This window comes from Tursiops truncatus, chromosome 17 (genome assembly GCF_011762595.2).
Source record: "Tursiops truncatus isolate mTurTru1 chromosome 17, mTurTru1.mat.Y, whole genome shotgun sequence".
In the NCBI taxonomy this organism is placed as follows: domain Eukaryota; kingdom Metazoa; phylum Chordata; class Mammalia; order Artiodactyla; family Delphinidae; genus Tursiops; species Tursiops truncatus.
Genome location: NC_047050.1, coordinates 61,104,920 through 61,177,008, shown reverse-complemented (window position 1 = coordinate 61,177,008; position 72,089 = coordinate 61,104,920). Strand labels below are relative to the sequence as shown.

The 72,089-nt window shown below is 39.0% G+C and overlaps 1 protein-coding gene across 1 annotated transcript; it reads left to right on the top strand.

Moving 5' to 3' along the window:
- The first annotated feature begins 17,966 nt into the window (after positions 1-17,966).
- Positions 17,967-47,727, top strand: HAS2 (hyaluronan synthase 2). Its single transcript, XM_004324085.4, has 4 exons — positions 17,967-18,577; positions 31,376-32,002; positions 42,784-42,885; positions 44,819-47,727. Exons 2-4 carry the CDS (start codon positions 31,376-31,378, stop codon positions 45,746-45,748), a joined length of 1,659 nt encoding a protein of 552 aa, XP_004324133.1. The 5' UTR covers positions 17,967-18,577; the 3' UTR covers positions 45,749-47,727.
- The last annotated feature ends 24,362 nt before the right edge of the window (positions 47,728-72,089 follow it).

Below are 72,089 nucleotides of genomic sequence, written 5' to 3'. Positions count from 1 at the left end.
GAGTGGAGAAATTAACATCTCCATCACATGGGTTTCAATGTAATTCAGGTTATTGCCACCCAGAAGTTGCAGGTGCAAGGATATAGCTAGCTTTGTTTTATGAAGCACATTCATGTTTGTATGTGTGTGTGTCCACATGCACAATAAGGACCAGATCTTATAAAATGCATACTTAAAAAGGTAAGTTATAAAAACATTGAAATTAAATTAGAATTGCTCTTCAGGTAGATTTTTCTATTACCAGTCAAAGCTATTTATCCTTCAGTCAATAATAATCTAGGTCTTGTACAAAAAACCTAAACATTCTAAGGGAAAACTTAAATTTTCTAACTCAGCTAATTGAAAGGAATACATTTAAAAGTGGAAAATCAAATTCAATCAAATTCAAGAGGATGCTTACCTCTCATACTTCCCAATCAAGATTTCAAAAGTTAGAGTATTAAAAAATAACAAATAAATATTATAATTTTAACTTTGCATATAAATGCACATTAATTTGTCAGCCTTTTGATTTACAGTTAGGGCATTTTGGGGGAGATGGGAGGCATATATCAAGTAATCTGTGCCATCTATCTTTTATAAGCCATATTAGTAATGCAATTTCTATAACTTCCAGTCTTGGTTTCCTTAGAATGGAGTGAGAACTCTGGAAACACTTGGAACATAATCTCAATGCAGAAACCTCAAATATTTTTTCTCATCCATACCTAATTTGATAACAATAATTTCAAACAATATTTTATAGATCAATTAATCCCCCCACACACATTGTTTTGTTAATTTATGTATAATTTACTAAAGTAAGTAATCATAATAACTGTCAAAAATGGATAAGCTTCCACTTCTAAAAAGATAGAGTAGATATGTTTTTCCCTACTCCTCCTACTAAGTATACCTAAAATCCTTGGAAATTATATGTAAGGCAAACAAAAAGAGACCTTGAAGGTCTGTTTCTGAAAAACAGAAAGAATATAATACACAGGAAAAAAAAGATGAACAGAGCCCAAGAACCTGTGGGATTGCCACAAATCTAACATTTGTGGAGAGGAAATATTTAAAACTATCATAAAAAGTAAAAGTTAAAAGAACACAAAGGGAAGTAAGGTTTTAAAATTTCATTCAAGCTAATAAAATCTCAACACCAGTTTTCTGTGATAAATTATACATATATATATATAATGTAGTTCCTGGAGCAACCATTTAAAAAATTATATGAAGAGATAAAGTGAAAAACTATAGATGAAACAAAATGGAATTAGAAAAAAAAGTTTAAGCAACCCATAGAGAAGAGAAGAAAAAAGAAATGAAAAACAGAGAGAACAAGCAGAAAACAAAGACTTAAATGGCAGACCTAAGCCTTAACTTACCAATAATAACATTAAATGTAAAGTCTAAATACACCAATCATAAGACAGAGATAAGCAAAGAAGATAAAAAACATGATGCGGGCTTCCCTGGTGGCGCAGTGGTTGAGAATCTGCCTGCCAATGCAGGGGACACAGGTTCGGGCCCTGGTCCGGGAAGATCCCACATGCTGCAGAGCAACGAGTAGCCCCCGGCTCGCTGCAACTGTAGAAAGCCAGCGCGCAGCAATGAAGACCCAAAGCAGCCAAAAATAAATGAATAAATAAATTAATTAAAAAAAAAAAACATGATGCAAGTATATGCAGTCTATGAGAAACTCACTTCAAATACAATAATATCAGCAGGTTAGAAGTAAATGAATTAAAAAATATATATCATCGTCTTCCCTGGTGGTGCAGTGGTTAAGAATCTGCCTGCCGATGCAGAGGACACGGGTTCGAACCCTGGTCCGGGAAGGTCCCACATGCCATGGAGCAACTAAGCCCGTGTGCCACAACTACTGAGCCTGCACTCTAGAGTCCATGAGCCACAACTGCTGAAGCCCGTGTGCTCTAGAGCCCGTGCTCTGCAACAAGAGAAGCCACCTCAATGAGAAGCCTGTGCACTGCAACAAAGAGTAGTCCCCGCTTGCTGCAACTAGAGAAAGCCCACACACAGCAACGAAGACCCAACACAGCCAAAACTAAATAAAATAAAATAAATTAATTTTTTAAAAACCTTTAAAAAATATATATGTATCATGGAAACATGGAAACAAAGCAAGAATGGCTATATTAATATCAGCTAAGGTAGATTTCAAAGCAACAAAAAATATCACATACGAAAAGATATATAATACAATAAAACATAGTACTCCTAAATGTATATGCATTAAACAATAGAACAAATCTATGAAAGAAAAATTGATAAAATTGAAAGGAGAAATAGAACTATTCACAATCATAGTTGGAAACATCAACATCTTTCAACAATTGAGAGAACCAGATAGAAAATCAGCAAATTAATAGCACTGGATGGCATCAGCCAACAGAACCTAATCAACATTTGTGGAACATTCCACACACCAAAAGCAGAATATATTCTTTTCAAGTACCCACAGAACACATTCCTAGATGGACCACATTATGGGCCATAAAACAAATCTCAAAAAGTGTAAAAGAAATGAGATCATACAGAGTGTGTTTTCTGACCACAATGAACTCGAATCTAGAAATTGTTAACAGAAAGGGAGGAAAATCACCAAATGCATGAAAACTAAACAACACACTTTTAAATAATCCATGGGTCAAAGAAGAACTTTCAAGGTAAATCAAAAAGTACAATTAACTGAATGAAAATAGAAATACAGTATATCAAAACATGTGGGATGTCATTAAAACATTGCTAAGAGGGAAATGTATAGTTTTACATTCTTACATTAGAAAAGAAGAAGTATCTAAATAATTATGAGAGAAATTTAAAAATATATCTATTAATTTACATTAATACATATAGTCTTATAATCCTACCAGTTGTTACTTTATTCTACTACTACTAATTTACAAATTTAGATGACTAAGACAAAAAAGGATATTGCTAATTGCTGAAACGAAAACAAATAAAAAATGTGAGAAATGTAGAAGTACCTGCAATTTAGGAGTAGTAGAATAAAGGAGCAACTTAGATTAAATTGGCTTTCATTTGCTGTGTATCATTCATCTTTTCCAAATTTCTATTAGTTTCTTCTTAATTTCTTTTTTTGGCTTGGCTTTCTTTTTTGATGAAAATTTCTCTGTTTAGGGAAAAAAATAGTAGAATCTTGTGTGTGTGTGTGTGTGTGTGTGTGTGTGTGTGATAGAATGGAAATGTCTTTTTTATCCAAGTAAGCTTAATACATGTATTTATATTTGTTATATTGTCATTATAAATGGACTGATTTTTACCTCTGATTTCATATATTCTATCTATCATACAATTACATTTGTGGAAAGAAAAATGACATTTTATATTTGTGCACTTTGCATACCTCACATTGGTGGCCCTACATGGAATTAATTTATGACTGGAAGACCTATTTATGAATACCAAGGACCTGAGAAAAAGGAATGGTAGGTGAGATAGAGAGGGGAGATTACACTTGAGAAATATTTAGAGAGTAAAATGAAAATAATTTGAATGTTAATTGAATGAGGGAAGTGGCAGACAAAAGGATAAGTTTTTGATCTCTAACTGGGAAGAATTAGTATAGGGTATCACCAAACAATAGATGTATGTAGTATGGTTGTACCAAATGTTCCATTTCTTTTCCTGTATGTCCTGAACCTTCAGGGCCCCTCCCTGTGGGAGAATTACACTTTCCACCCCACTGATGTCAGCTTTGTCCCTCTTACTTGTTTAGGCCAATGTACTATGAGCAGAAAGGTGATGTGCCCTTTCTGAGCAGAAGCTTCCTGAATTCAGCCCAGTTTGCCATCTTCTCTTTCTTCTTTAATCTGAGATAAGCCATGTCCCAAACTGTTCTCTCAGCCTGGATCCTGAAGTAGAGTCATGACCCAGAGCCTCAGTCAATCACATGAAACACAGTGAGAAATAAACCTTTGCTTTCATAAGTCACTAGGATTTGGGGTTGTTTTTCGTGTTGTAGTATAATTTAGCCTCAGCTGACTGATACACACCAATAACTTTCACTATTGTCCTACAGGAACACATTATTTACATTAGCTGTAGGCATTGACACCACTTTTTTCTCCTAAACTCAAGACTTACATGAATGGTATGATATATATTAAGTGAATAAGTGTTTATAATATTTGAAATTGGAACTGCCTAGTAAATCCTCACTATGTGATCAATTGACTTAAAAATATATGTGTGGATGGGAGGATGAACGTATAATTATTTCAACTTATTAATAAAATTTTTTAGCAATAGAAAACATTTTTAAGTTTATCTCTACAAAGGAAAGGAATATTTGTAAAAATTAGACTAAGCCCAATTTATGTCAATTTGTTTAAACAATTATTTTTAAACCACAATTATTTTCTCTCACTGACCTTAATGTTGCCTTTCAAAACAAACAAATAAACAAACAAACACAAAACCTCTTAGCCTTTTAGATTGGGTCTCATATTTGAAAATATGAATAGGGCCCTTTGGAGAGAGACAAAAGAACAAAGAACGCTTGAAGGCTGATTTAATCTTAAGTGTGTCAGTCATGCAGAGGTTTTGGGATGATTAAAATTTCATCTATCGAAACAAAAATAAGCCAAATGACAGTCATCGTTGAAGAATAATATTTGTACAAGATATTAGACTCCCTCTCTCCCTTCCTCTTCCTTTCCTTGTATATAAATATACGTATTTTTTGAATCTACCATAATCCAGGCAGTATGTTTGGCGCTAAGGATTAATCCAAAAATGGGGTAGACTCTGTCCCTACCTACAGTGAACTACATGTGTTTAAATAGGCAGGACACACGTTCCTTCCTCATCTAAACAAGGTACAAGTGGTTCAGCAATCTTGCCATCTTCAACGACTGGAAAAAGGCAAAGCAGCTTTCTTAGTAAAAATGCCTAGTCATGCTCAGGTGTAGCTGGTCAGTTAGAGGTCACTGAGGAAAGACAGGTTGTTAGTCTTCTCCAGTTTATGTTTTCTGGTAAAGGGAGGATCCTCCTGTACAAACAGCTATTCTAAGAAACCAGTTCCTGACGCAGAGTTCTTTATTAAGATGAAATGGTGGAAAACCGTTATTTAGCTTCAAGGCAGAGTGGCATGTTTAAGAAAACACTGGACTTGTGGTAAGACAAAGTGGTGTTCCTCCTATAAGTCACCTGGCCAAAGGCAAGTAATTTGTCCTGATGGTAAGATTCTTATCTGCAGAATGGATGCAGTGGTAGCAGTTTTATCCTCTCAGCATTGCTAGGAAGGAAGAACAAATAAACACACATCACGTTCACTGCAAATGTCTCTTACTCCGTTTATTTCATGCCTTACTATTTCCTTTTTTGTTTTGAAATTTTTGTCTGTGTAAAAAAGTAGCATAGATCTGGATTGGCTCCTCCCAGAACATCCAACCACAGTACTGCATTAGGTCAGTTATATAAAGAGATACAAAGTAACCAGCCGCGACTTTACTCTTGAATTTATCCATTCAGCCACTATTTATGAAATACCTGTTATTTTCAAGGTTTTGTATCAGGTGCTCCAAGAGATACAGAAGAGAATGACGCGATTCCTTTCATATTACAGAAACCCTAGTTTTAAGACTTTATCCCAAGGGGACAATTGTACATACCTGAAAATATTTTAAATGAAGGTCATGTCTTCAGCACTTTTATAATAGATAAGAAAGAACAGAATAAACTATCAAGCAAGAGAGATTGGTTAGATATACTCTGGAAGTATTACTAGTATAGAATCATATACAGTCGTTAAAAGGATTATGTAGATCTCTAGATCATTAACTGAAAATATACAAAATATTCAGTTAAATGAAGAAAAATTTACAAAAAGTAAATGTTCCTCTTTTTGCAACTTCTGTACATCGATCCGTGTGTCTCTATGAAAAAACTGGCACCATTTCTGAGTTTTTATTCTTTCTGTGCTCTTTTGTGGTGTTGCTCATTTACAACGAATAAAGATTTCTACAAAAACAATAAAGCTATTTTCAAAGAGCTGAAAATAAATAAATGGCACAGGAGAGTCTTCAAAGATTCTACAACCAAAGCTAGGAGAGATTACGTATATAAACATGACGATAAAATTAGAAAGGGGTAAGTATGATGTGAAAGATAGGCATGGAGCATCAAAAGAGATGAGAAGAGGGAGAGATAAGAAGAATACTGTTACAGGCAGAGATGGGAAAAGAGTATTCTAGGCAGAAAGGACAAATGGACTAAGGTTTTGAGATGGAAACGTGCTTTAAGTTGTTTAACCTAGTGTGCTTCACAGGGAAGGGTTTGCTATCAGATTGGAATGTTGAAGGCAAGATCAAACTAAAGAGTTGGGCCTTTGCTGAGTTACCAGTGGAAAGTGGTGATATTCTAGAATAGAATAATGTATGTTCAGATTACACAGTGTAACGATTTCACCTTATACGGATGCCCTGACACACCGACTGGCAGTACAACCCTTAGACCCAGGCATGAAGGCCCCCAGTTCTGAGCCTATGTTCAGGGCCAGCATAAGCTTCTACCCTGGATTTGGAAGTCGGGGGTCCAAAGAATTGTGCAGTGGGTGCCTGATATGGGGAACGATGGATGTGTTTGGATGTGTCAGCTGGTATATTCAATGCATGTCTGCAAGGCCCATCACATTATGGCATATAGTCAGGAGTGGGAAAAAAACATGGATGGTCTCAGGACCAGAGGCGGGAGACTGGTGCCAGGGGGCTGGTGGCTGGTAGTGTGTTTTTTCACTGCTGTTCTGGCACAGAATGCTAAGGTTTTTGAGAACTCTAACTTTGAAGACTTGCAAGTTTATACAAAGGTATATATTTCAAGGTAGGAAGAGGAACTAATTTCATTGAATACTTTGCCAGCTCGATCTATAAAGATCAAGCATTTAGACACGTGGCATGTGAGCCTCTATTAAGACTCCTGTGCTGAGTTCTGCACATGTTAGCAGTAAGGCTGTAGATGGCGCATTGTAGATGCTCAATCAACTTTTGGTGGATGAATGCTTGGCAACCATGAGCACAAGGACTCCAAATGAGGAGAGATGACAGAGAGTAGACCAAATTGGCCAGAATTTCTAAGAGGGAAACTTTTCTGCTATACTTCCAGTTCCATATCGTCAAACAGCCTAAATTCAGTTATTTGGAAGAGAGTTGGGAAGTCATGCTCAGGTTGTTATATTTAGAAATATCTTTATTTTATTTGGGAATTTAAATAAAGACATGAAAAATAGCAAATATATCCTTTCTTTTTGCTCTAAAAGCAGAGGTGTAAAGAGGAAACTTTTCTGCTATACTTCCAATTCCATATCATCAAACAGCCTAAATTCAGTTATTTGGAAGAGAGTTGTGAAGTCATGCTCAGGTTGTTATATTTAGAAATATCTTTTATTTTATTTGGGAATTTAAATTAAAAAGACGTGAAAAATAGCAAATTTATCCTTTCTTTTTGCTCTAAAAGCAGAGGTGTAAAGATTTATTTTCAGTGAAACATTTATTTTTGGACACTCCTACCAAAGATACTTGCCAGAAGCCCTGGCAAAAAAATCCTTGATTCAATCTGGCCTGAATCACTGACTCATTGCGTGTGATGTGGGGCGATTCATTTGACCTCTTTTCACCTCAGAGCTTTTCAGCTGGAAGCATAGGTGTAAAGCAAGAATATGCTGAAAGCCAGATGCTCCATCTAAGTTAGCTTCCTTGGGTAAATACATTATGCAAAAAAAAAAAAAGAAGATTCAACTCTTTCAAAGAAGTATTTTAACTTTGGCTTTTAATTCTTAAACATGCAGCTTTTTATAATTTAGGTAAACTCAGTGAATACTCATATATCAAATAGCTTCTGAACTATATATTTACTGCTGGTGCTCAATAAGTATTTTAAAAGGATTTTCTTTGGGAATTGAAAGCCCAATCTGTAGCTTTTACATCTTCAAAAAGATTTGACCAGCTTCTTAAGTTTTTGAATTCTGATCATAGTCTAGAAGTTACAGTAGCAGGAAGCCTAACCGGAACAGGAGAAATTGAACATCTCCATGACACAAGGGAGGAACAAGTTCTTAGGCGCTATCTTTTCAACAACACCAGTAACTATGGTTCACATTTATTGCACACTTATCAGAGCTTTACATAGATAATTTTATTTACTTCCAACATGAACTTCTAAGGGAAAGTTTTACTACTTTCCACATTTTACATAAACAGAAACTGAGACCTAGAGAGATCAGGCAATTTGCCCAAGACCACACAGGTAGTAACTGTATGGGGACCCAAAACAAGTAGTTTGAGTCCAGAGCCCTCAGGTGTACATGTGATACTGCCTCACTCCGTGGTCGAAATCAGTAGATTAATATGCCAGTTGATAACCTATTGATTATACAAACCTCATCATGTTCCAGATAATCATACTGTCATTGAACAGAGAAATTCTTTGGAATTCACAATTCAACTGTATTTTGCAAAAGAAGAGTTTTTGCTCTTTTGTTTTCCAAGTAAAGACCAAAAATCTAGTTTTAAAGAGTTATGTGTAGAAAGCCCAAGAAACCAATGTCTTCATCTACAATATTCTTAAAGCAGAAGTTCCCAAGCTTCAGGGTGCATAAGAATTACCTGAGGAAGCTTTCCAAGTAGGTGTATTCTCAGGACTCACCACTATAAATGCTGGTGAACTAGGTCTGTGGTTTGGACACAGAACCTGTATTTTTTTTTTTTTTTTTCAGAACCTGTATTTTTAAAAGCAACCAGGTGATTGTGAGGCAGGAGATAGATGGGCCCCAGGCTGAACGTTTCTCCCCTGTGGACAGAAACTCCACAAAAGCAGGATAATGGAGGAGGCTGGGCTCTGCCCAGATAGAAGATAAGAGACCACATATTCCTCATTCTCAAAGTCAGGGAGACCTCCCTGACGACACATGCTCAGAAAGGCTCCCTGGAGGTCAAAAAGGGAGGGGGCGCCACCCCATAGTAAGTGATGCCAACTACCCATAGACCTCTTCACTAGAATCCATCTTGGCTAAGAGATGCGCACTCACACAGGGGAGGACCCTGAGATATACCAGACGCGGACTCAGAACAAGGCAAAGCAAGATGATTGGTCAAAGGAAACCCAGAAGAAACGGCCCATAAAAGTGATTCAAACTGCCATGGGGTGCGACTCTCTCTCTGAGCCCCCCCCCCCATGTGTCTATCCACACATACTGTACCCTTTTTCCTCCTAATGGACACTTTACTTGCTTCACTACTTTCCATCTCTCTGTGGAAATTCATTCCTTCATAGCTGATGGGCCAGGGCCTTGTCACTGGTGGTCTGGTGGCTAGGATTCAATGCTCTCACTGCCACTTCCCGACCTTAATCTCTGGTTGGGAACCGAAATCCTGCTTCAAGCCACTGCAGGCCGAGGCCACCCGAGATCAATTGCGCTGCAGGCTGCCCTCAGTCCACACTCTGAGACGTCTTTAAGTTTCTTTTCACCTCTGATTCTTGGAGTCACCTGGCTTTTCAAAATAAACAACATGGCAACTTCCCCATTTGCTTAATTAGAAGTCTTGAGAAATTCAGTGTGAACAAACAACAGGTGCCGTCTGCAAGAAGAGAATCGGGAACAAAATCAAAATATATTCCAGTCCTTCGCTTAAGCATAGTATATAGTTGGCACCACTGCATACTAAGTTCTCAGACCCACACAGATCTGGGTTGAACTTTGAAACTTTAAAATACTGGAAAGCAATGCTATGGCAGAGAACATGAGAATGTCATTCCTTTGACTAGCATGACAATACTTTGCTTTCATCTTCACATTATCCTGAAGTCTAAGGTAGGCAGGATGTGACTAAGGCAATGCATACAGTCACACTTCTTAATGGCATTTTTAGGGCTGACAGCAGCAGTACCAGCCCTCGGGTGCCTTTGGAATGGTAATTCTGCTAATTGGGTTTTGGGGCCAACACCTCGCTTGGACAAAGGTAGGAAGTCCCACTTTACTGAGTTGGTTCAGGATTTTCCCCTCAAGGATTTCAGCCACCTGTATTTGAAGGCAGGCTTCTTACCCCAAAAGCTTCAAGTAGAATTTAGATTTTCTTGTTCTCCTAAAAGTATAAAATCAGGTTTCAATGCCCGAGGAAAGGGAAATGAATGGATTCTTTAAAAATCTTATATTCCCGATTTCCTATTACCCTTGGATGGCTTTCTCCCAAATGCCTGATTCCCTTAATTTGAGATTTTATCTCCCCCAAATTGAGGCATGAAAAAAAATTAGTGTGAATCATTAGAGAAAATAAAAGGTTTACTTAGTTCCCCCTCCACCTTGTGTTTTAAAAAAGTATATGATGTGGTCTCTAAAGAACTAAAAGATTTAGAGTTTCATAGTATTTCCGAAGACTGAACAATACTTCTCTTGGACAAGAAAAACTTTAATTTGTCCATGAGCAGATTTGAGGGAAAGCAATCTGTGAAGCCCCTGAAATTATGGACATTTTTGAGCGTATATTCGCAGTCATTTTTTTTTCTTAATTATCAATAAAAAAGGTTCCTCTACCTAGAAAACTTTTAACTATCCCCTCTAATAAGAAATACATTAGTTTCCGGAAATTAAGCATATCTTCAAAATTTTTAAAAGCTGGAAATCTTGTCAAGCTTTTCAGGAAAAAGGCGAAATGCCACTTGATCTCCAAAGAAGATGATTTAAATTATGTATTTCTATTTCCACAATTACAGCTATTAGCAATTGCTTGTGGGCGCTTCCATTTCAAAATCTTCTCCTTAGTCATTATAAGGAAGACTATTAAAATATCAAAGGACAGTTAGTTTCAGACTTCCCCTCAAGTAATGCTCTCTACTTTTATTGATTTGTCATGTAAAATATAAACTCTTGCTGACAGAAATTGTTGGTATTTAAATCGAGAAAAAACAGTTTTGTCCTTTTCTGTAATCTGGATCAGAAAAGGCAAGTGATAAAAATGTCATTTAGGCTGTTTGAAATAACTTTATCCCTCTCTAATCTGAAACACATAGACCCAAGGGATAATTCTTAAAATTTAAATAGTCCAATAACATGAAAGGAAAACTCCCACATATTCAATGCTTTAAGGTAAAGTTTTAAAATATAAGGTTTTCTCTTCTTTCCTTTTTTTAAATAATTCATTCAGATGGTTGTATTTGGGAATTTTGATGTCAATCAAATCACAATCGTAAGTCTCAGGTACTTTTGAGTATTCATCTTTTAGGGTTTAGACTAAGTCATATGATATTTTAAAGCTAGTTTCCTCACCCATGGAAAGAGATGTTGAAAGACGATTATAACACACCATTGTAAAGCAATTATACTCCAATAAAGATGTAAAATAAATAAATAAAAAATAAAAAGAAGCCAAACAAGAAAGAGTAAAAAAAAAAAAAAAAAAAAGGTTGAAAGAACATTATCAAAATGTTTAAAAGAGTTTATCTCCAGGTGATTGTATTAAGAAGGATTTTCTCTGCACATTTCTGATCTTTGTAAAATTTCTACATTGAATGTGTATGGCTCTTGAATAAGAAAATAAAAATTTTTTAAAGATATATATAAAAAGAAGAGTGTATATGATGAGGAAAGGGAGTTTTTGTCCCTTTTCTTTCATTTGGGTAATCTTTAAAGCACAGCTCTAATAATACTCAGAATCTAATTTAAAATAATCAACAATTGACAAATTATTCTATCTGATATAGTGAGATCTTCAAAAACTACGATGAGAAGTAAAATCATCCTCTTCTACCTATATAAGTGTATCAATAAGTATTTTGATCTCTTCCAACCTGTTCATTCTAATTTCCCGGGTATCTGATAGATGCTTCAATATCTCCCTCTACCCACAGTGAAAAACACAGCCATAGCTTCTTCAAAATTTGGTCTGAATTAATCCTAGAGCCTCAAGAGTTCAGCTTTGGAATTAACATTAAAAGTAAGCAGTCCAATTTCTATGAACTACTGGAAACTTCTTCACATCATCCAATTTGGAAAACTAAATTCCAGAGCAATCTCTTTCCATCTTTGCACAACTCGGATTCTTACAAAATTCTACCTTTTATGAAGCTGAGATATATTGTGTTTTAATCCCTATTGGCGTATTGTCTTAAGCTCATAGAGAATATCTTAAATCTCACATGTATATGCCAGCACTGTAAAAGTTTTCCAGTGTCTGTTAGGTTCTCTGAATCTTTTCTGTCAATCTAGGCATTTCTATTTCCTATAGTCATGTTTCATATGACAGGATTACTATTAAGATTCATCTTCCCACTGCTAGATCTCTACTCAATGTGAAACAGTTTGCCTATGTTCTTAAAGTAAAACACTCAGATTTATACATTACTGCATCTGGTATGCTTAATATAAACGAGCATTTTCCAAAGCAGAGTCTGTAGATGCTTGGGAACCCCAAGACCCTTTCAGGGGACCACCAAGCTTAACACTATTTTTATAATAATAAGACTAAGAAATTATTTTCATCTTTCAATATGTTGACACTTACACTGATGGTGCAAAAATAATGGTGAATAAAGCTGCTTATACCGTAGCATGAAACAAGGCAGTGCATCAAACTGTACTATCAGTCTTTGTATATTTTACCCCCATACATTTACAGGAAATAAAAAGCAAATTTCATTTAAGAAAGTTCTTGATAAAGCAGTAAAAAATTATTAATTTCATTAAATGTGAATTCTTGAGTGTATGCTTTTTAACATTCTGTGTGAAGAAACACCAAGCTATCATGTTTTCTGGAGGAAAATCTTTCATGTGATTAAGTTGTGAGCTGAGCTAGCCACTTTTATGCTGGAATACAAGAGCAACTCATAGACAAATGACTATTATTCAGACTTAGGTATTTTGGAAGACATTTTATTTTTTTGAAAACTAAGTGAAGTGAACTTGCCATTACAATGAAAACTACAGTTACTGACATTATTTGATGCTAGTGAAGATATCTGAGCTTTCAAGAGAAAATTAGAATTTCAGTAAACTTTATTTCCACCATGACTATGACAGTTTCTCAATATTGGAAGACTTTTTTGGATAAGACTGGTGGTGATTCAGTGATTGTGATTTTTTAAAATATGGAATAATGAAATATACCAACAATTGGAAAATCTACATAACTTAGTGAACTGATATCTTATAAATGATTGATACATGATGTCACAAATTCATTAATGGTTGTCAAAGATGCATTAAAGTGTAAGATAAACCAGCAGATTTTAATGTGACAGAGTACATAAAGTTCATTCCTATTGTTTTAGATTCAACATTGCAATTTACCTTTAAAAAATTACTGTTTGTCAAGTTTGGACACAGCATCAAAGAACAATAACTAAAAAGGCTATTAAAATACTTCTCCATTTCCTAATTACATATCTGTTTGAAGCCAGATTTTTTTTTTAATATACGTCAATCAAAACGATTGAATGATGAGGCAGATATGAGACTCCTCCTATCATTAAGCCAGATAGTAGAGATTTGAAAACATGGAAAACAATGCCACATTTCAAAAAAATATTTTATTAAGTTGACAAGTCATTGTGTGTATTAGTTTTAATGAATTAATAAATATTTTTAAATTGAGACACAGATGTAGAGAACAAATGTATGGACACCAAGAGGGGAAAGCGGCAGGGGTGTGGGGGTGGTGGGATGAATTGGGCGATTGGGATTGACATGCATACACTGATGTGTATAAAATGGATGACTAATAAGAACCTGCTGTATAAAAAAATAAATGAAAAAAAAAGAAGGAAAAAAATATTTTTAAACTTTTCTAGTCAGCTTTTTAAAAAATTTATTTGATTCAAGTATAGTTGATTTACAATGTTTTGTCAGCTTTTATTTCTAACATGCTAAATATTGATGCGTATGACCCATATACACAAGTTTTCTGAAGCCCTCAATGTTTTAAGAGTGTACAGAGGTACTTTACACCAAAATGTTTGAGAACCACTTATGCAGAGAATTATGAAGGTACTAAATCCTTGTTCTGGCGAAATTCCCTGGTGGTCCAGTGATTAGGACTCTGAGCTTTCAGTGCCAGGGGTGCGAGGTCAATCCCTGGTTGGAGAACTAAAATCCTGCAAGCCACGCCACGCGGCCAAAATAAAAAGAAGAAGAAAATAAATCCTTAAATCCTTGTTCTGGAAACCTTGTCTCTCAGACACATACACACTTGCTCTGTGTTGTGGGAGGGACGAGATCAGTAGCAGGTCACATCAACTCCAGCAAATCTCCTACTTCTGCAGTTCCTTGCTACATTGTCTTGTACAGTTGAAAATGTAATAGATACAGGTTGGATATGGTAGGTCTTAGAACGTCAGAACCTGGAACACCTATCATCTTCTGATCCAAGCAGCTCATGTTCAAAATAGTTAAATTGTAAATTAATTATCGAATGTTATTCAATTGGTTGATGCCATCGCTTGTTTGTGAACTGGATCTCACGTCTCCTAATATGTTGCTTACGAGTCAGTACTAGATAGCTGATAGCCATAAGTCAGGCCGGGACTCAGAAAGGAATCTCAGTTAAATGTGAAGGTTTGGGGTATATCTGTGGGCACACAGAAGAATTTAACCTATGAGAGTAGTGAGGGGGCAGAAGAAAGCTGAAGTAGGTCCAATAAGTGAGCATAGGGTAAAACTTTAGTTAATGTTTATCAAGAATAATATAAAGAATAGAAAGCCAGGAGAAAGGTACTACTATTGGTTTGAATACCCACAGTGGTTATATTAGGAACCATTGGGTTACATTAGGAAGCTCTACCTAAAGGAGAGGCACCACATTAATCTCTTCATATAATTTAACACATTCTATCATCGTAACAACTCTGTAAAGCAGGTATTCTCCATTTATCAGCTAGGAGATAGAGGTCTAGAGAGGTGAAATATGATTTCAGGATTACACAAACGGATCATGCAATCTTGCATCAAAGTGGGATTTGAAGTTAAGGTCTTTCTTATTCTGGATCCCCTCCCTAAGAAAATCTGGTAGATACAATATTCTGCCTTCAGGGAACTTTCACCTCTGGCTTTAAATTGTGCTATCCTCTTCCCTCTTCTTTTGGGGGTGGGGGAGGCATTGGTGGTGGGAGGGGGAAGAGACTGATAGAAATACATGAATGTGTAATTAGCTTTTATATTCATCTATAGTTAGGGGACATTTTACTTTTGCTTTATGAATCATGAATTACAAGTAGAAGGGGATAAACAACAAGTGTGTTTTTAAGAAAAGAAACCCAATTTTACTGAACGTTCTCATTTCTTGAACTCTTAGCACAGTAACAGTTAAATGCTACCAAGAAATAATGAACAATCTTGCATTACATATAATATTCATGGAAATTTAGAGGTGAGGTTGTGTTCCTTTGTGGGGATCCACAGCTAGACACTTGACATCCCACAATTTCCACCCTACTTCTAAGTCAGTTTAATTCACATTACATGTAAGAGTACATATGTTAGATAATATATTTTAAATTATAACTTAGCATGTAAAAATCACCATACAACTAAAAATCACAAAGCCGGAGTCTGATTCAGTGAGACGAACTTGGGCTCTGAAATTTAAACCAGTTTCTCAAGAGTTGACCACCTAAGGCAGGGTTCAAACAAAGCCTGAAGTCTTCAAGGTTTGCAGGAGAAAATTAGTAAGTGAGTTTCCCCGCAGAGGTGTGAACTCATCAGGCCAAGGTAATACTTCTCAGAGGTGTAACTGCTGTGTGTGGGGGTAAGGTGGAGGTGATGGGGTAGAGGTAGGGTGGAGGTAGGGTGGAGGTGAGAGGGTAGAGGTAGGGTGGAGGGATGGGGTGGAGGTAGGGTGGAGATGATGGGGCGGAGGTAGGGTGGAGGTGATGGGGTGGAGGTAGGGTGGAGGTGAGAGGGTAGAGGTAGGGTGGAGGTGATGGGGTGGAGGTAGGGTGGAGGTGATGGGGTTGGAGGTAGAGTGGAGGTGATAGGGTGGAGGTAGGGTGGAGGTGATGGGGTAGAGGTAGGGTGGAGGTGAGAGGGTAGAGGTAGGGTGGAGGTGAGGGGGTGGAGGTGAGGGGTTGGAGGTAGGGTGGAGGTGATGGGGTTGGAGGTAGAGTGGAGGTGATGGGGTGGAGGTAGGGTGGAGGTGATGGGGTAGAGGAGGGGTGGAGGTGATGGGGTAGAGGTGGGGTGGAGGTGAGAGGGTAGAGGTAGGGTGGAGGTGAGGGGGTTGGAGGTAGGGTGGAGGTGATGGGGTGGAGGTAGGGTGGAGGTGAGGGGGTTGGAGGTAGGGTGGAGGTGATGGGGTTGGAGGTAGGGTGGAGGTGATGGGGTGGAGATAGGGTGGAGGTGATAGGGTGGAGGTAGAGTGGAGGTGATGGGGTAGAGGTAGGGTGGAGGTGAGAGGGTAGAGGTAGGGTGGAGGTGAGGGGGTAGGGTAGGGTGGAGGTGAGGGGGCGGAGGTAGGGTGGAGGTGAGGGGGTAGAGGTAGGGTGGAGGTGAGGGGGCGGAAGTAGGGTGGAGGTGAGGGGGCGGCGGTAGGGTGGAGGTGAGGGTGTGGAGGTAGGGTGGAGGTGATGGGGCTGAGGTAGGGTGGAGATGAGGGGGTGGAGGTAGGGTGGAGGTGAGGGGGTGGAGGTGGGGTGAAGGTGGGGGCGTCGGAAACCGTAGTACTTTGCAGGTTGGTCCCTGGGGACGGGCTGACACCTGGTGTTGTAGTAAAATTCTTGACCTCTAATCACAGCCCCCTACACCACATCCTGTGAGACGTGTTGAAAAGCATCGCTCCCAGTTTACTGACTTTTCTGTTTTGACTTGTTCATTATTGTAGAAGATACATGATAAGGAGCAAGAACTCAGTTTTCAAGGCCTAGTCGAGTTCGAAGGAAGTCCACTCCTCAAAGGAACCTTGGAGGAAAAGAAAAAAAAATAAAGAAAGAAAAGAAAAGAAATCTCTTTTATCCTATAGTAACTTCCAGGAAATCTCCAAAAACCGAAATAGTTAATTTGTAAGCGCCCTTTCATTTTTTCCTAAACAGTGCCACCTACTGTCCATTTGAAGTCATCAGGAGGCTTGCTGGCGAGGACCAAAGAGAAATAAAGAAACGGGAAAAAAGGAACAGAGAAAATTAACTCCCAGCCTTGAGGAAAGACCATTACGAAGCAAAAATAAGTATTTTGACTCGTTATCTGTTTAAAAGGCTCGCGAGAAGCAAAAGTCACTTAAGACATTCCCTTAAAATAGCTTTTTTAAGGGCGCTATTTTGGAGTCCTCTAGAGGACGGTTTTTATTTTGTTTTATTTTCTTTATAATGCTCGCTGTTGGCGTATTTTAATGTTAGGGGACCAGGTTAAGAAAAAATACAATTATTTTTGTACTTTTTCGCTCACCCAAAGCGAAACTTCCATGTAAAAGGGACTTTTGACACTAGACATCAGCTCAGAAACTTTTGAGTTGGTGGGAAGAAAGGGTTAACAAGTGGTAGAGCAGTCACGGATCTTTCAGAGTTTGAGCCGGCTTTCGGAGGCTCCAGGTGTATACACACGCATACACACATACACACACACGCACACACGCACACACACCTCCCAGCTCTCTCTCCCCAGGGCAGTTACGTAGCCTAAGGGCACCATTTGGTCTTAAAGCAAATTACTTAAACAGAACTGGCAGGGCATCGCGAAGTGGGAATCCTTGTAGCTCAGAGGAAGTCAGTCTACACAGCGTGGCCTCCCGGCTCCACTGCTGGAGGAAAGGAGGGAATCAGGTGGTGGCCAGCATGTGTGCACAACATTTCTCTGCACACGTTTGCAATCAAGTTAATTGAATTCATTGGCGTTTAGAACCGGCCGCTAGCTCAGAGAGAGCTTTGAATGGCCAATTTCTCTCTGCCTCTCCTCCTCCCCGTCTCCCGCCCGCCCACGCTCCCAGTTCCCTCCCCTCCGGGTTCCCCAGTCCGCACCTCCCTTCTCCACTCCCCTCACCCCCACTCCCTCCTCCGCCCTATTAAAACACCCACCAGCTCACTTGTTAAGACCCCCTTAAGTTGGAGGAGGCAGAAAGGCAACAACCGCGAGGAAGGAGAAGTCAAGACGTCTGGAAAGAATTACCCAGTCCTGGCTTCCAGCAGCCCATTGAACCAGGGACTTGAACCAGCCCCAGCCAAAGACTTTCTCCCGATTCTACGCTTCCTGGGTTCTGCTGAGTTTTCACCAGGCTTTTTTTTTTTTTTTAATACGAAGAAGAGACTTTCCGATATTAGGGGAGGGGGAACTAGAGCATAAAATAAAATAAAGTTAATTTATTTTCAAAGCACAGATAACATTTTCTTTAAGAGTTAGAAGATTGAAGTGCAACGGAAATATTAAAAAATACTAGTGATTTTTTTTAAGTGAGGGAGACCTAAGCATTTAAGACTCCCCCATCCTTTTTAAATGTTGTTTTTAATTTTTTTATTTTTTTTGGCCGGTCGTCTCAAATTCATCTGATCTCCTATTACCTCAGTTTTGGAAACTGCCCGCCACCGACCCTCCGGGACCACACAGACAGGCTGAGGACAACTTTATGACCAAGAGCTGAACAAGGTACGTTACACTGGCGCGATTTGGTGAACGGCGAGGGTCCTCGAATAGGCCAGGGAGAGGGAAGACATTATTCACGTTAAGAGTTAAAAACAAATTTAAGTCCGTTTTCGACAGAAAAGTTTGAGGTCTGAAAATTTCCAACAGACTGCAAATCAGGGGATATTTCAGATCACTGTCCGGCTTAGCAACATTTCCTCTGTTTTCTCCCATCCCTGCGGCGCTCGCCAGAAATCCGCTGCCTTTCTGGAACACAGGTAACCTCTTTGCCTGGGAAAGGCTGCAAGTCCTTGGATGTACTTTTCCATTCCGCATCTTCCCGAGCTGCAGAGGGGCTCACGAGTTAGGAAACAAGAATTTCCACTGTGTATGGAAAATGCATTCCGCGCAGCCTCCCCCTTCCCCCTTATTCCCATCACTTCTCTTCTTTTTTTCCCACACATTATCTGTGGGAAGGAAAGCCCTGTACAGCCTAGCGCGTTTTGCAAGTGGGAAGCCTGTTTCTTACTTGGAATGCAAAGGGTTAAAGCGATCCTGCGTCCCAGCTCTGGCCCCAGAGAAGGAGGGTCCTTCGCCACCTCCTCGCAAGCTACCGGCCTCGTTCGGCCACTCCCCGTCTTCCCCTGGCCTCCCTCCTTTGCACTCCCTGCACCCCATTAAAGTGTCACTGTGGGTCTGTCCGGGCTCAGCCCGGCTCCAGAAGCCATATACGGTCTGGGGTCCCTGACCCAAGCAGTGGCACTCGGAGACCCGAGCGAGAGGAGGGCGCGCATCCCTCCTCTTGGCTGCAGGGCTGCCCGCCGGCCCGCGAGGGCAGGGCGTGCGCGGGGACCGCGTGCTGCGCGCAAGCAGCTGCAGCGTCCCGGGAGCCAATTCCGACGTGGCAAAGAGCACGCTGGCGCCTCTTTCCGCAGCTGCAGCGCGGGACACAGTCGGGTGGGGATTTGGGGGTGCCTTCCCGAGCGCCCAGCCCCGGGTCGGGGATGGGCTGTGGGAGCCGGGGTGAAGGTGGGAGGCGAGCCAGAGGCTAGGTTGGGATGGATAATCAACACCTTGGGCGGAATTCGTCACGGTGGTTCCCGCCCAGCGCGAGCGAGGGCTACAAAATGGGTCCCTGTGAACCGGAGGGCGGGTCTGAAAGGAGGGTCTGTGTGAGAGCGAGGACTGAGAGGCTAGAGGCTTTTCCTCAGGCTGAGGATACGCAGCCGAGGGGAAGTGGCTCTGAAGGGATAATGAAGGCTGGAAAGAGAGGCTGGGAGCTGAGAGGCGGTGCCTGGGGAGGAGGGTTTTCAAGACCTGGGTCCTATTACACAGCCTTAGGTGCCAGCTTCCCGCGGCCGCTCCCTCCATCCCCCAGACGCCCGCGCTAAGTACTTGGGAGTCACCAACCCCACGCGCCTCTGGCTGGAGTGAGCTGCTACAGCCCTGCTCCCAGGAGGTGGGTGTAGGAGCTCTGCTGGCTCCTCCCTGCCCGGTTCCACACCCTTGGGGGCCATTGCTGCCGGGTGTCTCCCTAACAGCTGCCCAGAAAGGCTACACTACTCCAACCCACGTGACTGGCCTGGGATTGCCTTTGACGTCACACCTAGGGGGGAGGTGTGACGCAATAGGTCGGGAAGTCCTGATTGGCGACCGAGGGCTTCCCCAACTTGAGGCCTGAGTATATATACACTTTCAGCTCGGCCTTAGAGTAAAGCCAAGGAAGTCGGTAGCTGAACATTGCTGGAAAAGGGAAGCGACAGATAAGAACAACTTCACGGCCCACTGTAGATTTCAAGGCTTTTTTCCGGCAGATTTCTTATTGTAGTGAAGGCATAGGATAATGTGCCTTTGAAGGTTTAAAACAGGATTGAGATTTTTTGAAAAGGTCATTTTAACAAAATATTGTAAAGGTCAGCACACATTCAAACATGCCAATGATGAAAGGCTAAAAATTAAAATGTGTATTTACATAGAATTGGGTAGAACAAATAGTTATGCCCATCAAACTATTTGTAGATACAATTGAAAATGTGACAGAATCGGTTTGAAAAGAACTCTTCACTTCTAAACTTTGTTTTTCCTTTCATTCCAATTTGTGCAAATTGACTCATTCATTACATTAGTTTTCACTGCATTATTCTAGAAGCTAAATAAGATTACTCAGGCAGCTGAAATACTGTCTTTTTTTTTTAAATACTTATCATATCCCACCAAAGGTTTTCCTAATATTTTGGCTATTCTTTTAAATTTTCAATAAAGTTTAACTCTTTGAAGTACAAATTTTAGTATATGTAGTTGTGTATGCATTAAGCAATATTGGGGCTAATAATTCAAAATTCTGATACATTTCTGGATTAGAGCATTATAATGAGGATATCATTTCTCCTGTTTTCTTTCTCTTATTTATATAACATCTGAGTTGGGTGAACAGAAAAGCTTATTGTAGAAGTGTTGACATGTAAATTACCAGAATTACTTGTATTGTACCTAGAACTGAATCCTTTCTTATCAGAGAAAGCTATGGTGTTTATAAGAATTCAAGGTCTTAAATCAGTGACTAGCATCAAATTTGAATGTCACTCTCCACAAAACGTTTAGTCAGCTACCTTCCTGGAAAACAAGAATTGTGCAACAAATGAGTAACAGACTTACTAGAAAGTAAGTCATATTGAAACTAATCGTTAATGTTAAGTCTGTAGAATAGTCCCACGATGTTGAATTTCATAAATATTTTTTTGCCCATGGTTTCCTTATCAGCTAAGTTTATTTTGAAGAAATATTTCTTGAATTGTTAAATTCATGCCTGTCACTGATTCATTTATTTTCTATCATTGGCACTGTGAAGAAAGGCCTTATCTATGGATTAATGGGGAGATCCCCTTTAGCAAAGCTATATTACACAGTTATATATATATATATATATATATATATATATATATATATTTTTTTTCCGGTACGCGGGCCTCTCACTGTTGTGGCCTCTCCCGTTGCGGAGCACAGGCTCCGGACGCGCAGGCTCAGCGGCCATGGCTCACGGGACCAGCCGCTCCGCGGCATGTGGCATCCTCCCGGACGGGGACACGAATCCGTGTCCCCTGCATCGGCAGGCGGACTCTCAACCACTGCACCACCAGGGAAGCCCCACAGTTATATTTTTAATCTAAGAACAAGTAGCATGTTACATTATTAACTTCTTGAGTTTTATACAATGTGGGAGCTATGAGTTAATGTAATTGCAGAATAGAGCGTGAACCCCATTGTCCCTTTCTGGGTTCTCTTTTTATCCATGCACACCCAAGCTGTGTTCCACGAAGAGGCTGTAAGGACAGAACCGGTGGCAGTGCTAGGACAGCTGAATGGGGGGACAGCTCCCTGCAGGAAAATCATTTCCATCACCCCAGTTTGGTTTTAATCCTTTCCTCTGTAGCAGCAATCTGCATAGACTTAGTATCATCCCACTGCATATACCTTAAATTCAATAATATTTTGAATGTTACCTATAACTTAATGTTAGCTATAACATGTGGAGTTTATATATATACTGCCTTACAATCTAAGAAAATGTCACTGATATATGAGTCAAAATAAATACAAGGTCAAATTCAAATATTTTTCAATTTAAATAATAAAATATTTAGAAATGAATGTCTCTTAAAAGCGTAATCTGTACTGCAGTTTATTTAAAAATGAACAAGATGTAGTGCATATCTAAATCGAATTCATCATAGAAAAAGCATACTCAGAGAAGTTTAGTGTTTTTTTTTAAATTTATTTTTGGCTGTGTTGGGTCTTTGTTGCTGCATGTGGGCTTTCTCTAGTTGCGGTGAGCGGGGGCTACTCTTCGTTGCGGTGCGCAGGCTTCTCATTATGGTGGCTTCTCTTGTTGCGGAGCACGGGCTCTAGGCACGCTGGGCTTCAGTAGTTGTGGCTCGCGGGCTCTAGAGCTCAGGCTCAGTAGTTGTGGCACGCAGGCTCTAGAGCACGGGCTCAGGAGTTGTGGTGCACGGGCTTAGTTGCTCTGTGGCATGTGGGATCTTCCCGGACCAGGGCTTGAACCCATGTCCCCTGCAATGGCAGGAGGATTCTTAATCACCACGCCACCAGGGAAGTCCCTGAAAGAAGTTTTTAAATAACCACAGTATAAGGCAAAATGCAATCTGGCCCATAAAGAAAGTAATAGCAACTATTTATCACATGTCTAATACGTTTCAGGCATTGAAGTAGATACTTGACATACATTATATCTAGTATCCCTCCTGCCCACCAAAGAAAACTTTATGAAAAAAAGGAACCTTGCCTCAGAAAGCTTAAGTAACCCACTCAAAGTCACAGTGTTAATAAGGAGAGTGGATGAAATTTAATACAGGAATTCTTGAATATAACACCCTTGAGCTGGACTATACTGCAGCTGGGTTAGTCAAGTTTTATGGGGGTTCACACTGAGGAGAAAACACATCTGATTGAGAGAGATCAGGAAAGATTTCATGAAGAAATTTGGCATTGTGGTATATATGGCTACATAGGGAATGACCTATAGAGACAGGGCCCATGATGCAGGAACATGTAGAGCTAGGATTCCATGCTAAGTCTTCCTGTAATTTCCCCCTTTGCCACAGCGAACTTTAGGATGAAGTTTAGGATGGCAAAATTCAGGAACCAATAAGGCAGTTGGGAGAATGGACATCTTAGAAAGTCTTTGCTCAATACAGCTGGTGCAAATGAAGAGAAATCTGAAATGTAAAGCTCTGGATCCAGAGACAGCTCAGGTGACAAGGTCTTCGGAAGGTGTATTGCCTAACCCTGCAAGCTCTGGTCCAGGTCTCTGCTAGAGTAAGTGCAGTGGGACTGGAAAGACAAAGGCCAGCTTCAAAGCCAGAGAGGGAGAGGAGGTCAGAAAGGGAGAAGGGGAGGGTCATGTGCTCTAACGTGTAGAGTGCTGGGAGATTTCATCTGGGTACTTCTCTTAGGATTTCTAGTTGAGGACGGTAGCAGAGGCAATACATCTGAGGGATGTATAACAATGCAAATGAGATCATGAACGTTTTCATAGACTTTAAGCCAGGGATTGCCAAACTTTGTCACAATTAGAATTACTTAAAGAGATTTAAAAACTCCTGATGCCCTTGTAGCACCCCATGCCAATTAACTGGGAATGTTTCAGAAGCCACACGTCAGTAATATTTACAGATTCCCTGGTGATTTGGATGTACATCAACATTTGGGAACCACTGCTTTTTGATCTTTTGCTCACCATGCTTTCTAATCCACTGTTAGCAGACAAATGGTCACAAGCAGAATATGTCTTGTTACAAAGAAGTACATTTCCATATGCCTTGCTAGTGTCACCTGCCTAAGTAAATATTCCTAATTCTAATCATTCTGCATGACTTGAGGCCTATTTCCCCCTCCTCCCACACGACACCAGTTTACGAGTAAAGAAAACCTGTGTTCTAAAACCATTTCTGCTATTTATTTATATTAGATGTGATCTTGAGCCATGCATTCACTAAACAAACATTTTAAAAAATATCTCCTGTTGTCCTTTGTGCTTTTGTCTGTTTAAACATTGGCTACAAGTAAAAGGACATTGATCTTGTCTTTATTAGATTTTGCGTGTCAGTCCCTGAGATCAATCTATTCCCTCAGTAAAGCTTCCTCTAAATGTGTCTTTTACCCCTTTGTACTGTGATACTAGGCAACAACGAGATACCTCGCAGAAGTAGAAAGTGCAAGTGTTACTTGTGCAAGAGTAACTGTTCCTTTATGTTAAGATATTGAAGCCATTAATATCCCATTAACGCTGCAATAAATATATGTATTCCTTACCTGGTTACAGTAAGCCTGCAAAAGGTATCATTCCCATTTTGCAGATGAGGAAATGAGGCTCAGAGAGCAGATCCCAATATCAGTTTGCTCTTTGCATTCACCCTTGTTCAGGTGACTATGATGAGACTGCCCACAGTGCAGCCTGCATCCATCCTTCTTCTAGACACTCAGCCCTGGTTAAAATCATTAAAATGAACAAATTGAATTATACCCCAAAATATTTGATGTCAGGGATATTAATTGTCCAAGGACACATGGCTCTCATTCATAGACCCCTCAAGTGCTTTGTTTAAAGTTGGATGGTTAATATGAGGCAGAACTTGGGCTTGAATCCATTTCTTCCCTGCCCTGTTATTCTTTCCATTATGCCAGAGTTACCCCTTGTTAACTAACAAACAACAGCTTAAAGGGGAGGAGAGTCAGGCTGATTAGGTAGGTACTGGCAGGGTATTAACCGGCAGAGAGCCGACATCACTGAGCTCTGCTGATGATTTCTTTTTAGGTATTTAAATGAGCTCCATCTTTTAATCTCATAATTAGGTGAAGTCCATATGACTAGTTCCATTTTATAGATGAAGAAACTGAAGATGACAAGTATTATGTAGCTTGTTTGAGGTTACCCAATCTTTAAAAGAAACCATTAAGATAGTCAGGAGTCTATTCCAACTCAGTCTGGTTCCAGAGGCCAATATATGTGGGTGTGTACACCCAAACACACACATATACACACACACACTCACAAGTCATTAGCACTAAACACAAAGCGGAGTGTAGATTAATGGACAATAAATATTGTAAGACAACTAGAGTTTAAATGGAAAAAAAGATGATCTCATTATCCCTCATGCTCCAAACTTGACCCATGAACTCATAAGATTACTCAGACTACAACTTATAATTTCAGGAAATGCTGTTAGGGACCATTTGCCTTTTTTTTTTTTTTTTTTTTTTTGGCGGTACGCGGGTCTCTCTCACTGTTGTAGCCTCTCCGGTTGCGGAGCACAGGCTCCGGACGCGCAGGCTCAGCAGCCATGGCTCACGGGCCCAGCCGCTCCGCGGCACGTGGGATCCTCCTGGACCGGGGCACGAACCCGTGTCCCCTGCATCGGCAGGCGGACCCCCAACCACTGTGCCACCAGGGAAGCCCCCATTTGCCTTTTTAAAGTCTGTTACCCAAAGGTCTTGTAGAGCCTGTCTGGTACCCTCTACAATCATGACCTTTAAATAGCTGGGCAAGAAATCATAGAACTGGTTTTAAAAGAAGGAAAAAACCTGCTGGATGAAGGATACCCTTAAGGGCTCAGCATATTCATTGCCCCTGCAGCAAAGATAGAGGAGGGCCCTGTGCTCTGTCAGTCTGCATTGACAACGTGGGTCCACATGATTTTTTCACTTATTTAAAATGTGTTTATTGAGTACCTACTGTGTGCCACACCTTGTTTTATGATACAGGAACACACAGTTAATTGAGATACGCAAGTCCCTATGGCCAAAGAGTGTTCTTAGTGTAACTTAGAAAATCAAACAGGGTCAGAAGAGAGAGTGACAGGGAGTGAAGAGAGGGCAGGGTGGAGGAGTCTTTTTTTAAAAAATGTTTCCTTTTATTAAAAAACTTTTTTTTGGAGTATAGTTGATTTACTGGAGGAAACACTTTGGAAGGAGTGGTAAGCTAGGGCCTCTCAGAAGAGGTATCACTTGGCATAATGCCTGCAGCCTTTCCTAGATGCTGACTTGACTCATTTGAATTCACTTTAGCTTCTCCCTGATCCAAAACAGAAGGCCCCCTTAATGAAAGCTGAGGGAACTCGGTTCTCACCACTGCACTAGGGCAGTGAAAGCAGCTGGTATTCTCTCTCATCCGCCATTTGCTGTCTGGTTAATACAAGGAAGGTCAAGGGGAGGAAAGGTCTCTGATGCCCAATGACCTATAGAGTCCCACTTGGGGTATACGAGCAAACAGCAAGGCTTATATCTGCTCTACAGGTGGAACCAATGGAAACCGAAGCGCCTCTCTTATGGTTAAACAGGATTTTGACTGTTGGCATTAAGAGCATCACTGCTGCCATGTAGGTGGAACCAGCAGCCAGCTCCCTTTCGGACAACATCACTCCAGGTCCCTTTTGACTGTACGCACATAGGAAGGTATAGGACCCCAGCAATCTCCTCTGAGTACAGGCTGGTGTTGTATCTGTACCTGAGTACATGATATCCATTTTTCCATTACAGCAGGAAAACAGTTTTCAACGTTCTTTTCTAATCTTTCCTTACACACATGTTTATTAATCAGAAGCAAAAGGATGTTGCCTATTTTGTCATGAAGGTTCACATCTGTTCAGCCAACATTTATTTACTGAGGACAGTCTAGTCACCTGGCATTATGCCACCGTGTGAACCCTACTCCTGGTTGTGTGATTTGGGGTAAGTTACCTAAATACTCAGTCTTGGTTGCCTTGTCATATGTATATGTGATTTGTAACATGAGATTAACAGTATATTTATCCCCTAAAGTTATTAAACTTAAATAAAATTTTGCTATTCAAGTAAACAAAACTTGAATTAAATGCCTGTTGCCTAATAAATGATGAAAAAAGTTAGCTGACATAATAATGATGCCAATGATGATATTTAGGAATAAAGTCACATCTATCATTCAGCAATTATTTCCTGAATACCAACCATAACCCAGGCAATGTTCTATGTCCTTGGGGCACATTAGTGAAAAAAATATATATAAAATCTGTTGATTTTGTGGAGTTTACATTAAGGTGCACCAAGCTATTCTTTAACACTTGGTTTGGCCTAGAATTCTGTGAAGACTAGTCCTTGGTGAATAATTGGTATCAAGTCCAAGAGCAACTTAAAAATCAATTAATAGACTAAAGTCTAATCCTGGGCTAAAAAAATCCAAGTTTTATATTTTCACTCTTTATGGGAGGTAGATTTCTAAGTCTTCTATCAGCAAATGATCTGGGGTGAAACTAACCATATTTTCCAATTTAGCAATAAACCATATGTCTGAGAAGGAGGGTTTGCTTATGAAACAGAGCATTTGAATTGGGGATTGTCTCAGAAAGTCTCACACATATGGTGCCCATATCTCTGAAATTATAAAGAAACATCCTGTGCGTCAGTCCCTGAGATCAATCTATTCCCTCAATGCAGCTGGCTCTTTAACCCTTTGGCCTGTACTGAGATGCTACATGTGTCGTACTAGGCAACAACACGATACCTTGCAGAAATAGAAAGGTTCTATTGCTGCAGTTTACTAGCAATTTTTCCCAGGCTGAAAAAGGACATTCTGTAGACTCCTATGATGTAAGAGGGTGTTCCCACTTCAGCAGTGGCCAGCAGATGCTATGCGAACACTTTCTGCGTCCACACGTGCTGATAAAAGCAAGGAAAATGTGAATAATGGAAAAGAATAGCAGGCGGTTCTTTTGCTGGCTATGCTGATTTGAAACACAAGCAGAACACACTTTTAAGCTTCTCCCAGGCAGAGAGTTTTAGTCGCCTTGAAATTTTTCACTCTTGGGAGAATGACTCATGTCTTGGAAAAGACAAGTTCCTAGTCTGGTGCTCCCAGAACCTTTAGGCATTAGTTAATGTACACTTTGGGAGTTTTCAGCATCCGATCAGAAGTTTTAATTAACAAGGGATGCTGTGCTCTCTTGCCTTTCATTGAAAACTCAGCATTTAACCATTGCCCAGCAGCTTGAACTTTCCATTTGTGTTGTGATTACCTTTATCAGGGTACTTGTTGCATTCTATGAAATCCTATATACGTGCTAAAAGTGGAACGCACATTTGGTTTTTGTTTTGCTTTGTTTTTTTAGCTTCCATGTTAGCTGATACTTTGTATTGTGTTTCTGATTTTTTAAAAACAGTTTCACAAACACTTTGATTTTGCTCCTCACTGTAGCCCTGTGAAGGGTTGTTGACAAGTACCATCATCTCCATTTCACAAAGAAAAATAACGTCCACAAGCTCAAACCCTGGTCTCCAGCCTGCTCTGCATTACTTAGATTGTAATGAGTTTGGGAAGCTAAACCCAAAATGAGTAATGGGCACACAAACAAACACAAACTCAAAAATTATTTCTTGTTAACATAAGAGTCCAAGGCAGGTATTCCTGATTGGTGGCATTGGTGGCTGGCTTCCTTCCATGTGGCAGTTCAAGGAAGCTCCCTCTATCTTTGGGCTCTGCAATCCCTTAGGACCTGTTGATATGTACACCAAGACTGTGGAGGGAAAAGAGATATTGCAGGAGGCCGATTCTCCCCCTTAAAAGCCCTATTGGAAGTGGCACGTCTCAGATTATCAAAGGCTGGAATGCCATGGCCACATCAAGCAGTCTGCTCAGAAGGAGTGGAAACACAGTTGGTGAGCAGTCACAGTAAGCTGCCCTAAAGTGTAATGCATACCCACTCAGGACCACCTCAGTGATGACCACAGGGGCTAGAATGTGAATGGTGGCACTTGGAGCTGAGGGATGTGATGGCCACACAGCTAGTAAATCAAGATGTTAATAGGTTTTATATCAACATTCAATTTTTTTTTTTTTTTTGCGGTACGCGGGCCTCTCACTGTTGTAGCCTCTCTGGTTGCGGAGCACAGGCTCCGGACGCGCAGGCTCAGCAGCCATGGCTCACGGGCCCAGCCGCTCTGCGGCATGTGGGATCTTCCCGGACTGGGGCACGAACACGCGTCCCCCGCATCGGCAGGCGGACTCTCAACCACTGCGCCACCAGGGAAGCCCTCAACATTCAATTTTAAGTCTTAATGTGGAATAGGGAAATATAAATAGCATATCCAATAAGAGATTTTACAGAGGTAATTGCTTAGCCCAAAGTAACTTTGAAAATAAATTTACTTAGCTTTCAAAAATTAGTTGAATTAAGGGAAAAGATTAAATTGGAGTTACTTGCAAATTTAGAGATGTCTTTCGTTATGCTCATGAGGTGACTTTTGGAATGCACCTGGTTGAGTCTGGTTGCCAGTAGAGCCAAACATGTGATTAGAGGGTTGGAACTTCCATTTCCCTGCCCAGACCATTGAGGAGGGAAGACAGACTGGAGATTGAGTTCAGTTGCCAATGGTCAATGATATAATCAATCATGCCTATGTAATGGAGTCTCTAAAAACCCCAAAGGAGAGGGTTCAGAGAGCTTATGGATCGATGAACATGTGGAGATTTGGGGAGAGTGGGGCCTGGAACTCCATGCCCTTTCCCCATACCTTGCCCTGTGCATCTGGCTGTTCCTGAGTTACATCCTTTTATAATAAACCAGTAATCTAATGAGTAAACAGGTTTCCTGGTTCTGTGAGTTCCTTCTAGCAAATTAATTGAACACAGGAGGGGGTCTTGTGAACCTCTGGTTTTTACCCAGTTTATCGTAATTACAGGTAACAACCTGGGCTTGCAACTGGCATCTGAAGTGTGGGTGTTTGTGGGGGGCAGTCTTGTAGGACTGAACTCTTAACCTGTGGAATCTGATTCTGTCAGGCATATGATATCAACATTGATTTAATTGTCAGGCACCCAGCAGGTGTCTAGAGAATTGTTTGTGACATGTGTAGGAAACCCCCTCTCCTCCACATGTTGGAACTGGGTCTAGGAAACCAAAAAGAAACAAATTTTAAAGGTCTACCAAGCACCTCTTCTATGCTCATAATTGGAGATGCTTTGAGAAATATGAAATATATGATCCTCCTGTACTCTAGTTCAAAATATTTCAGGAGATTCACAAAGGCTAGGGAGGTGTACAAAATTGTATATTATTAAGAACTGGGATGTGTTTTTAGGTCTAATGTGTTAAAGCTCTTAAGACAAAAGAAAATTTACCTGTTGAAATTAAGCATGATGCTATTTCTTCTCTAATTGTATGATTTATTTCTGCAAACATTTATTGTGTTCTTACTGTATTCCAGTAAAGTTCCTGATCACCAGGTTCGAACCAGCTGGTATGAATGATGGATGAGGGAGACAGCCATTTGAACAAAGGAATGTAATACAGAATTTCAGGGGCTTTGATAAATGTCTGTGTAGGATATCTATGCATAAAGAAATTTTAATGGCAACAGAGACTTGGGAAATAATTGAGTCTAAATGCCCTCATTTAACAGATTTTTAAAGACCAAGGCCCAGAGAGGAAAAGCAACTGGCTCGAAGTCACAGAGCTAGTTGATGGAAGACCTAGAAGGATAGAATCCACGTATCCTTACGTTCAACCTTGGCTAGCTGCATGGGAAAGGTGTGAGCTGAGGGATTTCCACTGGAGATGAGATAAAACTACACATGAGAGGGACTTCCCTGGTGGCGCAGTGGTTAAGAATCCGCCTGCCAATGCAGGGGACACGGGTTCGAGCCCTGGTCCGGGAAGATCCCACATGCCGCGGAGCAGCTAAGCCCGTACGCCACAACTACTGAGCCGGTGCTCTAGAGCCCACGAGCCACAATTAGAGAAAGCCCGTGCGCAGCAACGAAGACCCAACACAGCCAAAAATAAATAAATAAAATAAATAAATGTATTGAAAAAAAACTACACATAAGAAATTTAGCAAAACCTGTAGATTTTTCACTGGTCAGTATTGTGGTGAGGGAACACGATGGCACAAGAAGAAAGAGTGCCTGGCTCACAAAATATTTAGATCTTATGCTTAGCTATGACCACATACATAGAGTGCATCCTTAGACAAATGATCTAATGTACTAAAACTAATGCATATGTGCATTACGGTTTTCAATGGTACACTGCATCATCCTCTCATTTGATGTTTGAAACAGTTCTCTGAGGTATGCAGAAAGGGCATCCTTATCCCTGTTTTGCAGATGAGCAAACTGAGATGCAGGAAGTCATACAACTAGTTAAGTGAGAAACTCAAGGTTAGAACACCTGGAATGCTTCTAGTCCAATGCTCTCCCTGTGATACCAGGTATACAACAAGTATGGGACAAGAGTGGCTAACCAAGTATATCATGTGATTATTTTGCAGATGCATTGTGAGAGGTTTCTATGTATCCTGAGAATAATTGGAACCACACTTTTTGGAGTTTCTCTACTCCTTGGAATCACAGCTGCTTATATTGTTGGCTACCAATTTATCCAAACAGATAATTACTATTTCTCTTTTGGACTATATGGTGCCTTTTTAGCATCACACCTCATCATCCAAAGCCTGTTTGCCTTTTTGGAGCACCGAAAAATGAAAAAATCTCTAGAAACCCCCATTAAGTTGAACAAAACTGTTGCTCTTTGCATTGCTGCATATCAAGAAGATCCAGACTACTTACGGAAATGTTTGCAATCTGTGAAAAGGCTAACCTACCCTGGAATTAAAGTTGTCATGGTCATAGATGGAAATTCGGAAGATGACCTTTACATGATGGACATCTTCAGCGAAGTCATGGGCAGGGATAAATCAGCCACTTATATCTGGAAAAACAACTTTCACGTGAAAGGTCCTGGTGAGACGGATGAGTCACATAAAGAAAGCTCACAACATGTCACCCAGTTGGTCTTGTCCAACAAGAGTATTTGCATCATGCAAAAATGGGGTGGAAAAAGAGAAGTCATGTACACGGCTTTCAGAGCACTGGGACGAAGTGTGGATTATGTTCAGGTAGGTTTCCACATCTGCCAGGACAAACACATTTAAATAAAGCATCTTTTGTATCTCTCCAGTCATATGCTATAGTCCATCCTTGTCCCTTCTGGACACAGTGCTTCTTTCAGTTCATCTGAAAACAGCATGACTGTTGAAAGCACATTCTGAAAGAGAGAAAAAAAATCTTGTAAAACGGTTAAATCTATCTATGAAAATGCTTAGCTTGTGCAGTGTTATTGGTTGGAAATCAAGATTATTTTGAACGTGAGACCCTTCCTTCCTTCTCTTCCCCTCCCTTACCTTCTCTGCCCCCTTGGTTCTGCCAAATCAATTCCAACCTCATTTTCCACACTCTTAAAATCTCCAGCGTTGTAAGAAAATAGTGTCTCCTCCGGCAGAATGAGCTTGAGAAAATCTGCAGGGCCAAGGGGAAGCTATAAAATAGTTTTCACAGAGACTAGGCAAAATGGGGGCGATGAAAACAATTTTGATTTAAAAGTGTAGGAATTCAAAACTGAAACACATAGAAAAAGAAAAAGGGAAAAGGAAAACAAACACAAAAAAACAACCTTCCCAGAACAAAATCTAAGTCATGTTTATTTCACTCCCCAAACAGCATTACCTCACTCCGTGCAACTTGACCTTTGAAAGCATTTGTGATGGTGTTTGCTTGCATGAAAATTAGACAGGCTGTGTCTCTCATTAGTTCCCTGACTGCTAATTCTACGGTTTCTCCTCTTCTAGTTCTCACTGAAAGTTTCTTCTTTAGAACATTAATAGGGTACATGTGAGTTTTCTAGTTGTACTTTTGTGCAGATATTTTAGTTAGATTTTATTCATGATGATATTGAGAAAGGAGAACTATCTCTGGCTTCAATATCCATCCGGACACTTTTCCTCTTTTCTTAAATGTGAAATCCTTGTTTTTGGAAGACCCATCATATGTTTTAGGGGATTTTTCAACGCAAAGTGATGCCCAGTGTGTCTCCCTGTGTAATGGGATGGCAGTGGCCACTGGCTTCAATGTCAATTGACTGAGGTTCTAATTAACAATTTGTAGCTGGTTGACCTTGAGCAAGACCACCTCCCAAACCTCAGTTACCTGATTAGAAGGAACAAATCTCACAAGGGATTTGAGAAAATTATTTCAAATTATGTATCCAAAGGGGCTTAGCAAAAGTTGTTGATAATGGCATTGTTAATATTATTAAAGCGTTTGCTGTTAAAGTAGTATTTCTTATATGATTATCTAGTCCTTACTTGAAAACTATACTACATGTCAATTGCTAATTAACATGTTGTTAATTTAGCTAATATCTGAAGAATTTTGAGGTATTTCTTCAGTTCATACCATCTGCATAAAAGGGAGTTGATTAGAGTTTCAACCCCAAGTGTCTCCTAATTTCTAGAACTTTCACAAATAAGGCTGTTTTAGTTAAACCAAGACATTTTTACATATTTACCTATTGCACCTTCAGGCCCAGATGAGAGGATAAAATGAAACTTTTAAATAAGGAATGGCTACGGAACTTACAGAGGATTTGAAGAATGAAGCTCTGGGCCTAAAATGAGAAAACATCTGTTTTGCCTTTAATTCTAGTTAAAACAATTTACATTTGTCCTTTCTAATCATGACATTATTGTGAGATTTTTCTCTTTGTTTTTTAACCTGCTTCTCCCAAAGCCCCTTCTCCCAACATTTTGTTTGGAATTTTGTTTTTATCCTTGACAACTTGACTTGTGCCCGTCCAGGAAAAACTAATACAAAATATAAAATTTTAGAGTAGGCTTTTTGCTAGTGCCCTCATCAGGCTTGAGAACTTTCCTTCCTTCAAGCTGAAGCCTCCAGATAGACTGACCCTAGCAGCAGCTGTTATCTGGGCACCAAATCCGCTTGAGACTTCCAGTCCATTCAGAGCACTCAAACAGGGGTAAAAAACCTTTTGGCATTCTGAAACTAGTAAATACTATCCTGCCATGCCTCATCGATGCCCTGTAAAAACGGAAATTGCATAAAGTTCAATCTAATATAGTACTCTCATCCTTCCTTCTGACTGACCCAGGGCCCAAGTGTTACAGAGCAGAAGCCACAGAAAGACAAAGAGGGAGGGGTTTGAGGATGTTGGCTCCTGAATATTACAAGTGATTGAATGTGGAGTTCAAGTTGGTTAGGGATGGAAGGAAGCAAAATTCAGGTGCTAATACACAAGAGAGAATGGGGGCTAGGGGAAGAAATGGACCATCTGCTCATACTTGCTAACCTGGCTAGAGAACACTGTTTAACTGTGCAGAGAGATGGCCAAAATGATTGGTTTCCAGTTGCAGCTGGATCCTCAGCACTAGTCAGCACTCTTTTCACTTGATCTTGAATAGATGTCTTGCTTATTCCTCTCGCGTCTGTTATTGCACATCTTCATCACTCTCCTAGGGCCTTACCCAAACTCCTCCCTGCTTAACTACAAACAGATGATCTTGCCTTCTACAAAAGAGAACAGCAAAAGTACAGGCTGTGAAGGCCGTCAAGATCTGACTCTCTTCTGCTTACAGTCTCAAGGGTACCACACCTCACCTCCTATCTCAAGGTTAACCTTTCTACCTGCACTCCTGAGCCTTCTGGGTTGGCTCCCTTTGGTTTCTTTCAGAGCAAGCCTTTCTCCATCACCACCTCTTATATCTCTCCTCTCTCATCTCTAGTCTTCTATAGTAATTACTCTTTCAGCCTTGTAGCCTCTCAAATAATAAATGCTGACATAGAACATGGAGGGAAGCTTTAGTTTAAGACGAAGCCAACATGGTAGGAAATTCATCTTTGATGCTAGTGGCTGCTTCCAGGGATAGATAAGATAGAAAAGCAGCAGAAGAAAAATAAAGTGAGAAAATCAAATACAGGGAATGAGAAATAAGGAGGTGAATGAGGAAGATTTTCTTAATTTTGAATCAAAGTATTTTCTGGAGAAACTTTTTCAATGATGTAGAAAAGTGCAATGAGCAAAATTAAAATAATCTGCAGCAGAGAGGGGAAAGATAAATTAGGAATTTGGGATTAACGGATACACACTACTATCTATAAAGTAGATAATAAAGAGCTACTGTATAGCATAGGGAACTATATTCAATATCTTGTAATAATCTATAATGGCAAAGAACCTGAAAAAGAATAGATATGTATGTATGTATAACTGAATCACTTTGCTGTATACATGAAACATAGTAAATCAACTATACTTCAATTTAAAAAAATCATCTGAAGCGAATACATGACCCATACATAGATTATCAAATTTAATACTTTCCAGCATATACTCTTCTATTTTTCCTTATTTTAAAAACAATTTTGAGATTATATCATGTTTACTTTTCTGTATTTTTTACTTAACAATATCAGAAGACTTTTAAAGTGTCTTTTGATATCTAGATTAGATAATTGCTTTATTTATATCTCTTTTCACTGAACATTGATATTTCCACATAAGTGGCCACCAGTCTATATAACAAAGGAAAAAAGCAGTATCGTCTGATGTGTGTATTAAGAATTTCCCAGGTAAAAGTTATACAATAAGTATGAACATTTTCTAAAAGGGAAGATTATAGGAAGCAATTTTATTATTAATTTAATCTGGCAGTACCATAGCTATCCAAGATTCTTTGAGCAGAAGGAAAGTAAGACTAAATCATTCATAATAGTAGAGCTGACCCTTATTATTCATGGATTCTGTATTTCCAAGTTAACCTACTGACTAAAATGTATTTATTACCCGAAAATCAGTAGTTGCAGTGCTTTTGTGATCATTTGACATGTGCAGAATGGCAAAAAAAAAGTGAGTCATCTGATGTGCATGTTCCCAGCTGAGGTCACACAAGATTATGCTTTGCCTTTTTGTTTTACCTTTTATACTGTAAACAAGTAGCTTCTTTAGTCTATTTAATATTATGTTTTTCACATTTTTGTGCTTTTGGTTGCTGATGTAGCTGTTTAAAATGGTCCCCAAGTGTAGTGTTGAAATGTTGTCTAGTGATAGTAACACAAGAAGGCTATAATTGCCTTATGGAGAAAATAGGTTTGTCAGGTGAACTTTGTTCAGGCATGAGTTACAATGCTGCTGGACATGAGTTCAATGTTAATGAATCAATAATACATATTAAATAAGGTGACACAAATAAACAAGTAAGCACAGATACAACAAGGTTAGGTATTGATCACTAGACAAAGATGCCGTGACCAGAGACTTCGAGGAACCTAACTCTATATGTCCACTAGAAGCAATTTTTTAGTATTTGCTAACTCACTGTTCATGGAAGCTTTGTAGAACATAACTACCGTGCATAATGAGGATTGACTGCATATAACATTTGATTGGTTCCTATTTTCTGAAAATTTCTGAAGGGTCATGTTGAGAATGTTAATGTGACTTTGTATACTTCATCTTAGAGAATGAAATTGAGCACATTGAAATAAGAATGGGGAAATCTGAATTCTTGATTTAACTGTTTACTTGCTACGGGCCTCAACTGGTAGAAGAGATGATTTCTGAGATCACTTTTAGCTAAAGACTCTAACTTAGGACTGTCTTAATTTCTTTCTAGCAACATATGTATGCTTTTCAAGATTGGGATCAAACAAACAAAAACAACAAACAACAGCAACCACACAAAAGGGAGTATAGCATTAGAATTTTCTTTTCATTTTTAATCTACACTTTCCCTCAAAGTTGGGTTCTTGAATGTAAACCCTGATTTAAGGCAACCATTATGTGCTTTCCAACCATTTGGAATAAGGGTGTTTCCTGGCTTAAGCCTAGAGGTGACAACATTTGGTTTCTCATTTTTCCAGCTGGCTTGTCACCTTTGCTTTACACCTACAACTATTACTTGCGTATAAGCCTTCCTGAAAAAGAAAAGAGAAAAACCAAATGACTCCTTAATGTCTTAAAAAGATTCTAGGTTGCGTGAAGGCAAATGTCACTTTATAACAATTTGGGTAACACATTCTAACAAGAAAGGTATATATCTTCCCAATTCCTTTTAAAAAGAGCAACAAATAAGGGCCAAATTGTTGAGGTTTTTATGATTTAGAGGCTTTTTATTGGCTAGATTTGAGGTCTTATACCATAAACAAAATTACTACGAGAGAATCATCTTCCCTATCCCCCAACCCTCGCCCCCAAAAAAGTTTCTGTATTTTTCTTTGAGAGCATTTATTTTTTCCTGGAATGGTCTCACTGATTAATTTCAAAAGGTCTTTTTAGTCCTAAAATTCTTACATCCTATGATTTTGTTTTTGCCACTCACAGTCTGCCATAAACTGCTCTCTAATCTTTTTCCCTAGTAGTCAGCCCAATCTAAGGATTTTTATATTGCCTGCTCAATAATCCAGCTTGTTTAATTTAAATTTGTTGGGCATTGGACAAGGCATTAGTTTTTGCTCTCTGAGCGAGTCATGGTTTATTTACAGTACAGATAAGAAGGACCCCTTCCCTCGTTGGACTAGTGTTCTTAGTTTGTGCCTCTGGTTTTGATGATCACTTCTTAGTAGATATGTCTTCCTTTTAACGAGCATTTACTATGAGCTAGCCCTTATAACTGCTATACATACATTATCTAGTTAATTCTCCATTACAGCAAACTTATGAGGTGGATGTGCTTATCCATATTTTTCACCTAAGAGATGGAGACTTAGAAAGGTGAGGTAAGGAGTTTAAGGTTACAAAGCTAGTCCAAGGGAATATAACTGGTCAATTGTGGATTGGGACTCAGATCTGTCTGATTCCAAGGTTTTGCATAGTGCTTTCTTTTCCTTTCAGTAGTGTGTTTACTCTGGCATTGTACTGTTAGGAGTTCTGGGGGCTAGCACCATCTTGTGTTTGCCAGTACATAACTATCGGTGAATTTTAAAATTCTGGCTGACTTCTTTTCACTAGGGGGAATGTCCTGGGGGAAAGAGGGGGTAGGGGGTACTTTCCATTTACTATGTGGTTAAGTTTTGGAAGGGAAACTGGGCAGTGGGATCATGACCAATAGTAAACTTCAAACATGGTTGAAATAAATCATCTCCCTGGGTTCAGGTTAAGATGAAGGGTCAAGATTAAGAAAGGATTGAGGTTTACAAGCAGGCAGAGGGTGAAAGCAGTAGCAACAGAATGAGTCTTGATTAATCCTCAGCCTGTTTCCTCATCGAAGGCAGCCAGAATAGTTAAGGCTTCCTGTTGCTGTGTAGCTCTCAGAGCCCCTTGAAGTGGTGCTGGGCAGGCAGAGGTGGAGAATCCACCAGTCAGTCTGAAAGGAAATATGTTTAAAAAAAGGTGAAACATGGATACTCAGCATTTTAGACTTGGGTCTTAGAAGTTGAAAAACATATGGTAGAATAACTAACAATATTTCTACAGGATATTTTGATTTAAATTGTTGTGAGGTAGATTAACTTTAAGATCAGTGAGATAAATTGGAATGGACTTCAGTCTAACAGCTTATTTAACACATTTATAGCAATTTATATATCTAACTGCTCTAGGTGTTTTGGATACATTTGAACTTGTTCATTGTGATAAGATATTCTTTTTTTTTTTTTTGACTGTACGCGGGCCTCCCACTGTTGTGGCCTCTCCCATTGCGGAGCACAGGCTCCGGACGCGCAGTCTCAGCGGCCATGGCTCACGGGCCCGGCCGCTCCGCGCCATGTGGGATCTTCCTGGACCAGGGCACGAACCTGTGTCCCCTGCATCGGCAGGCGGACTCTCAACCACTGCGCCACCAGGGAAGCCCAAGATATTCTTGATATGTAATCCATTCTCATGTTCCTTTTGGTGATTCTCTTTACTGAGTCACCTGTTCATGGTAATAAGTGGGTTTACTTAGCAAGTATAAACAATTAAAGATTATTACCCTATACTAATGGCATATATGACTTTTCTGTGAGCTTTTGTAATTTACCAAGTACTTTTACATACAGTGTGTCACTCTGGTACCATGATGATGGTAACAGTTTGTTCAAGGTCATAAAAGTAGTAAGCCTCTTGATTTGTTATAATAGTCAAATCTTGGCCTATTATAAGAATAGGAGACAGAGGCAACCGTAAAAACCTCTAGTAGAGTTAAACTGGGACTTAGAACATACTTTATCTCAACTTGCTCTTTTAGTTTGTTCTTTGTTTTTTTATGAAAGAGACCCACCCCCGGCTCCCCAACCAATTCTTTTAGGCTCAGGGTTGGCATACTTGCTTGTAAAAGGCCTGAGAGAAACCATTAAGCTTTGCGGGCTATATGGTCTGTGTTGCAGCTATTCAACTTTGCTGTTTTAGTGTGAAAGCAGCCATAGATAATATGAAACTGAATGTGCATGACTGGGTTCCAATAAAACTTTATTTATGGCCACTGGAATTTGAATTTCATATAATTTCCATGTGTCACAAAAAACTCTTTTTCAATTTTTTTTCAGCTATTTAATAAGGTAAAAGCTATTTTTAACCCCCAGGCCATATAGAAATTGGTGGGAAGGCAGACTCGTCCGTAGACCTTAGTTCGCCAACTCCTGTTTTAGATACAGAGAAAGCGGCGGCACTGTCTCTTGGCTAGAACAGTGAAGGACGGGGAGCCATGGTCTTAAGCAATTTAGCCGATGATTCTGTGGTTATGATGGAGGTGGCTGGTTCCTCCCAATAACGTCTTCTTGTCTTGACATTTTCCACTCATTTTAGTCAAAATTTAGTGACTTTGCCGCATGTCCATATCTCCTAGTGAGAAATCTTATGACTGGCGATCATGTAGTTTAAACAAATTACAGTGATACATTCAGCGTGGACAGAAAGACATTTTGATTTGTTCTCCAATTGTTTCCTGTGTGCAAATCAGTCCTGTGGTTTTTCCCAGTGTGAGGTTAAGCTCCTTGTGAACTGGTGTATTTCTCCCACAGTTTCTAGCCCAGAGCTAAACAGCCAACGTTCGTGAAATCGCACACTTCTCATTAATTGGTGAGGAGACAGCTAGAAATCCTGTTTTTACTAGACTGATTTTAAGAAGGGCTAGAGTTATACCCTTTACACACAAACAAATTAATACTGTTATATCCATGAACATACATGCTTTCACAGACTGTCATCGACGGTGGTTTTCTAGTTGGCATTCTATCACCAAAGAACATCCAGAAATTGAACTTCTTTAGAAAACTCTTTGATCCCACTATAACAAACCCCTCCCAGGAGATTTCTGAGAGCTTTCCCTTCTGACAGTTAAACTCACCATGTGAACAATCTCTCTGAGAACTTCTGGCACTTTGCTGTTGGAAACTGGGAGGGGCAGGGCCAATTTAAATATGCAGAACCTCAGAAGTTTGGTTCAAGTTTAGTCATTTCACAGAGGCAGTTCCCTTGGCTTGCTTATCTTACAAGCAGGCGGAGTTACTTGAACATTAATTCTAGGTTGCCCCCTTCCTGTTGTTTTTAGTCTTATTTTAGCTTTCTGGTTTTACCTTTCCCAGCTTGAGTCAATAGAGGTGGGTGTGGCCATAAACTCTGGATGCTGAGAGGTGGAAAGGTGGCTTTGAAATTATGCCTTCACTTTCTACTACCCTAGTTACTGGCCTGCCAGGCTTATAGCCGTATACAAAACAGTGACAGACAAGGCATGAGAGAGGCAAAATATCGCTATTGGAGGAATTTGCTTCGGTTTCTGAGGCTTGGGACCCTTGAGTATAAACTGAAGTATTAGAAAAATCCTATTTTTTTAATGGAATACTAATGCCTAGCTGCTGTCTATTTTTTTCCTCTAAAATAAGTAAGACCATGCAGACCAAAATAGAATGCCCCCTCCAAAAAAATGGGGCAGTAGGTTATTTAGAAAATGCCTGTTTCTAAATAGGTAAAGTAATATACAAAATTCAGAAATTAACTTTAAAATTGTTATAATTAGTTGAGTCCAGAGAGGTGATGATTTCACTTTTAATAATTGGATACCCTATATACTCCTTAAGTCATGTTACAATAATGCATTTGAATTGCTCTTTTCACCAACATTCTTTATTAATATATATTAATGTTTTTCAGAAAAAAAACTATTAATAAAATTAAGATAGGCACTCTTTTTTAAATGTTGAGACTTCCTGGCTATGTATGTGAGGGACTCCTCCGACATATAAAATCCCCTTTAACTCAGAGTTCATGCTTCTAAATATTATTTTCATTCAAAACTGGTATATCAAATCCGTACTATTTTTATGAAGCAGCTCTGAGAACTGCACAAATACTTGCTTTTTATATAAATAAGGAGACTAAATCTTGATTAAATTCATAAATGTAGCCAGACTACATAGAAAAACAGTGGAATTGCAGATAACACTCCCGTCTCTGCCAATCATATCATTTATTGCTTAGATGGGGATGTGAAACTGGTTCATTACATGTCAATTTTCATCACTTTATGTCTACTTGGGCCTGGCTGCATTTTCCAGAAAAGGATACTATTTTATTAATATCAACCAGGAATAGAGAGGTGACAGCTCTTTTCCTACTTTTGATTTTCTTTGATCATGTGGAAGGAGCTCCATCCACAGGTGTAACGTACCTAATATCTCCCTAAGAGAAGTGACTTAATCTGATTGGTGAGTACGGGAGGAGTAAGGGGTAGCCTAGCTCCTTCTTCCCCCTTTCTTCTAGAAGTGAGCCGCCATGAAGGAGCAGGCATCTGCCATCCCTTTCGAAGGGGCATTAACTGTCTTGAGGAGGAGACTAGTCCCACTTAGATGCTATTTGGAATTGGTACATCAGTCTAATTCTGGGGAACATAGTTGCAAAGTCTGCTACTCCATTGATATAAGCCCTATTCTCCATATCAGCTTTATGAGTATACATGTCATATTTTGGTTTCTCCTCTCCTTTATTTTTCTGTTTCATTCAATAAGTTCATAAATCAGCTTGGGAAGAAAAGTACTATTTATAACCCTGTACCTTTGGCCTCCAGTAGAAATTTCTGGGAGCGGCTAATGGGTATAGACAAATCCTAATAATTTTCTTGAAGTTGTAGTTGGTTTGGTTTCAAAATTGTTTTTTTGTCCTGTATAAAGTTTGTTTTTAAGAATAATAATTAGCACTTCTAGAAAAGCTTAAGATAATTTAACATCTACTTCTGTATGTAAAGAGCTAGACGAATACTTGATACTCTAAAATAAAAAGGTGGGCTGACCATCAGGCTAGTTTCCTTTCTAATGGAATGTCATCAGCTAAGCCCAGGTCAAATGGACATCTTGCTTCAGAACTAATTATACAACCAGCCTTAGTAGAACTGCTTTCCTGTCTTAATCACCATATTAAAATAGAGAAAAATAATCACTGTTAAACATGCCTTTTTTTCAATACTGTCATAGGAGTTTCCTATCATCATTCAGACCTGAGGGATAAGATATCTAAAAGCCTTATGGAAGGCAATTTTTTTTAAAAAAGAGATATCTATGGTGACCAACCCAAGATGTTTTCCAAGTCCTGGAAATCTAGGATGTTACCTGGGACATGAGACTTTCATTGCCAAAATTGCGTACATCCATGGCAAACCAGGCAAAACTGGTCACCCTACATGACATGCCTAGGTCATCACTTTAGCTGTTCTATCCAGCCATGTCATTAGCTTAAATATTGAGTTTGCAGGTTCTTTGTGTTGGCCATCATGTAGCAAACTCTCATCCCTGTGTTACTCGCTTATTGAGGCCTTGTGATGATAGGCTGAAGGCATAATATATATGCCCACTTTTGACTACACGGAGTACACTCATCATCTTCTTTTCTTGAACTTACTTCTTACTTTCTTCTTTGCAGGTTTGTGATTCAGACACCATGCTTGACCCTGCCTCATCTGTGGAGATGGTAAAAGTTTTAGAAGAAGATCCCATGGTTGGAGGTGTCGGGGGAGATGTCCAGGTACATGAGCTCACTTTTTGCATGAGTCACTTTTAGTAGTACCCTCACTCACTGATTCTTTGAACATACGTTTATTATACACCCAAATCTGTGCCAGATATTGTTTCTGGTGCCAGAGACATACTAGAATGTTCCTTGGACCCACTTTATACCTCTTCTGCTGTCTAAATTGAAGTAACTTATGATTGCTTTGCTTAATCCTGGGTTATAACACAAGTATGTAGTGGCTGATAAGTTATATAAACTATAATGTAAATGTGTAATAATTTCTGCCATATCTTCTTGAGCCACAACTTAATGTTCTGGTAAAATGATGTTGGAATTCATTTAGTACAAGGGTTAAGAAATGGAGGTATGGCAGGAGATGGAATCTATGTCATATAACTATGTATTTAAAAGCTGAACAATATATGGTTGGTCAAAAATCCAAATTGGAATACAAAGGAAAAAAAAGAGAAACAGCGTCTCAAATTTACACTAGAGAGAAAGTCAAAGGAACAATTAAGTGAGTTTTCCAATTATTATTTATTTCCCATTATTTGCTATCAATGGAGAAACAATAAGTGAAACAAATATTAATGAAGGTGATTTGAAATTTATGGAATGGGAAAACAAATATGTGAAAATATATGAAGATTAAAGTGAGCTCTTTGCAAAAGTGCACTAGATTTTAGCCAAAGATGTGAGAAGCACGTGGAATTTTGACTTTAAATGTAGGTATTGTGTTGCTGTATAACCCATATTTACATGCATGGTAATAGTGAAGGCAAAGAAAGTGCACTAGATGGACAAAGAAATACCCTGGTGATAAAAAGGAAGCATGTAAAACCCAGATGAAAACTGAATAAAATTGAGACAGAGGAGAGAATTAAGAAATATTGCCCCCCAAAACTAATAATTTTAATAGCCTTTGTGTAGAGCATTATTTCAGGATTCCAGATCTGGGGTGAAGCCAGAGCAAACCCTTTTATCACTGGCATTGCTAAAACTGGGGAGGAAGGAGAATAATAGAGTTGGATGAGTTGAAAAGAGAAGAGCATAGGACTTAAAAACTTTCAAATATTAGATAGTAAGGAAGTGGGAGAATAATTTTTTTTTAAAGATTTTTTGATGTGGACCATTTTTTTAAAGTCTCTTTTGAATTTGCTGCAATATTGCTTCTGTTTTATGTCTTTGGTTTTTTGGCCGTGAGGCGTGTGGGTGGGATCCCAGCTCCCCGACCAGGGATGGACGCCCCCGCAACCTGCATTGGAAGGCGAAATCTTTAACCACTGGACTGCCAGTGGGAGAATAATTTAAGGGCTGAGAACCAAAGCCGAAAAAAATCTCAATTTTATAACATAACAAGAAAAAGAAACAAAACACATAACAAAAGAGAACAGAGAGTGATGGAGTAGAAAAAAATTATTGTCAAGAAGTCCCAACACATACACCCAACTTATCAAATTAATATAGTATATAGAATCAAAGAAAATAATGTAAAATTGTGTTAAAAAAAGGAAAGAGGCTAAATAGAAGGATAAAAAAAACAAACATGGGCTTCCCTGGTGGCGCAGTGGTTAAGAATCCACCTGCCAATGCAGGAGACACGGGTTCGATCCCTGGTCCGGGAAAATCCCACATTCCATGGAGCAACTAAGCCTGTGCACCACAACTACTGAGCCTGTGCCCTAGACCCTTCGAACCACAGCTACTGAAGCCTGTGTGCCTAGAGCCCGTGCTCCGCAACAACAGAAGCCACCGCAATGAGAACCCACGCACAGCAACGAAGACCCAATGCAGCCATAAATAAATAAATAAATTTATTAAAAAACACCATCAAAAACAACAAACATTACTCTAGGTAGTAACCTCACAATGGTGCAGATTTTGCTGGAATTTTTAGCTGGGGCTTACCTTTATTTAATTATTTTTACTTTTATTTTTCTTGCAGATTTTAAACAAGTATGATTCCTGGATCTCTTTCCTAAGCAGTGTGAGATACTGGATGGCTTTTAACATAGAAAGGGCCTGTCAGTCTTATTTTGGATGTGTCCAGTGCATTAGTGGACCTCTGGGAATGTACAGAAACTCCTTATTGCATGAATTTGTGGAAGACTGGTACAATCAAGAATTTATGGGCAGCCAATGTAGTTTTGGAGATGACAGGCATCTAACGAACCGAGTGCTGAGTCTGGGCTATGCAACAAAATACACAGCTCGATCCAAGTGCCTTACTGAAACACCTATAGAATATCTCAGATGGTTAAACCAGCAGACCCGTTGGAGCAAGTCCTACTTCCGAGAGTGGCTGTACAATGCCATGTGGTTTCATAAACATCACTTGTGGATGACCTATGAAGCAGTCATCACTGGGTTCTTCCCTTTCTTTCTCATTGCCACAGTAATCCAGCTTTTCTACAGGGGTAAAATTTGGAACATCCTCCTCTTCTTGTTAACTGTCCAGTTAGTGGGTCTCATAAAATCATCTTTTGCCAGCTGCCTTAGAGGAAATATCGTCATGGTCTTCATGTCCCTCTACTCAGTGTTATACATGTCAAGTTTACTTCCTGCCAAGATGTTTGCAATTGCAACGATAAACAAAGCTGGGTGGGGCACATCTGGAAGGAAAACCATTGTTGTTAATTTCATAGGACTCATTCCAGTATCAGTTTGGTTTACAATCCTCCTGGGTGGTGTGATTTTCACCATTTATAAGGAATCTAAAAAGCCATTCTCAGAATCCAAACAGACAGTTTTAATTGTTGGAACGTTGCTGTATGCATGCTATTGGGTCATGCTTTTGACACTGTATGTGGTTCTCATCAATAAATGTGGCAGGCGGAAGAAGGGACAACAGTATGACATGGTGCTTGACGTATGATCTTACGTTTGATGTTTGCAGTTACAGATGCAGACACACACAAAACCTTAGTTCCTCTAGAGACTGTGCGGTATTGTGGCATCAGATAATGCCACCAAAGGAGACATATCACTGCTGCTGGGACTTGAACAAAGACATTTGTATGGGTTTATTTTAATTCTGCCAAAGTAAAATGATACATCAAGAAGAACTCAGATTTAACCTGATATTTCTATGAAAATGGGAAGAATTCTTTGATTATGCACTTTTTCCTTATTGTACATCTGCCTAAGTGTTTTGCCCTATATACCTCACTAGTCATGCTTTATGTGGGTTATCATGTAAGAAAAGGATTTTGGAAACTCAAGGAAAAGTTCTTTCAACATATACAACCTAACTTATGTACTGTGTTGATAGCTAATTTTGTTTTAGAAAGGTTTTTCTGTTTAACTCTACCAAATGAAATGCCAAAGGAAATTTACAGGCCGTTGGCTGTGCTGTATTTTTATATAATTGTACTGTGTTTTAAAATTTTGTATGCCAATTTTAAAACAAATTTTGCATATTTTATATTTTACTTCTCTGCCAAAATACACCTGTTCTTCCTTTTTTTTTTTTTTAATAAAATAGGTTCTGAAACAATTCATACTTAAAAAATTTTTACCCAAAATGTGAAGCTTGGTTGACTGATGATGTTCATGATAGAAAGAATAAAATGTTTCTCTCTCTCTCTCTACCTTTAAAATTGAATAGTTTATTTCTGTGAAAAAGTATTTAAACTCTCAATATTTTAACTTTTTTTCATTTCTTTTAGAAAAGGCCAATATACCTGTCACACTTCGGGAGTAGAAATTCATACTTGTGTGTACAAAAAAGAAGTCATTGAAAATCAAGGCCAAAGGGGTAGAAAAGTGCAATTTTTTCATAAGATTGAAAAAAAAGGGAATGCCAGTTCTCAAAAGAAAATACTAGGCATCCAGCAGTGGACAAAATCTGGGTATCAAAGATTGTTTTTGGAGATTCTCACAGTGTTTTCCCAGGCTAAGTAAAAAGGAAAAGTGGGAAAAATTGACGGTATAATTTGGACAAATACACTGCAGTTCATCATTTTGTTCTGTGACCTGTATTCACTGGATCCTGTCTATATGTTGAACATACTTTACCTACCTTTTTTTTCCCAGATTGTCAGTTCACTTTACATGTTAGTATGAGGTTTATACGGGTGAGTGGGATAAATTATAATAAAGATAAAGCATATAGGTTCAAAATTGGCCAAATCAAGCTCCATGTGTACTCTTTAACTTTCTAGGGAAGATTTTTTCTGAATTATACAGATAATTGCTTCATCTCTTCTGTTCTTGACCTAAATAAATGTGTTTACATAGTAGACATGATATCAAGGTTTAATAGTTGTATAAAGAATTGGCACATAAAAAAAATTGATGGACCCTCGGCCTGGTTAATTTAGCTACTCCGGGGCCTCAGTTATCCAGTTTGACTTTTGACATGACCCATCTTGCCTTGTAGCTGGTGCTGTGTAGACCTGTGTTAAAAACAATTGAACACATGAAGAGTTGCAGAAAAAAAGTATTGTGATGAAGCAGAAATGTGAAGTGTTCAACCATGTGCTTCCTGCCTTTCTGCTTCCTTTTTATGTAGACTTCTATATTTCATCCATCCTGTCTAAGAAAAAACCTGCACATTCTACCTTCAGAGCACAAAAAAGTATATAACGTTCTACAACTTAGACTCTCACTGATTGGGGAGCTTGTGGAAAACAAACAGACCATGCCATTAAATGAAACTAAAACTTGAGTTTGCCTTTTTAACTATTTATGTTCTAAGTTAAGCTTTGATAACATTCAAATGTCAAATTCTCTCATTCTTATAAAAGATTGAATTAATTGCCTGTATTTATTTTAGCAATTATTCAATGTATTTCCAGTATAGGATGTATAGTATAATTGAATTTTTTTGTAAATAAAATATTTTTGATAAGATTATTGCCTTTTTTTCTAAGGGAAGCGGGAATTCAAACAAAACGAAACAAAATGTTTTATTTTGATTGTCAGGGTATGGATTTAAGAATGGGGTATACAGAAAAATAAACATTGTTGGTCAAAGATAATGGAAGTCGTTTAATGTTACTAATCAGGAGGTAGAAATCTCCAAAGTTGGTATAGTTGGAAATCTGGAAAAATGAGAGAGAGAGAGAGAGAGAGAGAGAGAGAGAGAGAGAGAGAGTCCCAATTAACACAACCCTTGTCTTTCTTTAATCTTCTCTTTCTTCTCCTTCCCTGAAAACAGCCCAAATTTAGGCTAAAATTGCTTTACTATAGTAATCTGTCATAGTGGGAAAAAAATCACCAATTTTTCAGAGACGTCGTAGGCAAGTTTGTTATAGCATTATTTACAAATAATAACAAAAACTTAAAATAAGATTTAATGATGAGGGAAATAAATAAATGAATTATGGCATTTCCAAACAATGCAATATTATTACCCATTAAACATAATGTTCTCAGAATATGAAGTTGTTGGAGAAATGTTACATTAAAAATATATAACCATTTTGTACAGTTAACATCCCAATTTTGTAAAAACAAAAATGTTTAAACGTGGTTATCTCTACTCTTGGGAATATGACCGATTTATATTCTGTATACATTTTTGTATTTTCCAAGTACCGTAATCATGTATTGCTTTTATAATCAGAAAAGGACAATAAATATTGCTTTCTTTAAAAAGTGGGTTGGGGCATCTAATAGCATTTCCTGGTTTGAGGAGCTTTAGTGGTAATTAATTCATTTTACTACTTATCCCTCAAATTCATCTTATTTCCCAATCCTTCTTATTGTTCGGTTCCTAAGAATCCTTTATTACCTCGGTACAGTTACGTTAAGAACAGAACACTATAGCCATTGACCATTATTGCCACTCTAGACACCAAAATAGTGATGGTTCTAGTCCCAGTAATTTACTGATAAAAGTCACTTGGTGCTATATTAGAGGTCAACCTTTTAAGGTAAAGAGCCAGACAGTATACAATGCAGGCTTTCCTGGCCATATGGTCTGTCATGTGACTACTTAACTCTGCATCCATAGGCAATATGTATACAAATTTGTGTGGCTGTATTCCAATAACATTATTTAATGGACACTAAAATTGAATCTTGTATAATTTCCACGTGTTAGAAAATATTTTTCTTTTGGTACTTTTCAATCATTTAAAAAATTTAAAACTATTCTTAGTTTACTAGCATTACCAAAATAGGTGGTGAGCCGGATCTGGACTGCAGGCCACAGTTTAACCACTCTGGTCTTTAGGAATCTGTTGACTTCTTTGTACCACTGAATTCTCACACCGACACCTAATTTTTGAGCACGTGCCATGTGTCAGGCACTGCCAGAAACACATTTTATGGGTCAACTATTTTACGAATAGTTCTCACTGATAAAATTAAATGAGAGGCGTAAAATCATAAAGCTAGTGAATTGTGGTGGTGGAATTTAAGTCCAGGCATTCTGATGTCAGACTGACCCTTTAAACTAGCGCTATTCAAACGTCTTCCTCTTTCGAAATCATCAGCATAACCTGGGAATTTGTTAGAAGTGTAACTTCGTGACCCCACCCCAGACCCATTGAATCAAAATTTCAAGCTAGGCCCTGGAATCTGTCTTTAGGAAGATCCCCAAAACTTACTCATATTCAAGTTTGAGAAGTGCTGCTTTAATCTAGTATTTTATATTGTTTCCCTTAGACTAAGTATAATTTCTATGATAACTCAATTCAAAAATTTGTATTTTCCTATTGAACTTTTCTACTTTTATTATCATATATGTATGTTGGTAGATATCTGGTTTTAATTAAGTTTACTGAACACCTGTCATAATCAAGAGGTGTACATTTTCTCTATACCCCAAAAGCTTATAATTGTGCAAGAGTGATATAATTATATGAGCTTTTGACACAAAATGAAATAATAGGAGTGTAAATAGTGGGTATAAAAAAAGAAGGAATGAAATGTACAATTAGTTCTGTAAAGGTAGGCTTCGAGATAGCATGGTATTGAGGTGATTCTTAAAGATGTGCGAAGTTGGGTGGGAACTAGGGACTTTTAGATGAAAAGAATCATATGGGAATTAATATGGACAATAGAGGTGTGATTCTGATATGTGATTTTAAAACAGAATTGACAAGTTTAATTAAGGTATAGGCTGTGTATTAAGTAAGAGTTGAAATTTAACTACAGAAAGTAAATTTCAGGATGGGTCATGGAAGACAATAATCCAACTGGGAGGAACACTAGAATGTGATGTTTAAATTTGAAAGATCGTAGTGCATGCAGGTATTTTTGAATAGGGTGCTACCATTGTTGTAAACTGAACTACTTTATGGTGTTTTGGATTTGAATATCCCACACAAACATTATGGTTATAACATGATTTGGTTCAAGTGTGCTTATAATAAACTGGTATTGTTCTTCCAGTCACTTCCTTGGCTATTCTCATCATATTTCCTCCAAATCTGCCTCTCGTTTCACATCCTCAGTTAATGAATAGCATCACAACCTTCCAGTTGCCCAAATACTATCTTTGCCTTCTTTTACACCCCCTGTAACCAGCAGGTCACTACGACCATTTGATTCCACCTCTGCCTTGTCCCTCAAATTCATCTCTCACATTGGTTAAGATGTTCTGTATTTCCTACCTGAACTGTTAAAAACACTTCCTAAATCCTTCATTTTCCCCCACTTCAGTTTCATCCAATGGATTCTCTACATTTCTGTCAAAATTATCCTTCTAAGGTCTAACTCTGAATACAAAGGTTTAACTTAATCTCAGTGTCAACAAGATAAAAGCATTAAATGTTTAAGAAAGACTCAGGGACTTTCCTGGTGGCGCAGTGGCTAGGAGTCCGCCTAGCAATGCAGGGGACACAGGGTCGAGCCCTGGTCTGGGAAGATCCCACATGCCACAGAGCAACTAAGCCCCTGCACCACAGCTACTGGGCCTGTGCTCTAGAGCCCACTAACCACAAGTACTGAGCCCGTGTGCCACAACTACTGAGCCTGTGCTCTAGAGCCCATGAGCCACAACTACTGAGCCCACGTGCCACAGCTACTGGAGCATGCGTGTCTAGAGCCCGTGCTCCACAACAAGAGAAGCCACCGCAGTGAGAAGCCTGAGCATCTCAATGATGAGTAGCCCCCGCTCTCCACAACTAGAGAAAGCCCACGTGCAGCAATGAAGACCCAACGCAGCCAAAAAAAAAAAAAAAAAAAAAAAGATTCAGGGTTGATGATTATCTACTTATATCCTCTCTTGCAAGCCTTCATCTTCCTATTTTTGCTGTCTAACTAAACTAGATTTTTTGCTCCCTCTTGCACACACTTTGTCCTTTATCTTTGTTTGCATTTTACTCTCAACCTGAAATGGCTTTTTCCCTCCCCATATCTATTTGTCAAAATTCTTCTATATTATTCATTCAAGGCATAAGTTTACTACCATCTTCTTCCCCAAATGCCTCAACTTAAAGGGATTTCTTGCTCCCCCTCACCCTCATATTTCATTTTATCTCTGTCATGCAGTCCAGGCTTTTTCTTCTGCCTTGTGTTATGAATATCAGTGCACATCCTAATATCCTGGTAGACCAAAAGGTTTCTGAAGGTGACACATATTTTCATCATTTTTGAATCCTCCTTAGTGACTAGCAATTTGGTGAATAAGCAAATGAATACATAAAAGAACAAGGAATAAAGGATGGACTCAAGTAATTAATTTTCTTTAAAGAAAATCTGTGGCATTCTTTGCAGTTTGCTTACAGGAATAGCTTTGTGATGTGAGGATTCCACTTTCTTTTTGATTTGGGCAGTGGGCTGATACCTCTATCGCCAGAAAGAGAGTTACCTTGGCATTGTCTACTAAGTTAAGGCATTCATTCAACAAACAGATTTTGAGTGTGATTATGTGCCAGACTTTGCTGGGATTTCAAAAATAATAAATTTTGCTTGCCTTAAAGGAATTCTTTGAGTTTCTCCAGCAAACCACGCTCTTACTCTCCTGTGGGCATTTCCAAAAGCTTTTCGCAACCTAATTTCCTTCCCACCACCATCTTTGTTTAATTATCTTCTATACTACGCTTCAGCCCCAGTTCAATCATTACTTCCTCAAGGATGCCTTCCACAACTACCATAATGAGGTTCATTCCCCTATTCTATCTAATAGAACATTTTTAGTACTTTTTTTTTTCATCTCTATGATTGCTTAATATCTGTCTCTCTTACTAGTGGATAAACTCAATGCAAGAAGGAACTGTGTGAGAGTGTATCTGCATCCCATCTTCCGATCTTAGTATATAGTTTGTCACATGGTAGGAACTCCGTAAAAGCTTGTGAACTAAAAAAGTGGGTGAGGGAGTGAAACTCCCAGTACAGCTTGAGAAACAGCCAGAGTGTTGAAATTCTATAGAAAAAAATCAAGCTCCCAGCTTTCCATTTATAAAGAACTGTCCAGGAGTTATAAAGAACTCCTTTATCCCTGGACAGACTTATAACTTAAGGCAGAAAGAGAAGATAGAGATTGTGAGGCTTTTATAATTAAGAGAAAGGAACATCTATGGGTAGGAGGCTCTTTTTCAGTTATGAGAAAGGTGAAGCAGTGATTCACTAGAATTCCTGTAATAAGGATGCACAATTCTGAAAAAAATCACATTTTTAACTTAATAACTTAATGTTAAACGCTGCATTTCCTGTTTTGGTTTGTGGTTCATGTTTTCCTTGATATATTTTGGGTATTTTTGACATGTGTTCCTCTGTTATCTGGTTTCCTGGAATATAAATTCAGTCCTCTTACCCAACAAAAGCATTTCTGATAGTGAGTTTTGTCTTCAAAACATAAAATATATGGGTAATCATAAATGATTAACAATTGCTTAAATACAGCACATGTGAGGACTTTCCTATACATGCACATTGGCTATATTCGTGGAGTCACCTCTTTGCATGGCTAACTCTCATTTGTCATTTAAGACTCAACTCAGATATCACCTTCTTCTGAAATCTTCCCTGCACCCCTGCCACATATATTCCATAGCACCATATACTTACTATCTCTCTTCCATATATGATACTGTGTTACCATCATCTTGTTCTAGATTCTGCAGTCCTCAACTCCTAGCATAGAGCCTCTTAACTAGCAGGAACTCAATAAACAGGGGTTGGGTGATGTTAAATGTACTTGTGTCAGAAAAAAATTATTCACAGTACAAGTCTGTGTAGATAAATATATATCCTTACTTTATAGAATTTCACTCATTCATGTACTTATTTGACTTTCTACAAATATTTATTAGGAGTTTACTATATGCCAGGCTCTGTGCTTGGAAAGAAAACTTTTAATGGAGTAAGTGCTTGCTATTCCAGTGCCCTGAGATGATGAAAGATCTTGCGTGAGATAAAAGGGTGTTATCCTTAGGCGTGATTAGGAAACACTGAGGATATCAAGTTTCTTCACTGAAGAAATTCTCACAAACCTTCAGCGTGCTAATGAGCTTTATGAATCAGCAAGACAGGCCCATTACGTACAGAAATCTCTACACTTTGATAACTACGGTATCCTTTCCACAGGGATGTTGGTTAATATCTGGATTAACACTATCATCCTGCAGTACATAGTTTAGACAATGCTGGTATACAATGCCTGACACCACAAGTTGGATTTGTTTTCACTCAAGATTGAGAAACAATACTCAGAGCTTAACCTGCTTATGCCTTGAGTAATCAGCTCCAGATGTGAAGACCACGGGGAAAGAGGGAGGAGCTCGCAGGATCTTTTGTCTCTGCCCCTGAGCTATAGAAACAGGGTCTTCTCAAGAGAGTTTGGTTTACCCATTTGCTGTCAGAAAGCTCTCCACACTGTAGCTAAGACAAGCCTAAGTGACTTATTTTAGCCCTGCTATTCAGGGCAACAAAGAGTTTAATCCTGATATGTTGGGGAAAAGTACAGTGAGTGGGTGAGCCTGATCTTTGAAACAACTTTGGCAATGTATGACAGCAATGACTCAAAAGAGGCACAACTGCTGTATAAACGAAGGGAAAGGTTGCATTTTCTTCTCTGCCTCGGATTGAGTTGAGTCACAACATCAAATGCAATCATTTTTTGACCAGATCAGGATAAAGTTACATTACATGTGTTCAGTCTTAGAAAGAACAGAGGCATGGGTATGTCATGTAAGTACACATCCCATCCCATCTCTCCAGACATGTGAAGTGTCTCTTTAACCAAAAAAAAAAAAAAAACAGCAAAAAAAAAAAAACCAGATGAAAGCTTTCAGGAAATAAAAGTCCTGGATGAAGGACCTTTTGGAATCAAAGTTGATTGGCCAGTTTTATGAAGCTATTAGCAGAATCAGTGTAGAAAGAAAACTTCAAGTTATTCAGTGCAACTCAGCTGCCTCAGATCTTTGTTGGAACGGGGAAAGGTACAAAGAAAGAAAGGGAGAGGGTAGAAAGTCCAAGATCTTTATCTCAAAAGATAAACTGCAATTCAGTTAACTTTACCACCTTGTTCTCAAGGCTTCACAGCTGGCTATAAACCCTGAGGCTAGCATCTGGGTCTCTTTTACCCAGATATTTTGGACCTGATTTGTAATGCAGAAAACCTCAAATCTGCGATTTCTGGGCAGTTACTCTACTCTTAAATTTGACATTGAGACTATGCTTGAATCCATTTCCGCCAAAAGGAATTGTAAATTATAAGCTCTAAGGCTTATGAGTCTTTGATATTTAGATTTTAAATAAAAAGCCACCCTGGGTAGTCTACCATAGTACCTGAAATTTTCAGCACCATTAAGAAATATCATAACATGTCAAAAATGGAGATTCTGAAGTTCTCACCCCAAAATGAAGTTTTACCTTATTACTCACTTTGGAAGTCCACAAGGCCAGAACAAGTTTAGAGCTTTGATTCAAGGTGTCTTCTGGCTTTGGTTACAGATTTACTTGTATTCAAATGATGACACTGCTACCCATCAGCTGTAGAAACTTGAGAAACTTACTTCACTTTTTTGGAGCATCATTTCCTCATCTAAATGATAATGGGAGTGACACTCACCTCTTAGAGTTATTGTGTAATTAAGATAGCATATGAAAAGTACCTAGAAGGAATACTTTCCACATAATAGAGGTTTAATACAGTTTTCTTTTCTCTCCCCTCTTTCCTAAACAACTAACTGCATTAATGTTTCTTTCCTCGTTTTTTGTTTCATTCATTCCTTACTGTTTTCTAAACTTTCTTTATTCAGCAAACCACTAGACCAAGGACTGGGACATTTAACTCAAATATAAAGAACTTCTACTTCTCCAACATGCATGCATGCTTTTTTTTTTTTTTTTTTGCGGTACGCGGGCCTCTCACTGTTGTGGCCTCTCCCATTGCGGAGCACAGGCTCCGGACGCGCAGGCTCAGCGGCCATGGCTCACGGGCCCACCCGTTGCGCGGCATGTGGGATCTTCCTGGACCAGGGCACGAACCCATGTCCCCTGCATCGGCAGGAGGACTCTCAACCACTGCGCCACCAGGGAAGCCCTCAAAAATGCATTTTAATTCACCCAATTTGGGGCTTCGCTACAGCCTTAAGATTTTCTCTAGAAATAGGTGGCCTTCTTCTCCTTTAGACACAGACGGGACAACTGCTATAACTGTCTGTTCTGACCTCCAGGAGAACTCAGTACAGACAATTCTGCATCTGAAAAAACAAAGGCTTCGGAACATCTAAAGTGTGGTCGGTGGGCCAGTAGGAAGAGCCTGGCATTATCATCCGATGGATTTGAGTCCTGGAGCCACTGTCCGTGTTCTGGTTGACTGTGGGTGGACACCCCAATTTCTCTACCTGTAAAACTACAAGGACTCCCCTTTACAAACCTCATAGGATGTCAGAAATTCAGAAAACTCTTCCAATTTGAGTTCTTGTTATTAGTTCTGAGCATTGGAAGGAGACATTCAGATTTTCCCATGGCACAGGTCAGATTAGGGCCTGAGTCATTGTGGACACTTGTCTTCATCCTCATTGCTTCCACCCTAGCCATGCTGCCATCATCCTGTGTCTATTGTCAGAGACACCTATCTATCTTTCTTCTGCACTTGCTCGTCTGTATTTCTCCAGGGAACAGCCAGTGTGAGATCATGTCACTCGTGTGCTCAGAAGCTTTCAGATGTCTTCTGTCTCAGGACGCCCTGTTCCATAAGGTCCTACACGATCTGCCTTCTGTCTGTTTCCATGATTTCCTGTTGAGCTTCTATCTTTCTTCCTTACTACACTACATATTGGCAGTTTTTGTTTCTCAGCCAAGACAAGCTTTTTCCCACTTTGGAATCATTACCTGTAGCTCCTACAGCACTCTCCTCTATGAACTTGGCACGGTTGGCTTCTTCCTGTCATTTAGGTCGTCTCCTCCAAGGGGGCTTGAGGAAGAAATTGTGATTCGCTAAACTCAGCTCAGTATCCCCCCTCACCTGTGTAGGTGTGTTGTGAAGCAGAGTCACCCTCCTGCATGGTGACCATGGAGAGCAGAATTCAGAAGATGAGGAAGGATGAGCAGACTATTTTGTATGTATCAACTACACTTGTTGTCCCAGACTCTAACAGTAAACCCACAAATCGATAATGAGTCTCTTGGTGAACCCTCATGAACATGACTGCTGGAATGCCAACTGCCCCTGTCTTCCACTGACTTTACTTCTTACAGGACACCTAGTCTCCGAAGTGACTGTCCAAGTCCTTTCCTTCCACGAGGGGTTGTGATGCTGCTCTATATGCTTGGCACCCCACTGAGCTACCTCTGAAGCTGTCTTCTTGCTCTGTTGCAGCTTCCATTTAACATTGCTTCCATTGCTTTTCTCTTGCTGATGTTTCTTGTGCTCACCATTTCTACTGTTACTTGCACAATGAACATGCTCGTTACAGCCGCCCTTTCCAGTTGGTCTTCTGCAGCAACTTTTGAATGACTTAAGAGTGTAGGTGGCAACCCATGAAGTTTAAAACAGATTCCTGGACTTTTACACCATAGTCCAGGACTGAGGTCTTTTGTTGTTGATTTTTCTGAAGTCTAGAGATAAGCACCTAGAAAAATACTTATTTACAGTGTGTCTTCCATCCAATTCCTCAGTAATAATACTTTGAAATTAAAGTTTTTATTTTCCAGGTAGTTTATTAGGTCTGCTTTTTGAAAAAAAAAAAAAACTGAAAAATAGTGTGGGAAATAGGAATGGACAGAGGAAAAGTTGTTTAAGGTGCATTTGAAACTAAGACCCTAGTCTATCCCTCAGAGCTTCTAGAAATGGAATGGCCCTCCAGAGTTTTCCTAAATTTAGGCAAGGGGCCCATGTTTTTGTTAATACCCCTCTCCCTCCACATCAATCAGTAATTGGGTGAAGGATATTCTGGGGCAGAGACAGGGGAAAAGAATTCAGAGTTGGGAAACTCCCAGGGAGTAACTCAACTATCATTTAACAACAGATAGTACTATTAGTAACTGGGGGCATAAGTACCTCTGTCCTAAAGCATGGAAATAGGAATTGCCTCTACTATAGTGTGCTCATTAAAAATGCAGATTCGAGATGATTAGAGCTTTTTTGGTTAATAGACCCTTGGTGGACCTTAGGAGTCTGTACATCTCAACAACTGCCCAGAAAATTCTCATATAATTTGTACTTCTGACTATGTATTAGTAAAAATTACTTCAATAAATGTTGAAGTCCATGTCTCAACTGAAAGAGCACTTCTCTTAATATTCTTAATATTCTCTTAATATTCTTCTCTTAATATTCTCTTAATATTCTTCCTCTCTCCCCATTCTCAGTCAGAATTTTCCTGTTTATCAGAAGACCTTCTCCTTGCCAGATTACCCAGCATAGATCTTTATAAGTACAAGGTCCATTTCATTTTTCCCTCAATTGCTTCTCACTTTTTTTTTCCTGAAGAGGTTGTAGATTGATGCCAATCTCTCCCAAAGGCAGCAAGCCCAGCTCTAACAAACTTGTGATGAAATATTACATTTTATTACCAAACCTTGGGACAAAATTTCAGGGCCTCCTGGAGGGATGTCATTAACACTCTTGGCTATTCTTTAATGAAAATCGAGTGAGAGGTTGTCCCCAAATCCGCTCTGTAAAAATGTGCTTTATTACACAAAAGTAAGAATGGTGCCTCCAGCTGTTTTCTTCAAAGCCCAGATGTGGAGGGTTATTTGTGCCTATAAAGAACATTTGTGCTAGGACTGGAAGTCCAGAGTCACAACCTTTTAGATGTAGCTGAAACTAGAGAGATTGGCTAGTCATTGTCATTCTTCATCTTGACATCCTCTTGTATTTCAGAAGAGTAAACTAAGAATGCTGAGAACCCTGAATCTGAAAAGAGAAGCAAAGCAAATTTTGGTGCCATGGGCTAGACCTAAATTCAGGTTTTCTGAAAATACAAATTCAAGAATCCTTTCTACCAAGCTAGGCAGGCATAGGCAAGGATAATTCACAAGTGCAACAAAGAAAATCTGTGCATGTTCTTTTATTATACAGCAGGAGAATCCTTTGTGGAGAAAGACAGCTTAATCAATTCCAATCCTTCTTACTTAAGAAATAAGTCAAGATAATCCTTGCTCATATAAGAGAAATCTTTTTTCTTAGAGTTGTTGATACTACAGTCAGTAAGAGCTTGACTAGAATGACCTGTACCTGTTAACCACAAAACATTTCTTTTCGGAGCTCATATTTTTTAAAAAAATTAAAATGTTCATTTTAAGATAATTGTAATTTTAATACCATTGTTAGAAATAATACAGAGAGGAGTGGCCAAGATGGCAGAGTGGGAAGACCCTGAGCTCACCTCCTCCCAAAACACACCAAAGTTACAACTATTTACAGAGCAACTATCATTGAGAACAATGATAGTTCTAGTCTTCTAGTTTGAAGACTAGAAGAAAAGATATTCCACAACTAAAGATATACAGAAGGAACCATGAAGATACAGGTAAGAAGATAGTTAATATACCCACACCCCTGGGTAGGTAACCCACAAATGGCTGGTGAGCTCCAAATACTGTACCAGCAGGCCATGCATATAAATCCCATGGTAAACACAAAACAAAAGTCTAGAATAATACACACACACAAAAGAAAAAAGAATCCAAATATAACACTAAAGATAATCATCAAATCATAAGGGAGGAGTGCAAAGCAAGAAGAAAGGAACAAAAAAGAACAACAAAAACAACCCCCAAATGATTAACACAATGGCAATAAGTACATTCCTACCAATTACTTTACATGTAAATGGACTAAATGCTGCAATCAAAAGAGTGGCTGAATGAATACAAAAACAAGAGCCATATATATGCTGCCTACTAGAGATCTACTTCAGATGTAAAGACATGTACAGACTGAAAGTGAGGGGTGGGAAAAAGGCACTCCATGCAAATGAAAACTAAAAGAAAGCTGGAGTGGCTATATTTGTATCAGACAAAATAAACTATAAAACAAAGACTGTAACAAGAGATGAAGGACATTATATAAAGATAAAGAGATTGATCCAACAGGAAGATATAACAATTATAAATATATGGACCCAACATAAGAGTGCCAAATACATAAAGCAAATATTAACAAACATAAAGGGAGATATTGACAGTATCACAACAATATAGTAGGAAAATGTAATGTCCCACTTACATCAATAGACAAATCATTCAGACAGAAAATCAACAAGGAAACACTGGCTTTAAATGACATATTAGATCAGATGAACTTAATAGATATATGTGAAACCTGCCATTCCAAAACAAAAAAAATGCTCATTCTTCTCAATTGTACACAGAATATTATCCAGGATAGATAACATGCTAGGCCACAAAACAAGTCTCACTAGATTTAAGAAGATTGAAATCATATCAACCATCTTTTCTGAGCACAAGGCTATGACCTATAAATTAACTATAAGAAAAAACAGTAAAACACACAGAAGCTAAACATATGTGACTAAACAACCAACGGGTCACTGAAGAAAAACAAGAGGAAATCAAAAAAATTCCTGGAGACAAAAGAAAACAAAACACAATGATCCAAAGTCTTTAGGACATGGCAAAAGCAGTTCTAAGATGGAAGCCTATAAGTTTACCTCAGGAAACAAGAAAAATCTCAAATAAACAACCTAACTTTACACTTAACAAAACTAGAAAAAGAAGAACAAGCAAAACCCAAAGCTAGTAGAAGGAAAGAAATAATAAACATCAAGTGGAAATAAATGAAATAGAGGCTAAAAAAGTAGAAATGATCAATGAAACTAAGAGCTACTTCTTTGAAAAGCTAAATGAAATTGATAAAATTTTAGCCAGACACATCAAGACAAAAATAGAGAGGGCCCAAATTAAAAAATCAGAGATAAAATAGGAGAAGTTATAATCAACACCACAGAAATACAAAGGATCATAAAAGATTACTACAAACAATTATATGCCAATAAAAGGGAAAACTTAGGAGAAATGGATAAATTCTTGAAATGTACAATCTTCCAAGACTGAATCAGGAAGAAAAACAAAATATTAACAGACCAGGGCTTCCCTGGTGGCGCAGTGGTTGAGAGTCCGCCTGCCGATGCAGGGGACGCGGGTTCGTGCCCTGGTCCGGGAGGATCCCACATGCTGCAGAGCGGCTGGGCCCGTGAGCCATGGCCGCTGGGACTGTGCATCCGGAGCCTGTGCTCTGTAACGGGAGAGGCCACAACAGTGAGAGGCCCGTGTACTGTAAAAAAAAAAAAAAAAAAAATATTAACAGACCAGTCACCAGTAATGAAATTGAATCAGCAATTAAAAAAAGAAACCCAACAAACAAAAGTCCATGGCCAGACAGCTTCACATATTAATCCTACAGAATGCTTCAAGAGGAAGACAATCTTTCTAAAAATATTTTTAAAACTTGAGGAGGAAGGGAAGCTTCAGAATTCATTTCATGAGGCCAGCATCACCCTGATACCAAAACCAGACAAGGACACCACAAAAAAGAAAATTGTAGGATGATCATCACTGATGAACATAGATGCAAAAATCCTCAACAAAATATCAGCAAACTAAGTTCAACAATACAGTAAAAGGATCATATACCATGATCAAATGGGATTTATCCCAGGGATACAAGGGATATCCCCAAATCAGTCAGTGTGATATATTACCTTAAATAATTAGAGAACAGAAATCATATGGTAATCTCATTGGATGCAGAAAAAGATTTTGACTAAATTCAACATCCACTTATGATAAAATAAAAAACTCTCAACAAAGTGGGTATAGAGGGAACATATCTCACATAATAAAGGCCATGTATGACAAACCTACCATCAATATCCTCACGATGAAAAGCTGAAAGCATTTCCTCTAAGATCAGAAACAAGACAAAGATGTCCACTCTCACCACTTTTATTTAACATAGCATTGGAAGTCCTAGCCACAGCAATCACAAAATTAAAAGAAATAAAAGGAATCCACATTGGAAAGGAAGAAGTAAAGCTGTCACTGTTTGCAGATGACATGATTCTAAACAGAGAAAATCCTAAAGATGCCACCAGAAAACTATTAGAACTATCAATAATAAATGAATTCAGGGATGTTGTAGGATACAAAATTAATATACAGAAATCAATTGCATTTCTATACACTAACAATGAACTATCAAAAATAGAAATTAAGAACACAATCCCATTTACAACTGCATCAAAAAGAATAAAATATCTATGAATAAATCCAACTAGAGAGGTAAAAGACTTTACTCAGAAAACTGTAAGACACTGATGAAAGACTGAAGATGACAAACAAATGGAAAGATATACCATGCCAATGGATTGGAGGAATTAATATTGTTAAAATGACCATACTACCCAAGGAAATCTACAGATTCAATGCAATCTCTATCAAAATACCAATGGTGCTTTTCACAGAACTAGAATAAATAATTCTAAAATTTGTAGGGAAACACAAAAGACCTCAAACAGCTGAAACAATCTTGAGAAAGAACAAAGCTGTAGGTATCACACTCCCTGATTTCAAACTATACTACAAAGCTAGGTAATCAAAACAGTATGGCACTGGCACAAAAAAGACACATATCAATAGAACAGAATAGAGAGCCCAGAAATGAACCCACACTTATATGGTCAATTAATCTATGACAAAGGAGACAAGAATATACAATGGGGGAAAGATGGTCTCTTCAATAAATGGTTGTGGAAAAACTACATATCTACATGCAAAAGACTCAAAGGAGGCTACTTTCTCACACTACATACAAAAACTCAAAAAGAATTAAAGAGTTATATGTAAGACCTGAAACAATAAAACTACAAGAAAAAAAACACATGCAGTGTTATCTTTGACATCAGTCTTAGTGTTTTTTTTTTTTTTTTTTTTTTTTTTGGCTATTCAGGCTAGGGAATCAAAAACAAAAATAAATAAATGGAACTACATCAAACTAAAAAGCCTTGCACAGTGAAGTAAACTATTAACAGAATTAAAAAGCTGCCTACTCAATGGAAGAAGATATTTGCAAATGATATATCTGATAAGAGGTTAATATCCAAAATATATAAAGAGCACATAGAGCTCAATGTCAAAAAAAAAAAAACAATTAAAAATGGGTAGAAGACCTGAATAGACATTTTTCCAAAGAAGACACACAGATAGTCAATAGACACATGAAAAGATGCTCAGCATCACTAATCCTCAGGGAAATGGAAATCAAAATCACAATGAGATATCACCTCACAACTGTCAGAATGGCTATTATCAAAAAGACAACAAATAACTAGTGTTTATGAGGATGTGAAGAAAAGGGAAGCCTTGTCCACTCTTGATGGGAGTATAAATTGGTGGAGCCACTATGGAAAACCATATGGGGGTTCCTCAAAAAATTAACAAAAGAACTACCATATGATCCAGCAATTCCACTCCTGGGCATTTTCCCAAGGAAAACAAAAACAATAATTCATAAAGATAGATTCACTCCTATGTTCACCATAGCATTATTTACAGCAGTCAAAACATGGAAGCTACCTAAGTGCTCATTGGTAGACGAATGGATAAAGAATATGTGGTATTTATATACAATGGAATATTACTCAACCATAATAAAGAGTGAAATCATTCTATTTGTGACAATGTGGAGTAAACTGGAGGGTATTACGCTAAATGAAATAAGTCAGACAGAGCAAGACACATACCATGATTTCACTTATACGTGGAATCTAAAAAACAAAATGAATAAACAAACATAACAAAACAGAAACAGAATCATAGTTACAAACAACAAACAGGTGGTTGCCAGAGGGGAGGGGTTCGGGGAGGAGTCAAATAGATGAGGGAGATTAAGAGGTACAGACATCTAGTTACAAAATGAATGAGTCATGGGGATGAATTGTACAGCACGTGGAGTAGAGTAGATAATAAAGTAATATCTTTGTATGGTGACAAAGTCTAACTAGACTAATCATGCTGATCATTTTTTAACATATAGAAATATCAGATCACTATGTTGTGAACCAAGAATTAACAGTGTTGTAGGTCAATTATACTTCAACCAACCAACAAACAAGAACTCATAGAAAAAGAGATTGTATTTGTGGTTCTGGAGTCAGGGAGTGGGCAGAGGAAGAATTGGATGAAGGTGGTCAAAAGGTACAGACTTCCAGTTATGAGATAAATAAGTATAAGAGAATGTTATGTAGAACGTGGTTAATCTAATGAACACTGCTGTATGTTACATATGAAAATTGTTAAGAGAGTGAATCTTAAGAGTTCCCTTCACAAGGAAAAAAATTTTTTTCAATTTCTTCTATTTTGCATCTGCAGGAAATGATGGATGTTCACTAAACTTAAGGTGTTAATTATTTCGTTATGTAAGTAATTTTAATTGTTATGCTGTACACCTTAACCTTATATAGTGCTGTATGTCAAATAATCTCAATAAGACTGTAAAAGAACAAAACTCGATTGGCTAGGGGTTTTTTACCCAATTAAAAAAGGAAAAAGAAAAAAGAGTAGAGAGAGATCTTATTCTTTTTACCCAGTATTCCTCATGCCTCAGTGGTAACAACTTGCAAAACTATAGTACAGGGGACTTCCCTGATGGTCCATTAGTTAAGACTCCCCCTTACAATACAGGGGGTGTGCGTTCGATCTCTTGGTTGGGGAGCTAAGATCCCACATGCCAAAAAGCCAAAACGTAAAACGGAAGCAATATTGTAACAAATTCAATAAAAGACTTGGGGGAAAAAAAAGGAAATTGACATTGTTACAACCCATTTATCTTATTCAGATTTCCACAGGTTTCTTTTTATACTCATGTGTATGTGTTTTATGTGTATTTAGTTCTTAGATGAGAAAAGGTATTGCAAAGAATATTTTACTATCATAGGTCTTTATCAATTTTATGAAGATCTTGGGAACAAAAAATCAAATGAATGGAGTAAAGTATGAAATCCTTTATTCGTACATGAAATTCGGAAAGTGAAAGTGTACCAGGATGTTTTTTGAACCCAGGTCACAGCTTGCGCACCCTGAAGATGGGTTGTATATCAAAGGTCAGAACTCAAGAAGCAATGAACAAAACTCAGCACAAGCCCATGCTCTAAATAAAGAGCCACAGCCAGTCTGGTCTCAGCCTCCGAGCTGTGGAAAGGGAGCCAGTGAAACAGTGAGACGTGCTCTGAGGGAGGGACTGACACTACCTGACTTAACTCCTACAGACAGGACTTTTATGTGTTCCCAGATTACTGCTTAGGTGAAAAGGTTTCTTAATGATGCCTAACTCTGTCTTCATTTTTGGAAAAAAATCAAAGTCCCAAATTAAAAAGTAAATCAAGGAGCTATATGCCTTGTACTATGCTTTCTGGAGGCTCAGAAGAGAACATGGCATTCTAGAATACCTAATTGAGTATCCTGAGCTCTTTATAACAAAGAAGAGGGTCTCTGGCAACCTGCCCCCGTTACAAATCTTGTGTTCCAACTTTAGGCTCCCCCAGTGCTGGCCCTGACGGTTTTCATTTAGGGCTGGTTGGACCCCCAAGTAGAAGGCTTGGAGATTGCTTCTGAATCAACTCTGCCATGCAATACTTGGGGTTCCAGATTTGAGAAAAAAAAAAAGGGAAAAAAACCAACCACAAGAAATATGCTTGAAGTCCAGAAAAGCTTGGCTCAAAGGACATAATAAAAAAACAACAAAGAGGAAAAAAGTGTGTGTTTGTTCTTGTAAAATATGGGGTTAGAACTTTGGAGCCAAACTTCTCTATCACAGCTGTTGCTAAATGCATCCTAAAAGAGCTGCCAGGTGAGTGCTTAGTTTGGGATTATGAGAAACTCTGCTTGACAAAGCTGTTGATTTCATCACCGAAGCTAATTACCCAGGCAGGGCAGCCAGACCATTGGCTATCTCCAACATAGAGACTAGATTCCACGTTCAGTTTAGTAACTTAAGCCTCCCTGGGTGTCCAACCTCTGCTCCCTACACACACTCAGAACAGGCTGTTCTGAGTCTTTGTCTACTGAACCCAAGGGGAGAGGGAAGGCAAGGAGGGATTTTTGTCTGTCCTTTCAATCTCCATCTGAGCTGAGGCTTCAAAAGGCCAATGACAGATTCCCATATCCCTGCTCTTGACCTTTTCTGCAATTCAATCTCCAGGATTTGAAGAGTTTTAAATCAATGTGTCTCTATCCTGTTTAGAGAGTATCATGGAAATCTCCAAACCAAGCTGTATTTCATTTCCACTCCAGCCTGTGGGGACGTGCCAGTCCCAGGCCCTTAGGTTTAGATGACATTTTGCCAGTTCTCCAGTGGTTGACAGGTTTAGTGATTAAACTCTATTTAGATGTGGAGTATAGAAGTTTTGAATGGAAGCTGCAGAATCAGATTGCCTATGGCCAAATCTTGGCACCAGTGTTTAAAAATTGCATAAACCTAGTCTAGTCAGTTAAACCCCGAGTCTGTTTCTGCATCTAAACTACAGAGGTAAAAAATAGTAAACATTTGTGTAATTCTTATTCTCTGAAATATGTTCAAAACATTATATATGATTTCAACTCTTGTAATCTTTATAATATTCTTATGAAGTGGGTACACATCATATTCATCATCCCATTTTATTAAGAATAATAGAGCACAGAGTGATTAATAACATGTCCCAGGTCACAGCCTAGCACTCAGTGTACAAGGATTAAGCCCAGCAAGTTTAACTCTAGTGACTAACGGCCCAGTTACTATGCTGTACTGCTTCTCCAACTTTTTTTTTTTTTTTTTTTTTTGCGGTACGCGGGCCTCTCACTGCTTTGGCCTCACCCCTTGCAGAGCACAGGCTCCGGACGCTCAGGCTCAGCGGCCATGGCTCACGGGCCCAGCCGCTCCGCGGCATGTGGGATCCTCCCGGACAGGGGCACGAACCCGCGTCCCCCGCACCGGCAGGCGGACTCTCAACCACTGCGCCACCAGGGAAGCCCCTGCTTCTCCAACTTTGATAGAAATGAGTAGTGCCTAACTGAAAGGGGTATGGTGATGCTTAAATGAGTTCTACATAAACAGGTTAGGGTAGGGCCTGGACCATAGTAAACACTTGATTACGTTCTAGCTATAATTATTATTGATGAGGGTGATGACAATATGGGGGTTATGAGAATGTGATGATGGCGATAATGATGCAGTTTGAGAAAATAGACATCTATCCTTCCCGAGCCTAGGTCAGCTTCTCGAGCGCAGGTGTGCACGGCAGTGGAGCTTCTCATTACCTTGAATTGATGGAAATGGAATGCAGCTCTCAACTCTTTAAAAATATCACCCTACTTAGGGCTCCACAGTCATCGGGTGACGGTGAAAGAGAAGGGATAGAGAAAAAGTAAAGAGTCAAAGCAAGAACTGCTTCCCCAGATTTGACTTAGTATAGCTAGTCCCCGTACTAGCTGATTCCCCCAGCACATTTGCTGGCTGGGCATCATTTTACGATTTTACCAATGAAGACATTTGAGTATTAAAGACACTAAGAAACCTTTTGAGTACTGCAAGCAGAGAATCCCTGAGCTAGAGTTTAATCCAGGCCCGTAGTGCAATGCAACTGTGGTAATCAGTAATTGTGTGTGAAAAATAATTGAAATAAACTGCAGAGAGTCCCCAAGGTAAGAAGCATCCCTGTCTCTTCGCAGCATCACTCACTGATAAACATATAATGAGCATCTTGTAGATACGAGGCCCGAGTTGCCTGATGACTTCCACAGACCCTGCACAGCAGGCTTCAGAAAGGGTCTGGTCAGTCAAAAGCAGGGTTCCAGAGCTGTTAGAACAGAGGCAGCTGTCCAGGAAGATATTACACAAGGACACAGACTCATATTTCCAAACTGTTGGGAATGTGTTGTTTTAAATACCCTCCAGCTCCTCTTTAGTTCTCTGCAGGTAAAAATAGCTCAGTTGTCAAGAAACCTGGGAGTGGTGATAAGTTCTTGTGAAACAGATGCACAAATTTGTTGTTAAATGAAGCTCTAGAGGACAGCTCTTTAAAGTTTCAACTCATGTTGCCCAATATAAGATGGGTCCATCACATCACCCTAAAATGTGTTTTTATATTTAAATAATATAAATTAAGAGAAGACCACACTGACCATGTAAAGTTAGGGTGTAGGTAACGGTTCCTCTCCACCTCATCTCAGAGTCATGGCCTCCCTTCCCCCACCATTGTAGGTGAGCCAGAGTCTGGGTTGGAACGAACTGAATCAACACCTTGGGTGGAATTTGTCTGCTGCTTCCTGCTCAGCGCGAGCAAGGGCTCCAGAGTGGGTCTGTGTGCACGGGGCGGGGGTGGGTGGGTGGGGGCGTGTCCAAAAGGAGGGTCTGTGTGAGGGCGAGGATGGAGAGGCGAGAGAAGCTTTTCCTCTGGCTGTAGAAGGACAACGAAGGGAAAATGGCTTTGAAAGGATAATTAGGGCTGGAGAGAGGGGCTGGGAGCGGAGACGTGGTGTCCGGGGAGGAGGGTTTACAAGACCCGGGTCGTATTGCACAGACTTAAGTGTACTTGGACTCACCGATCGAGAGCTGCTACAGCCCTGCTCCCAGAAGGTGCATGTAGGAGCCCTTTGGGCCTCTCTTTGCCCAATTAATTGCGCACCCTTGAAGACCTTTGCTGCCGGGTGTCTCCCGCACAGCTGCTCAGAAAGGCTACACTCCTCCAGTCCACTTGGCTGGACCAGGATTGCCTTGGATGTCACACCCAGGGAGGAAGTGTGATGCAATAGATCTGGAAATTCTGATGGGCCACCGAGGGCTGCCCCCCAACTGGACACCTGACTATATGTTGCCTTTCAGCTCAGCTTTAGAGTAAAGCAAAGGGGCTGGTAGTCGAAGAAGGGAGGTGACTGAAAAGAGGCAGAACAACTTCACTGCCCTTTGTAGATTTCAAGGTTGTTTTTGTTTGTTGTTATTTGTTCGGCTTTTTTTGTTCGTTTTCCCTGTAGATTTCTCATTGCAGCGAAGGCATATGATAATGTACCTTTGGAGATTTTAAACAGGATGATGATATTTTTTAAAGGTCATTTTAACAAAATTTTTAAGGGTCAGCACACATTCAAACATGCCAATGATGAAAGAATTAAAATTAAAATGTGTATTTATATAGAACTAGCTAGAACACATAGTTATACTCATCAAACTATTTGTAGATACAATTTAAAATTTTACAGAATAGCGTTGAAAAGAACTCTTAATTTATAAAATTTTCCCTTTCATTCCAGTGTGCAAATTCACTCATTCTTTACATTAGTTTTTACTACATTTTTCCAGAGGCTAAATAAGATTACTCAGTTGAGATAGTGTTTTATTTTCTTTTTAAAATAACTATCACACTAAATCAAGAGTTTTCCTAGTATTTGCCTATTCTTTTATACTTTTAATAAAAGTTTAACTCTTTAAATTACCTATTTTAGTACGTATATTATGTAGTGTATGCATGAGAATTTGGGACAAATTCAGAATTCTAGGTAGATATTTCTGGACCATAGCATTGTAATTCTGGTATCACTTCTCCTATTCTCTTTTTCTTATTTATATAATATCTGAGTTGGGTGATTAGAAAAGTGTATTGTAGATGTATTGACAAGTGTTTATTACCAGAGTTGCTTGTATTATACCTAGATCTGAATCATTATACTAACAGAAAATTATGGTGCTTATAAAATTTCAAGGTCTTAACTCGGTGACTAGCATCAAATTTGAATGTCACTCTCCCTAAAGCAAAGACGGTATTTATCTTTGGAAAACAGGAATTGTGCAACAAATGAATAAGAGACTTACTAGAAAGTAAGTCATTTTGAAACATCATTTTTTAAAGTCCATAGAATAGCCCCACAAAATTAAGTTTCATAAATACTTTTTCATACTTGGTTTCCTTACCAGGTAAATTTTCTTTTAAAGCAATATATCTTGAATTTTTAAACACATACTTTCCACTGATTTATTTATTTTCTATTATTAGCACTTTGGGAAAGCCTTACCTCTGGATCAATGTGGAGATCCCCTTTGGCAAAGCTATATCACAGTTACATTTTTTTTTTTTTTTTTTTTTTCGGTACGCGGGCCTCTCACTGTTGTGGCCTCTCCTGTTGCGGGGCACAGGCTCCGGACGCGCAGGCTCAGCGGCCATGGCTCACGGGACCAGCCGCTCCGCGGCATGTGGGATCTTCCCGGACCGGGGCACGAACCCGTGTCCCCTGCATCAGCAGACGGACTCTCAACCACTGCGCCACCAGGGAAGCCCCACAGTTACATTTTTAATCTTAAGAACAAGCAACATGTTACATTATGAACTTCTTGACTTTTATATAATGTGGGAGCTATCAGTTAATATAATTGGAGAGTAGAATATAACCCCCACTGTCCCTTTCTGGGTTCTTTTTTTGATCCATGCACATCCAGGCTGTTTCACTGAGAGGCTATAAGGACAGAACCAGTGGCAGGTGGTATGACAGCTGAATGGGAGCGACAGCTCTCTGCAGAAAAATCATTTCCATCACCCCAGCTTGGTTTTAATCCTTTCCTCTGTAGCAGCAATCTGCATAGATTAAGTAACATCCCACTGCATATACCTTAAAGTATTCAATAATATTTTGAGTGTCATCTATGTGGAGCTCATATATATACTGCCTTACCCACAATCTAGAAAAATGTCACTGATATATGAGTCAAAATAAGTACAACAAAGTCACATTCTTAAATATTTCTTCAATTTAAATAAGAAAATATTTAGAAAAGAATGTTTCTTAAATGCATATGTCTATACCACAGATTATTTAAAAAGGAGTAAGATGCAACTCACATATTGGTGGAATCCATAATACAAAAAGCATTCTCAAAGAAGTTCTTAAATAACCATAGTATAAGGAAAAATATGATCTGGCCCCAAAAATGTAAACTAATAGCTATTATTTATTACACATCTAATATGTATCAGGCATTGAGTTAGATACTTGACGTACATTATACCTAACTGCACCCCACACACAAAGAAAACTTTATTAAATAAAAAAAAAAGAATCTTGCCTCAGAAAGCTTAAGTAACCCACTCAAATTCACAGTGTTAATAAGGAGAGTGGATGAAATTTAATACAGGAATTCTTGAATATAACACCCTTGAGCTTGACTATGCTGCAGCTGGGTCAGTCAAGTTTTATGAAGCGTCAAATTGAGGAGAAAACACATCTGATTGAGAGAGATCAGGGAAGGTTCCATGTAGAGATTTGGCACTGTGGTACATATGGCTACATAGGAAATGGTGTGTAGCGATAGTGTCCAAGAGCTGATGGAGGATCCATGTAGAGCTAGGATTCTATGCCACGTCTTCCTGTTATGCCCCCTTTGCCACAGTGAACTTTAGGATGAAGTTTAGGATGGGAAAATTCAGGAACCAATAGGGCAGTTGGGAGAATGGACATCTTAGAAAGTCTTTGATCAATACAGCTGGTGCAAATGAAGAGAAATCTGAACCTAAAGTTCTGGATCCAGAGACAGCCCAGGTGACAAGGTCTTCGAAAGGTGTATTGCCTAACCCTGCAAGCTCTGGTCCAGGTCTCTGCTAGAGTAAGTGCAGTGGGACTGGAAAGACAAAGGCCAGCTTCAAAGCCAGAGAGGGAGAGGAGGTCAGAAAGGGAGAAGGGGAGGGTCATGTGCTCTAACGTGTAGAGTGCTGGGAGATTTCATCTGGGTACTTCTCTTAGGATTTCTAGTTGAGGACGGTAGCAGAGGCAATACATCTGAGGGATGTATAACAATGCAAATGAGATCATGAACGTTTTCATAGACTTTAAGCCAGGGATTGCCAAACTTTGTCACAATTAGAATTACTTAAAGAGATTTAAAAACTCCTGATGCCCTTGTAGCACCCCATGCCAATTAACTGGGAATGTTTCAGAAGCCACACGTCAGTAATATTTACAGATTCCCTGGTGATTTGGATGTACATCAACATTTGGGAACCACTGCTTTTTGATCTTTTGCTCACCATGCTTTCTAATCCACTGTTAGCAGACAAATGGTCACAAGCAGAATATGTCTTGTTACAAAGAAGTACATTTCCATATGCCTTGCTAGTGTCACCTGCCTAAGTAAATATTCCTAATTCTAATCATTCCATTCTACATATGATCTGAGGCCTCATCCCCCCTCCTCCCATCCAACGTGAGTTTATGTTATTATAAAGAAAACCTGTGTTCCGGAGCCAGTTCTGCTATGTATTAGACATGATCTTGAGCCATGCATTCACTAAACAAACATTCTTTCAACATCCTTTATTGTTCTTTGTTCTTTTGTGTGTTTAAATATTGTCTACAAGTAAAACAGACACTGGTCCAGTCTTCATTGGATTTTAGAACATAATGAGGAAGAGAGACAAGTACACTTTATAACTTAAGTTACTTTTCCTTTATGTTAAGACATTGAATTCATTAATATCCCATTGAAACTTACATGTATCACTTTCAATGGGCTATCACTTGTGTGTGTGTGTGTGTATTTTATAATATACATATAGTATATATATATAATGTATATATATATAGTATATATATATATATATATATATACATACACACACACACACAAGTACCTGGTTACAGTAAGCCTGCAAAAGGTATCATTCCCATTTTGCAGATGAGGAAATGAGGCTCAGAGAGTAGATCCCAATATCAGTTTGCTCTTTGCATTCACCCTTGTTCAGGTGACTATGATGAGACTGCCCACAGTGCAGCCTGCATCCATCCTTCTTCTAGACACTCAGCCCTGGTTAAAATCATTAAAATGAACA

Excerpts from the sequence above, each read along its gene's own strand:
- HAS2 (XM_004324085.4), top strand. The coding sequence starts at position 31,376 with ATGCATTGTGAGAGGTTTCTATGTATCCTGAGAATAATTGGAACCACA. Across the intron at positions 32,003-42,783 it reads GAAGTGTGGATTATGTTCAG|GTTTGTGATTCAGACACCAT; the intron begins GTAGGTTTCCAC and ends TCTTCTTTGCAG. Across the intron at positions 42,886-44,818 it reads GTGTCGGGGGAGATGTCCAG|ATTTTAAACAAGTATGATTC; the intron begins GTACATGAGCTC and ends TTTTTCTTGCAG.